This window comes from Mytilus californianus, unplaced genomic scaffold (genome assembly GCF_021869535.1).
Source record: "Mytilus californianus isolate M0D057914Y unplaced genomic scaffold, xbMytCali1.0.p SCAF_7, whole genome shotgun sequence".
NCBI classification, from domain to species: domain Eukaryota; kingdom Metazoa; phylum Mollusca; class Bivalvia; order Mytilida; family Mytilidae; genus Mytilus; species Mytilus californianus.
This window is the reverse complement of record NW_026262723.1, coordinates 111,447,188-111,510,797: the sequence shown is the minus strand read 5'-3', so window position 1 is coordinate 111,510,797 and position 63,610 is coordinate 111,447,188. Positions and strand designations below refer to the sequence as shown.

The 63,610-nt window shown below is 33.9% G+C and overlaps 2 protein-coding genes across 5 annotated transcripts; one reads left to right on the top strand and one right to left on the bottom strand.

The window, feature by feature from the left end:
• Positions 1–3,844: 3,844 nt before the first annotated feature.
• LOC127708581 (uncharacterized) lies at positions 3,845–6,621 on the bottom strand. Its single transcript, XM_052213569.1, has 2 exons — positions 6,341–6,621; positions 3,845–5,773 (listed from the first exon to the last, which is right to left on the bottom strand). Exons 1-2 carry the CDS (start codon positions 6,423–6,425, stop codon positions 5,259–5,261), a joined length of 600 nt encoding a protein of 199 aa, XP_052069529.1. The 5' UTR covers positions 6,426–6,621; the 3' UTR covers positions 3,845–5,258.
• A 15,086-nt stretch (positions 6,622–21,707) lies between these two features.
• On the top strand, positions 21,708–52,691 carry LOC127708575 (clusterin-associated protein 1-like). 4 transcript variants are annotated; one of them, XM_052213554.1, is made up of 13 exons: positions 21,708–21,798; positions 27,890–28,001; positions 28,394–28,478; positions 29,140–29,322; positions 32,583–32,678; positions 33,491–33,574; positions 34,196–34,329; positions 39,436–39,577; positions 40,606–40,693; positions 41,217–41,303; positions 43,730–43,753; positions 49,883–49,944; positions 51,776–52,691. In XM_052213554.1, exons 1-13 carry the CDS (start codon positions 21,777–21,779, stop codon positions 51,932–51,934), a joined length of 1,278 nt encoding a protein of 425 aa, XP_052069514.1. In that variant the 5' UTR covers positions 21,708–21,776; the 3' UTR covers positions 51,935–52,691. The 4 variants fall into 4 exon arrangements, with proteins under 4 accessions (XP_052069514.1, XP_052069513.1, XP_052069516.1 ...); XM_052213553.1 differs by having other exon boundaries at positions 40,606–40,702; XM_052213556.1 differs by lacking the exon at positions 43,730–43,753.
• Positions 52,692–63,610: the final 10,919 nt, after the last annotated feature.

Sequence of the window (63,610 nt, the reverse complement as noted above, 5' to 3'; positions counted from 1 at the left end):
GGCAAACTAAAGTTAGAGAACGGAAACTAAAAATTCAGCAATTGTTATGTTTTTAAAGGGGCATATTAACTCATGAACGTTAAAAGTGATGCCACCCAATTTCGAACTTGATCTGTGTTTTGTGGTAATAAGCATTGTGTATAAGTTTTATAACATTTGATGAGGCAAACTAAAGTTAGAGAACGGAAACCAATTTGAGGACGTACGGTATGGACGGGACAGACGAACAAGGGTAACACTTAATGCCCCCTCCGCTACGGCGGGGGCATAATAAAAAGGGACTGGGACTTTTACTTTATATTTAGCATTGGCATTATTTGAGTCTCAAACGGTTAAATAAAAATCTAGAATCTGCTTAAATTTTGGTAATGACCTTTTTATGAAATCTTCTACAAAAGGAAGAGGATGATATGGGGCAAAATATTTTACCCTGTATCGTAGGAAAAAAACCAAGAAGTGTGAACATTTGACAAAATTCATAAACCTGACCTGAGTACATCCTTAAGAAATTTACTTTAAGGATTTCCTACCTATCATTATTGAAATTGTCATTCAAAAGGTTATAGGTAGTAATATTTGAATTGCTAAAAAAATGTCCAATTTAAGTTTTTGAATTATTTCTTCTAAAATGGTGTTTATATATGAATGCTACAACACTTTCTTTAGATTAATCTCTAAAATATATGGTTAAATACATTTTAAGCTTAAATATGTTCTCTTGAAGTTTAAAGGGAGATAAGATTGATATTTCAAACATGTTCTCTTGAAGTTTAAGGGCATACGATACAATAGAGATCCCTCGTTGATTTTTTCTTGAAATTTTGGTAGAAGGTCAATTTCGATGTGTACTTTTGAAATATGCAAAGAAAAATATACCTTCATGACTTACTTTTTGAGATAATTTGGTTCGAAATTTGCATATTTGAAGGAAAAACCCTGAAATTTCAAAAATCAGGACTTTTAAGAAAAGTACCAATACTTTTGAACGAACAGTCATAATTTAACCGGGTTTTTTGTAAAATGTTCCCTTGATCCATGGCATCAGCATGCTGTAACAAGTTAACGGTTGAAATAAATAATTATATCCTAAATTCTTTTAATACAAGTGAAATAAAGAAGATGAAAATATTTTTGCGTCTACACAGAAGTGCAGAAAAAATTCTATCGTTGATTTTTTCTTAAAATTTTGGCGGAGCGTTCTTGAAACAGAACTTGATTGATTGCAAAAGAAATCAAAGCGCGAAAGCGCTGTAAAGGCAGTTAATTACAGGTTGTGTGTATTTTTAGTCCAGTTATATCATTATCTTGCATAGTACAGTGTACTTATCAGAGGTGGCTTTCAGTATTTAAGATTTAGAGTTCTCTAATGATATTGAACAAGTTATATGAATGTCATATTCTGAGCACTATATAAAGGTGATTGTTCTCACTTGTTTATGAACTAGTGCATTATGTCCAGTTTGTACCATTTTTTATCTATGTTTATAGTCAAATTAGTTATCAAAGGTACCAGAATTATAATTTAATACGCCAGATGCGCGTTTCGTCTACATTAGACTCATCAGTGACGCTCAGATCAAAATGGTTATAAAGCCAAACAAGTACAAAGTTGAAGAGCATTGAGGACCCAAAATTCCAAAAAGTTGTGCCAAATAAGGCTAAGGTAATCTATTCTTGGATAAGAAAATCCTAAGTTTTTCGAAAAATTCAAAGTTTTGTTTATTAAAATGACCATATAATTGATATTCAAATACTGTTTAAAATAGTTAGGCATTTTCTTTTTAGTAATAAGTAAATGTTATCAACTGTATTTTATTCAACTCTGCAAATGTGGTTTGTTACTGTTAAGTATGGATGATAGTTGTTTCATTGGCAATCATAACACATCTCCTTATTTATATAATGATCTATATTCAACGACCTCAGGTACAAAAAAAATGTATGTAACTTAACTATGATGGGAAACCTTTGACTTCTTTCTTTTATATAAACTTTTGATTTGGTACCATAGAACTATGTAGAATAAATGTACATGGCAACATGTCAACTCTTTCAATGACAATACTTTTTTAAGAAACTATAACTCCAAGCAAAATTATATTTCCAAGTTTAAAGTAATTTATGAATGAAAAAAGGAGTTCTTAATTAAGAAATAAACTGATTCGCTGAGCGCAGCTGGATACACCCGCAGAGGTCCAACCCTGAACAGTTGGGGCAAAAATGGATACAATATTCAAGCTTGATACAGGTCTGAATTTGGATTGCAATTAAATATTTGACATATTATAGTTTCTGAATAAATGTAGTCAAAGAACTTGAAATCGGTTATATGAATTGAATTTATATTCAATTAAAGATTTCTTGCTGTTGTGCAATACACTGTGCTGTTGCGCAATACTTAATAAATCTGTTGCCAGACTATAAACAAATAAAGTTCAATTTCTTCTCAATGTCATATTTGAAATTTATGAAAATCTATAGGGAGATTACATCAATAGCTATAAATAATTCACCAAAGTTTCATGCGAACTGCTTAAAACATTTTTGAGTTGTTGTCCAACAAGAGTGCACACGCTGAAATGTCTCGCCTTCTTTACTAATCACTGATATTATGTTGATAGTCCTTAATATAAAGCTTTATTACAACTGTCACATAAACTTAACATTAACCAAGAAAACTAAACATTGACCAATGAACCATGAAAATGAGGTCAAGGTCAGATGAACCATGCCAGGCAGACATGTACAGCTAACAATTCTTCCATACAACAAATATAGTTGACCTATTGCTTATAGTTTAAGAAAAACAGACCAAAACACAAAAACTTAACACTGAGCAATGAACTGTGAAAATGAGGTCAAGGTCAAATAAAACCTGCGCGACTGACATATAGATCATAAAATATTTCCATACACCAAATATAGTTGACCTATTGCATATAGTATTAGAAAAAAAGACCAAAACTCAAAATCTTAACTTTGACCACTGAACCATGAAAATGAGGTCAAGGTCAAATGACACCTGCCAGCTAGACATGTACACCTTACAATCATTCCATACACCAAATATAGTAGACCTATTGCATACAGTATAAGAAAACAGACCAAAACACAAAAACTTAACTATAACCCCTGAACCATGAAAATGAGGTCAAGGTCAGATGACACCTGCCAGTTGGACATGTACGCCTTACAGTCCTTCCATACACCGAATATACTTGACCTATTGCTTATAGTATCTGAGATATGGACTTGACCACCAAAACTTAACCTTGTTCACTGATCCATGAAATGAGGTCGAGGTCAAGTGAAAACTGTCTGACGGGCATGAGGACCTTGCAAGGTACGCACATACCAAATATAGTTATCCTACTACTAATAAGAGAGAATTTAACATTACAAAAAATGTTAACTTTTTTTTCAAGTAGTCACTGAACCATGAAAATGAGGTCAAGGATATTGGACATGTGGCTGACGGAAACTTCGTAACATGAGGCATCCATATACAAAGTATGAAGCATCCAGGTCTTCCACCTTCTAAAATATAAAGCTTTTAAGAAGTTAGCTAACGCCGCCGCCACATCACTATCCCTATGTCGAGCTTTCTGCGACAAAAGTCGCAGGCTCGACAAAAACTGGAAAATCCCCCCTTTTTTAATGAATAAAACCCTATAACTCAGAAATGTAAAATCTAAAATTTATAAAATTCTAAAGGGAGCTTACGGATTGATAATTAAGTCTTAGATGCAAGATTTTTTTATCAGTTGTTAGTGGCTTTGAACTAGCTGTCAGCCTGTCAGTAACTTTGAGTACTCTCAGATCTGTACTTAGTGTCTTTTTGTTGTTTTGGATGTACAACTACCCGACCACGTCCACTTGTATTTGTATTTATCCATCTGATGAGTTAAGCCTCTTTCAACTGATTTTTATAGTTCGTTCTTATATTGTACTGTTACACCACTGTCCCAGGTTAGGGGGAGGGTTGTGATCCCGCTAACATGTTTAACCCCGACACATTCTGTATGTACATGTATGTGGCGTGCCTGTCCCAAGTCAGGAGCCTGTAATTCAGTGGTTGTTGTTTGTTTATGTGTTGCATATTTGTTATATTCGTTCATTTTTTGTACATAAATTAGGCTGTTAGTTTTCTTGTTTAAATTGTTTTACATTGTCATTTCGGGGCCTTTTATAGCTGACTGTGCGGTATGGGCTTTGTTCATTGTTGAAGGCCGTACTGTGACCTATAGCTGTTAATTTCTGTGTCATTTGGTCTCTTGTGGAGAGTTGTCTCATTGGCAATCATACCACATCTTCTTTTTTATATTTACATCAACAGATATAAACAATTCACCAAAGTCAAGGTGAGACAACAAAACTTAGTGGTAAGATCTCTGAAATGTTTTACATGGTACAAGTTTTTCTCATTGTTGGAGATTGTACGGTGACAGTAACACCTGTAACTGCTTAAACCTATTTCTTATGCACTTTAGTTCGATAAACTCACTGAATATCATACCACATCTCCTTATTTTTATATGCATTACAATTTACATGTGCATGTAATTATAAATATATATATATCAGAACAAAATTCATTGCGTCACTTTTATTTATGCATCCTTTGGCAGAATACAAGTTCTAAAATTACACAACATAGTACAACTAAATGTTATTTCAGATGAAAGTTTTGTTTCAGTTCCATTCATAGGATTTATTAGAATTTTGTATGTTTTGCCAAGTCCAATAATTCGCTCTATGTGCACATGTTAATTGGAGACTTTTCTATCCTGTATAAGAGTTTTGGAACTAATTCTGTTTCTTTTTTTGAAAAAAGTTAGCAAACAAATCTTGCACATTTAAACCTTTGTCTGCCATCACACTGTCACCTGGATCACATAATTGAACTATTCTACATCTTTCAACTATTTCATAGTCACTGGTAGAACCAACATATGCATTAGAGACATAGTTGACTAAACCACCAGGTGTCGAACATACAAGTATTTTCAGTGTTTCTGTTTTTATATGATGAAAAGGTTGCCTGAGCTCTAGGAGCTTTAGATTTTATCACGGGATATTCTGTGCTGTCAATAATAATCCAAGTCGTAGAAAACTTTAATTTGAAGTTGGATGGTGAAAAATACCTGACTAAACCACTAGATGGCCAAGTGTTAGCCTCACATCACTGTTTAGACATAAAAACAATCCATGTATACACAATATTCTAAACACTAGATTCAATCTAGAATCTAGAAAGTTCAAAGTTGGTTGTATAATGCCTCAATTTCATCAAAGTCATAAAAAAACTGATTTTCAACTGACACCCTATCAATTTGAAAATATATGTATCTCAAACAATGTGCTGCTGGACCAAGTGTGGTCAAAACAAATAAAAATTTAGTATACAACTCTAAACCGGTATAAAAATGCATGGCTGTGTCACGTGTCTTCATTTCAAAATTCTCTGCTGAAAACATAGGCATTGATGGTGTTTGCATAATTCCATCTGTGAAGCTCAACATTAGCTCGGCAGTTGGTGGTGGACAGTCATAAATCCTTTCTGCAGTATGAATGACTTCTTCAGGAAAACCAACTTTACAATCAAAACTTTCCTCTAGATTTCTACTACAATATTCATCAAGTTTGGTTCTTTTGTTTTCACAGGAAACTGCCCTGATTTTTCTTTTTGCAGACGATTCAGTCTCTTGCTTGGTCCAGGAAAATAGGCTGGGAATGGCAGTAGACTTAAGTCTCTGAATGGTGGGTTTGCGCCCTGAAAAAGGTTATAAAACATTAGTTTTTTGATAATTAAATGAACTTCCATTAGCAATGTATACTTTGTATTACCTGGCGAAATATTAACTAGATTTATTCATTACAATCTGGATAAAACTATGTTTGCCTGATTCAATGTATGTTATGTAAATCCAAAGGACAAACAATGAGAGACTTATGCAACAAACGTACATTGTTTATACCTAAATAACTATAATATAGATGAGAGCATGTCATTGTTTTGTTCCTGTTAACATTGTCACTGATATTTTTCAAGAAAGTCTATGAGGCATAGCTTATGCATTCCTGTCATTACTACATTAGCATAATTACTGCTAAAATAATTCTCAGTATGATATACCTCTTGTAAGAAATCATTATAATTGTAGCAATCACCAAAAAATCTCAAACAGATCACATTGAATCGTAATCCAAAAAATTATGACGTTTTGAATTAACCACCCCCTTTTATTCTAAAACGATAATTGGTGTAAACAGACTTTGGTTTATTCGCATGGCGATTACATATATAACTATATATTTCAAAAAGAAAATAGAGTTTTACCATGAATAGTTTCCTGCACGTAGTCTTTTTCAGTAAAATGTGCCTTGCAAACAACAGCTGATTGAGATGGACTCCACGATTTCATCGTGTTCTCGTCCAATCTGCGTATGGGCTATGGCGTTGATCCAACTTTTCCTTCTTTTTAAGTCATTTGGAAATGCATGTCCTCCTCTTAAATGACATCCAGGTACACAACAACAAGTACTTGGCATCGTTAATTAAAAATGTAACTGAAATAGTTGCACAGTGCAGAAACCGGAAATTGAGGAACAGGATCGGCTACCACGAATCCGGGTCCGTTCGCGCCCATTCACGTTCGCCCCCTTTCACGTTCGCACCCCGGGTCCGTTCGCACCCTACACGTTCGCACCCTTTTTATTGATTTTGTCTTAAATAATTTTTCAATCGTATTTTGGTTAGTGTATTGCTATAAATATTTTTTTTGTTCATTGTTTTAAAATGAAGTGACTTTCTAAAAACGATTTTTGTGTTGAATAATTTTTTAATCGTGTTTTGGTTATTGTATTGCTATAAATAAGTTTTTTTTCATTGTTTCAAAATAAAGTGACTTTCTAAAAAAGGTTTTTTGTGTTGAATATTATTTAAATGTTAAGATACCAAACCGCTTTAAACTCAACAACAATAACATTTTGAATCTTAATTGTTTTTACTCATACCAAGTTAAATACATGCTAATATAACTACATGCAGAATTTACATCAAGTTTAGCTGTGTAAACACCATATATAATTAACAGTAATCATATATAAATAATTAATCATCAAATCAATTTAAAACAATATTTCATTTAAAAAATTCAAAAATTGCCGAATTTTTCTGTATTTTGAGATAAACATCTTAAAAAACATCTTATAATTCATCGGGTTTTTGAATAAAAAAAAAGGTGCGAACGGACCCAGGGGGCGAACGTGTGGGGTGCGAACGTGTAGGGTGCGAACGTGTATTGGGCGCGAACGGACCCGATACCGGCTACCACGGCGCCACCTATTCAGGAACGATAATTTGCTACTTTATATAACTGCGAAATAACAATAACGTTAGACGGGTTCACGTGCATAAACAGAAATGCGCTTTAAATTGTATAATATAATTCATGTTCAGTCGACCTTTAATTATTATATCAACGACTGAAATGATTTATAAACATATAGATTGCAGATAACACTCGAAATTAACCCGAGCTCTTTCCACACGGAATTCAAATAATTCTAGTTTGTCAATCGGTTGACTGCTTATAATGCAAAATACAAATATATTTAAAGTTTTTAAAACTAACAAAACACAATGATCGTTTCTCTATTTCCCAATGTAAATTAAATGAAATGAAACAAAAAACATTTTATATCGCAATAAGAAGAGGAGAGAATTCAACATTTCCGGATCTACTTGGAGCCTAACGACCCCCCACGTAGATAAGATGGATATCGCGGAAGGAAGGATTAACCCGGCAACTAGAAAGGCATTAAAGCACTGCCTTTAAAAACTGGGGGTCCATGTGCTTGTTTTTTCAATAAAAGCAATAAACCTTAATTTTTATTGGCAAACGGGACGTTTGCCAATAAGGCGCCAAACTACGTTGGAATAAGTTTTATTCGCAACAACGTCGTGAAATCTTTCCCGCCGTTCACTACTACGTTGTCAATTTCAGTGGTAGAGCCAAGGTGTTTTTTTTTAAACCAATGATATTAATCATGAAAATTAATAAAGCTGGCTCCTCGTAAATAGCATCATATTTGCCAAACCTTTATGAATTGTTACGAAACTTGGATAGAAAAAGTATTCTAGTAAATTACTTTTAGAAAAGACATGTTCGGAAACAAAACAGATATATATAATAAAAAAATTAATTTGCATCTCTGCATGTCCGACATTAGTCATACAATTCATGTAGACAACACAGCTTGAACATAGTTTTAATTGTTCAAAAGGCCCCGACATGACAAAATGTGCAACAATTATAAAGTAAGGGGGATGATATAAAAATAAGGACATTTGGTATGATTGCAAAAGAGACAACTATCAACCATAGTTCAAATGACGAAGATAAACGCTATTGAAGGTAACCCTACGGCCTTCAACACAAAAAAAAAAAGAAAAAAAAAAAGCCACACCGTATAGTCAGCTTTAAAAAGCCCCGACATGAAAATGTGAAATAATTCAAACAAGAAAACTAACGACCTACTCTATAGGCATTACATGAACACAAAATCATACCCACATTAAATCGGGTCAGCTTAGTCCATTACAGTGTAGTACTAGTATAACATTTCATACAGCAGTCGATATAATACAGCAGTCGATATAAGAGCATGAAATTTAATGATTCTGTATCAATAGATAAGTTACCTAAGCTTGTCTTCATGGTATTTTTTTTTATTACGGTACATATAATCATTGAATTACTTGTCTGTATTATACCTTCAATCTAGGAGTGAGTGCAACCACATTGTTTGTCCGGTCCAACAAATATTTTGTTTCTTATCTGAGAAACTTCTTTACAAAAAGACTTCGTATTGTTCAGTAACTTAACATCAATGAGTTGCAACTCTGGTCTGTCAAATACCTAATTCCTGTGTGCCGATTTTTCTCTCTCAATATGTACATAGAGGATATGCTTAGCACATCAACGGGTGCGTTTTTGTTTTTGGGCTATAATACCGGGGGCTTATGTTCAATGGTGTTAATATGTCCTTTGATTGAGTTAAGTCATTTCAGTTGTTATTTTATAGTGTGTCTTTCTATGTTGTGATGTTACACTATTGTTTCAGAAAAAGGGTGAAGGTTTGGTACCATTAAAACGTTTAAACCCGCTGCATTTGTTTGCACCTGTCCTAAGTCAGGAATCTGATGTTCAGTAGTTGTCGTTTGTTGATGTGGTTCATAAGTGTTTCTCGTTTCTCGTTTTTTATATAGATTAGACCGTTGGTTTTCCCGTTTGAATGGTTTTACACTAGTAACTTTTTGGGGCCCTTTATAGCTTACTGTTCGGTGTGAGCCAAGGCTCCGTGTTGAAGAACGTACTGTGACCTATAATGGTTTACTTTTATAAATTTTGACTTGGATGGAGAGTTGTCTCATTGGCACTCATACCACATCTTCTTATATCTACTTATAACTGTGTCATTTTAACTGACAGTTCTTCTTCATATGTAAGTGATAAATTAGTCCTGGTAAAATGTGTCCGGGCGGACAAATATTACTAGTATAAAAAGTCCATGGTTACAAAATTTACTAGTATATTTAGTCCGATGTCAGTAATTTATGTCCCCAGACTCATTTTCCTAGGAATTTATGTCCATGTCATCAATATTCCTAGGTAAAAACGTCCATGTCCTTTATTCTAATAGGAAAATGTGTAATAAAAGAAATCATTTAATGGTAAACAATGGAATTTTTAATTCTTATGTTTTAATGTTGTTTAACAGTTGTGCATTAATCTTTTAATAAAATTTATGTGCCCAGACTAAATTTCATAGGAAATCCTGTCCAGGCCATTAATATTGCTAAGTAAACACAACCATGTTCATTATTTTGATAAGACAATTTATAATGAGAGAAATCATTTACATGTGAACAATGGAATTTTTAATTATATTTCAATGCTGTTAAATAGTTGTGTATTAATCTTTTAATAAAATTTATCTGCCCAGACTAATTTTCCTAGGAATTCATGTCCAGGCCATTAATATTCGTAAAAACGTCCATGTCCTTTATTTTTATAGGAAATTTTGTAATGAAACAAATAATTTACATGTAAACAATGGAATTTATAACTTATATGTTTTTAAATTGTTTAACAGTTGTGCATTGATGTTTCACTATTTTATCAAAATATGGGTGTTTTTTAATAATTAAACGGACTTTTTTTCGTAGGAAAATTAATATCACAGACTTTTATGATGTACATAATCACAAATGTTCCTTTCTTGATTTTGATATTGATTAATTTAAATAATGTCTTAAGAAATAAACTTCTAAAGGGACTTTTTTCATACAAAAAAGGAGAATACAGAAATATAAAAATTTTCCTAGGAAAATAGGTGCCAGACATATTTTACTAGGTACGGACTTATTTTCCTAGGAAAATTTATCCAGGGACTTAATTTCCTAGTAAAATTATGGTCACGGACTTGATTACCTAGGAAAAAAAGTCCAGCGGACAAATTTTACTACCGGACCAAATTTACTGTTACACATACACATATATATTCCACGGGTTAAATTCTAAAAATGTCGTTAAACTCTTTATTGTACCTTTTCAAAGTCAGGAACAGTAAGATGCGCTGTCATTATTTATTACGTTTTTTTGTGAGCCAAATGGTGAAGTTACTATATAAATTACTTATTGTTTTGGGTTTTTTTTTTGTGTAGTTGGGTTTATCTCTCATCTACGTCTTATGTTTTTCATATCTCTTATTCATTTCCTATATGAAATAACAGACATACAAAGTTAAGAATGTGGATTTGATTTTTTTCCCATTCGAAGTTAATATTGTTGACTTCCTTATTAATGAATAAATATAACAATTCTCGTGATTTGGCCGATTTTCATTGCAGGTACTTTTTTCAATTTCGCGCAATCGGGATTATGACGTCAGTGGATTTTCCGCAAATGTGACTACATCTAAAGCGACGTCGCGAAATGTAATCGTTCTTATTAGAAATATCGCGAAATTACAACGTTCTGATTAACAACGTCGCGAAAATAACACGAAAAGTTTTGAAAACGTTATTATCTGCCCCTGCTACTGTATCGTATGCCCTTAAAGGGAGATAAGATTGATAATTCAAACAATCAATGATTTTAGATTTTCTCCCATGAAACTTATTAACAATGTATTGTAATTTCACATAAATTTTACTGATTATAACATGTTTTAAATCAAACTGATGTCTGCTTCTCATGAATATAGAAGACTTTTTAAAGAAAAAATTGTATGAAAGCTTAGTTTGGAGATTTTTATAGCATACCTATCACCTTTCCAATGACAATTATATAAAAACATGTATCGGTATACAAATTCTGACAATGAATTTCATAATATCAATGAAGTGGAATTAAAGTCTAATAGAATTGAAAGTATGCTTTATTTTATCACCATGCACTTTCACAACTATCCACCAGAGTCCAAGGACAATGATGTAAACAACTATCCACCAAGACCAAGGACAGGATGTAAACAACTATCCACCAAGACCAAGGACAAGGATGTAAACAACTATCCACCAAGACCAAGGACAAGGATGTAAACAACTATCCATCAGATACCAAGGACAAGGATGTAAACAAGTATCTAGCAGAGACCAAGGACAAGGATGTAAACAAGTATCCACCAGAGACCAAGGACAGGATGTAAACAACTATCCACCAAGACCAAGGACGAGGATGTAAACAACTATCCACCAAGACCAAGGACAAGGATGTAAACAACTATCCATCAGAGACCAAGGACAAGTAAACAACTATCCACCAGAGACCAAGGACAAGGATGTAAACAAGTATCCACCAAGACCAATGACAAGGATGTAAACAACTATCCACCAGAGACCAAGGACAAGAATGAAAACAAGTTTCCACCAAGACCAAGGACAAGGATATAACTATCCACCAGAGACCAAGGACAAGAATGAAAACAACTATCCACCAGAGACCAAGGACAAGGATGTGAACAAGTATCCACCAAGACCAAGGACAAGGATGTAAACAACTATCCACCAGAGACCAAGGACAAGGATGTAAACAACTATCCACCAGAGACCAAGGACAAGGATGTAAACAACTATCAACCAGAGACCAAGGACAAGGATGTAAACAACTATCCATCAGAGACTGAGGACAAGGATGTAAACAACTATCCACCAAGACCAAGGACAAGGATGTAAACAACTATCCACCAGAGACCAAGGACAAGGATGTAAACAACTATCCACCAGAGTCCAAGGACAGGATGTAAACAACTATCCACCAGAGACCAAGGACAAGGATGTAAACAACTATCCACCGGAGACCAATGACAAGGATGTAAACAACTATCCACCAAGACCAAGGACAAGGATGTAAACAACTATCCACCGGAGACCAATGACAAGGATGTAAACAACTATCCACCAAGACCAAGGACAAGGATGTAAACAACTATCCACCAAGACCAAGGACAAGGATGTAAACAACTATCCACCAAGACCAAGGACAAGGATGTAAACAACTATCCACCGGAGACCAATGACAAGGATGTAAACAACTATCCACCAAGACCAAGGACAAGGATGTAAACAACTATCCACCGGAGACCAAGGACAAGGATGTAAACAACTATCTGCCAGAGACCAAGGACAAGTTAACAACTATCCACCAGAGACCAAGGACAAGTAAACAACTATCCACCAGAGACCAAGGACAAGGATGTAAACAAGTATCCACCAAGACCAAGGACAAGGATGTAAACAACTATCCACCAGAGACCAAGGACAAGAATAAAAACAAGTTTCCACCAAGACCAAGGACAAGGATATAACTATCCACCAGAGACCAAGGACAAGAATGAAAACAACTATCCACCAGAGACCAAGGACAAGGATGTAAACAAGTATCCACCAAGACCAAGGACAAGGATGTAAACAACTATCCACCAGAGACCAAGGACAAGGATGTAAACAACTATCCACCAGAGACCAAGGACAAGGATGTAAACAACTATCCACCAGAGACCAAGGACAAGGATGTAAACAACTATCCAGTAGAGACCAAGGACAAGGATGTAAACAACTATCCATCGGAGACTGAGGACAAGGATGTAAACAACTATCCACCAAGACCAAGGACAACGATGTAAACAACTATCCACCAGAGACCAAGGACAAGGATGTAAACAACTATCCATCGGAGACTGAGGACAAGGATGTAAACAACTATCAATCAGAGACCAAGGACAAGGATGTAAACAACTATCCACCGGAGACCAAGGACAAGGATGTAAAAAACTATCTGCCAGAGACCAAGGACAAGTAAACAACTATCCACCAGAGACCAAGGACAAGTAAACAACTATCCACCAGAGACCAAGGACAAGGATGTAAACAAGTATCCACCAAGACCAAGGACAAGGATGTAAACAACTATCCAGTAGAGACCAAGGACAAGGATGTAAACAACTATCCATCGGAGACTGAGGACAAGGATGTAAACAACTATCCACCAAGACCAAGGACAAGGATGTAAACAACTATCCACCAGAGACCAAGGACAAGGATGTAAACAACTATCCATCGGAGACTGAGGACAAGGATGTAAACAACTATCAATCAGAAACCAAGGACAAGGATGTAAACAACTATCCACCAGAGACCAAGGATAAGGATGTAATCAACTATCCACCAGAGTCCAAGGACAGGATGTAAACAACTATCCACCAGAGACCAAGGACAAGGATGTAAACAACTATCCACCGGAGACCAATGACAAGGATGTAAACAACTATCCACCAAGACCAAGGACAAGGATGTAAACAACTATCCACCAAGACCAAGGACAAGGATGTAAACAACTATTCACCAGAGACCAAGGACAAGGATGTAAACAACTATCCACCGGAGACCAATGACAAGGATGTAAACAACTATCCACCAAGACCAAGGACATGATGTAAACAACTATCCACCAAGACCAAGGACATAAACAACTATCCACCGGAGACCAATGACAAGGATGTAAACAACTATCCACCAAGACCAAGGACAAGGATGTAAACAACTATCCACCGGAGACCAAGGACAAAGATGTAAACAACTATCCACCGGAGACCAAGGACAAGGATGTAAACAACTATCTGCCAGAGACCAAGGACAAGTAAACAACTATCCACCAGAGACCGAGGACAAGTAAACAACTATCCACCAGAGACCAAGGACAAGGATGTAAACAAGTATCCACCAAGACCAAGGACAAGGATGTAAACAACTATCCACCAGAGACCAAGGACAAGAATAAAAACAAGTTTCCACCAAGACCAAGGACAAGGATATAACTATCCACCAGAGACCAATGACAAGGATGTAAACAACTATCCACCAAGACCAAGGACATGATGTAAACAACTATCCACCAAGACCAAGGACATAAACAACTATCCACCGGAGACCAATGACAAGGATGTAAACAACTATCCACCAAGACCAAGGACAAGGATGTAAACAACTATCCACCGGAGACCAAGGACAAGGATGTAAACAACTATCTGCCAGAGACCAAGGACAAGTAAACAACTATCCACCAGAGACCAAGGACAAGTAAACAACTATCCACCAGAGACCAAGGACAAGGATGTAAACAAGTATCCACCAAGACCAAGGACAAGGATGTAAACAACTATCCACCAGAGACCAAGGACAAGAATAAAAACAAGTTTCCACCAAGACCAAGGACAAGGATATAACTATCCACCAGAGACCAAGGACAAGAATGAAAACAACTATCCACCAGAGACCAAGGACAAGGATGTAAACAAGTATCCACCAAGACCAAGGACAAGGATGTAAACAACTATCCACCAGAGACCAAGGACAAGTAAACAACTATCCACCAGAGACCAAGGACAAGGATGTAAACAAGTATCCACCAAGACCAAGGACAAGGATGTAAACAACTATCCAGTAGAGACCAAGGACAAGGATGTAAACAACTATCCATCGGAGACTGAGGACAAGGATGTAAACAACTATCCACCAAGACCAAGGACAAGGATGTAAACAACTATCCACCAGAGACCAAGGACAAGGATGTAAACAACTATCCATCGGAGACTGAGGACAAGGATGTAAACAACTATCAATCAGAAACCAAGGACAAGGATGTAAACAACTATCCACCAGAGACCAAGGATAAGGATGTAATCAACTATCCACCAGAGTCCAAGGACAGGATGTAAACAACTATCCACCAGAGACCAAGGACAAGGATGTAAACAACTATCCACCGGAGACCAATGACAAGGATGTAAACAACTATCCACCAAGACCAAGGACAAGGATGTAAACAACTATCCACCAAGACCAAGGACAAGGATGTAAACAACTATTCACCAGAGACCAAGGACAAGGATGTAAACAACTATCCACCGGAGACCAATGACAAGGATGTAAACAACTATCCACCAAGACCAAGGACATGATGTAAACAACTATCCACCAAGACCAAGGACATAAACAACTATCCACCGGAGACCAATGACAAGGATGTAAACAACTATCCACCAAGACCAAGGACAAGGATGTAAACAACTATCCACCGGAGACCAAGGACAAAGATGTAAACAACTATCCACCGGAGACCAAGGACAAGGATGTAAACAACTATCTGCCAGAGACCAAGGACAAGTAAACAACTATCCACCAGAGACCGAGGACAAGTAAACAACTATCCACCAGAGACCAAGGACAAGGATGTAAACAAGTATCCACCAAGACCAAGGACAAGGATGTAAACAACTATCCACCAGAGACCAAGGACAAGAATAAAAACAAGTTTCCACCAAGACCAAGGACAAGGATATAACTATCCACCAGAGACCAATGACAAGGATGTAAACAACTATCCACCAAGACCAAGGACATGATGTAAACAACTATCCACCAAGACCAAGGACATAAACAACTATCCACCGGAGACCAATGACAAGGATGTAAACAACTATCCACCAAGACCAAGGACAAGGATGTAAACAACTATCCACCGGAGACCAAGGACAAGGATGTAAACAACTATCTGCCAGAGACCAAGGACAAGTAAACAACTATCCACCAGAGACCAAGGACAAGTAAACAACTATCCACCAGAGACCAAGGACAAGGATGTAAACAAGTATCCACCAAGACCAAGGACAAGGATGTAAACAACTATCCACCAGAGACCAAGGACAAGAATAAAAACAAGTTTCCACCAAGACCAAGGACAAGGATATAACTATCCACCAGAGACCAAGGACAAGAATGAAAACAACTATCCACCAGAGACCAAGGACAAGGATGTAAACAAGTATCCACCAAGACCAAGGACAAGGATGTAAACAACTATCCACCAGAGACCAAGGACAAGGATGTAAACAACTATCCACCAGAGACCAAGGACAAGGATGTAAACAACTATCCACCAGAGACCAAGGACAAGGATGTAAACAACTATCCAGTAGAGACCAAGGACAAGGATGTAAACAACTATCCATCGGAGACTGAGGACAAGGATGTAAACAACTATCCACCAAGACCAAGGACAAGGATGTAAACAACTATCCACCAGAGACCAAGGACAAGGATGTAAACAAGTATCCACCAAGACCAAGGACAAGGATGTAAACAACTATCCAGTAGAGACCAAGGACAAGGATGTAAACAACTATCCATCGGAGACTGAGGACAAGGATGTAAACAACTATCCACCAAGACCAAGGACAAGGATGTAAACAACTATCCACCAGAGACCAAGGACAAGGATGTAAACAACTATCCATCGGAGACTGAGGACAAGGATGTAAACAACTATCAATCAGAAACCAAGGACAAGGATGTAAACAACTATCCACCAGAGACCAAGGATAAGGATGTAATCAACTATCCACCAGAGTCCAAGGACAGGATGTAAACAACTATCCACCAGAGACCAAGGACAAGGATGTAAACAACTATCCACCGGAGACCAATGACAAGGATGTAAACAACTATCCACCAAGACCAAGGACAAGGATGTAAACAACTATCCACCAAGACCAAGGACAAGGATGTAAACAACTATCCACCAAGACCAAGGACAAGGATGTAAACAACTATTCACCAGAGACCAAGGACAAGGATGTAAACAACTATCCACCGGAGACCAATGACAAGGATGTAAACAACTATCCACCAAGACCAAGGACATGATGTAAACAACTATCCACCAAGACCAAGGACATAAAAAACTATCCACCGGAGACCAATGACAAGGATGTAAACAACTATCCACCAAGACCAAGGACAAGGATGTAAACAACTATCCACCGGAGACCAAGGACAAGGATGTAAACAACTATCCACCGGAGACCAAGGACGAGGATGTAAACAACTATCCACCGGAGACCAAGGACAAGGATGTAAACAACTATCTGCCAGAGACCAAGGACAAGTAAACAACTATCCACCAGAGACCAAGGACAAGTAAACAACTATCCACCAGAGACCAAGGACAAGGATGTAAACAAGTATCCACCAAGACCAAGGACAAGGATGTAAACAACTATCCACCAGAGACCAAGGACAAGAATAAAAACAAATTTCCACCAAGACCAAGGACAAGGATATAACTATCCACCAGAGACCAATGACAAGGATGTAAACAACTATCCACCAAGACCAAGGACATGATGTAAACAACTATCCACCAAGACCAAGGACATAAACAACTATCCACCGGAGACCAATGACAAGGATGTAAACAACTATCCACCAAGACCAAGGACAAGGATGTAAACAACTATCCACCGGAGACCAAGGACAAGGATGTAAACAACTATCTGCCAGAGACCAAGGACAAGTAAACAACTATCCACCAGAGACCAAGGACAAGTAAACAACTATCCACCAGAGACCAAGGACAAGGATGTAAACAAGTATCCACCAAGACCAAGGACAAGGATGTAAACAACTATCCACCAGAGACCAAGGACAAGAATAAAAACAAGTTTCCACCAAGACCAAGGACAAGGATATAACTATCCACCAGAGACCAAGGACAAGAATGAAAACAACTATCCACCAGAGACCAAGGACAAGGATGTAAACAAGTATCCACCAAGACCAAGGACAAGGATGTAAACAACTATCCACCAGAGACCAAGGACAAGGATGTAAACAACTATCCACCAGAGACCAAGGACAAGGATGTAAACAACTATCCAGTAGAGACCAAGGACAAGGATGTAAACAACTATCCATCGGAGACTGAGGACAAGGATGTAAACAACTATCCACCAAGACCAAGGACAAGGATGTAAACAACTATCCACCAGAGACCAAGGACAAGGATGTAAACAACTATCCATCGGAGACTGAGGACAAGGATGTAAACAACTATCCACCAGAGACCAAGGACAAGGATGTAAACAACTATCCACCGGAGACCAATGACAAGGATGTAAACAACTATCCACCAAGACCAAGGACAAGGATGTAAACAACTATCCACCAAGACCAAGGACAAGGATGTAAACAACTATCCACCAAGACCAAGGACAAGGATGTAAACAACTATTCACCAGAGACCAAGGACAAGGATGTAAACAACTATCCACCGGAGACCAATGACAAGGATGTAAACAACTATCCACCAAGACCAAGGACAAGGATGTAAACAACTATCCACCAAGACCAAGGACAAGGATGTAAACAACTATCCACCAGAGACCAATGACAAGGATGTAAACAACTATCCACCAAGACCAAGGACAAGGATGTAAACAACTATCCACCGGAGACCAATGACAAGGATGTAAACAACTATCCACCAAGACCAAGGACAAGAATGTAAATAACTATCCACCGGAGACCAAGGACAAGGATGTAAACAACTATCCACCAAGACCAAGGACAAGGATGTAAACAACTGCTGGTCACTTTTTAAAATCTGCCTCTTCTAGTTTGTAATTTGGTGATTTAACCCTGCATATGTGTTCTTCAAATCACAAATGTAGTATTATTGACGTCAAGTTAAGAAGCAACAACCTAGTACATTGGTTGCAGTGAGGAACAATTGGCAATTAACTTTTTTGTCATATTCCTGACAGGTTTGATAGCTTCTCAAACATCACAATTGAATGAGAAATCAGAAGCAGGAATTATCTTTTAATTTCTGGAGGTTTCATTGACAAAGCTAGAAAAAAAATTGCATCCAAAACATAATGAATAAAAAAAAAATTCAAAGTTTTTTGGCAAAATATTCAACAATATCTCAGTTATTAAGGCATGTAAGGTGTATTACCTGCACAATTTCAAAAACCTGATTTATCCTAAAACACTCTCGGTTGGGACATTTTTACTCAGGTAGTAACAAGGATGCTCAGCAGATTTTTCTAAATTATTGAGAGCATATCTTTTCACAGAACAAACTCATATTCACAAATGGCTTAGGCTATCATTCAGCAGAAGTTTTTTTTAGAATAACTACGGTACTACAAATTTCATGATCAGACTTAATCTTCACATTTGCTTAACCTATTATTTGCAAAAAGCAATGCAAATGTATTCCAGTCATGCCTGAATTTAATACATTATATATATGTGCTATAGTCATATCAACTAAAACACTAAGGGGAAATAACTCAGACTTACTTAACATTTCTATGTTTACAAAAATTATGGAGGGTCTATTGTTTTACAGTTTATACAAAAATCAACTACAGCTTACTCAAAAACAAATTTGGTGAACCTGTACATACTAAATAAATTTCAATTTAGAAAAATGAAATTAAGTGGTAATGACATACATGTTTCATATTTAAATTTAATTTGCAGAAAAAGAAAAGATAAAAGTCAAATATTTATCTTTTTGCTGATATTTTCCTGCCTTCTTTGTTTTTACACTTTAAGCGTACAGATATTTAATTTATTTATCTTATTCTCTAGAACATAAAAGTTACATAAATATATCATGTTTTCAATTTAAAGGAGGGTCCCTATACTTTTGCTGCATACAACATTTCTTAAAAACCTCAGAGATCACTCATTTATGTACCTGTCAAAAAGACTGACCGCAAGAATGTGTACTTAACCCAAGTTGTGACATATACACACAAATGTATATCTTAATGCCCTAATAACCTTTCAGTCAGATATAAATTAAAAATTGTGAAATATTATTCTCCTTTCTATACAAAGAGTGAACACATTTCAATCTAAATCTGTGGATATCTACATACCATTAAACAGGATCTGTAATTTGCCAACATTTTATTCTTTCTAGCATCACAATGTCCTACAAAAAAAGACAAAATACTGAAATATTATTTTTTCAATCATTATATTATCTGTATAAAACAAGAAACTGTTATAAAGACTCTTTATTCCTCACTTGTCTTGCTATCAATGAAAACTATTTAAAACTGATTCAATATCTTATTAAAGTCTCACCACTTGTATAACATAAAACATTCTAATACATATATCATGTATATATAAAACCTGAGACTACTATAACACAGTGTTATAGTAGTCTCAGATATAAAACATAGCGTATATTAAAACTAAGAGTAAAATATCATAAGTTTAAATATTAAAACATATACAATCACATAAAAGTTGCACTCTGACACGGGGCTCATTTTTCAATTTTATATATCATTACTGATTTTTAAAATATATACACATAGAAAAAAACATAACAGTTTATATTCTTGAGCAAATCAGAGGACCAAATAAAATTAATTTATAAAATCTAAAGGAAATGTATAGATCTTATCGCTATTTGATAATCTGCGCCACTTGACCTGAGAATCAGCGCCTCTTGAACTATTGACGTCATACAACAATCACTTTTCCATTGTGGCATCAAATATTTTCTATTGTGACGTAAAAATTTAACGAGAACTTTTGTGATGTCCAGTAATGACGGACAAATAGCGATAAGGTGTATTTAAAGGGGACAAAAACACCAAGTCGCTCTAGAAACTGGAGAAACAACTCTGGTTGTAAACAGGGATCATGGGCAAAACACTGACAACTCTTGGTGCAACAGGTATGGGCTAAATGATCTGGATTCTCTTGCAGAGTGCAGTTTAGGATACCAAAGGCTTAAGCAAAGGGGTGAGTTATCTTGAAATATAATTCTGACTGCATGTACTATTAATATTATTGTTATGTTTTTAGGGAAGAAATCAAGGATTTGTATAGTAATCTAAACAGTTTCAGGTCATGCAACTCTGCAAATACAATTCATAATAATCTGCACCTTACCTTCACGTCAATTAATTACACAGGAATTAATTATTAACTTTAATAAATATATTGTTATATATGATTTCCAATTTTCCAACCAAAACGCACTGGTACTAGTACTAAATGCATGTATTCAACGTTGAAAAGCTGGATTTTTTAGACACCAGTTTTGTCATAAGAGTTCTAATAAGGGGAATCACTCTTAACTTAATTCATATTGATATTTTGAGATATTTTACAGTATCTTACTCAGTATAAATTGAAGGAATGTGAATAAAGAACATTGAAATATGTAGAATATCAAAGGGTATTATAGAATATATTTGGATAACAGACTAAACACAAGTATGCACTACTAGTAGACAAGAGTTTACAAAAATATTTTGCCGGAAGTTATAAGTGCGCATGACAAAATTCTTTGGCTTTCCTCGCAACAGAACAGAATCTCAAGTCCTTCAAAATGTCTTACAGGGATCTAAGAAGTATTCACATTACTGTATTGTCAATTAATAAAACTCCAATAGAGCAGAATAAGCAAAATAACATCTTTGCTTGATGAAGTTTTGACGAGCGAATTTTTAGGTCATCACTCACAGTGACAGTGACACTCGGACATCCCGAACGTTGACATGCCAGTGGCAGTGCACCACTATTATTAATATTATGTAGCAAATACAAATATGTCAATTATAACACCCAGTTATGAACTGTACAAACAAGTTTAATTATATGCAATTGATTACATTGATTATGTTGAAAATAAAACGCAGAAAAAATAGAAAATATATATTAAGGTTCATCATAACAAATGGACAAATATGGCCGTATTTTCACCTCAAAAACTACTCTGTGTACAGACTTACCTGTGCAGTTTGGAAAGTTTTAAGGCCTGGCATCCACTAGATATATAAAAGTTAAATCTATTTTGCATATCAGAAAGATAAAATCTTTTTTTGAATATGATGGGCATTTTTTTTCCTTCCTGCAGAAGGTGTAAAAATAAACAAACACCTGAATTGCATTTGATACTGTCCACTCAGTTACTACCTTTAACTCACCTATAGATGTGTAGATATCTATTGTCCATGCCAATCAAGGACAATCAATACAATACAAATCAGTTGTTACCTGAGATGGAGCATCTCAAAGTTATATCCCAACTTAGTTTATTTTTACACCTTCAGCAGGAACGGAAAAGAATGCCCATCATAATCCCAAAAAGATTTTATATTTCTGATATGCAAAATAAATTTAACTTTTATTGATTGGTGTTTAATGCCACTTTTATCACTATTGCAATTTCATGGCAGTCAGTTTTTATTGATGGAGGAAGCCTGAGTGCTAGGAGAGAACCACCGACCCTTGGTAGAACTGAATATCCTAGCGAATTAAGATTGAAGTCGAATGCACCTGCCACTTGCCAGATTCGAATTCACAACCTCAGTGTTAACTTAGACCCCTTTGCCACTGATGTCCTAATATATAATATATATATAAAAGTCGTAAAATTTATGCAACAATACTGATATAAGATAGTAATATATGAACAAGATGTAATAAAATTGACAAATATTTCAGCTCAACTAATGGCCTTCTTCAGAAATACATGTTAATTTTAAACTATCAATTAAATACGAAATCCTGCCCTTCATAAAGCAAAACTTAGTATTATGTTGACATGGTTGTGTAGTTATACATCCAAAAATGTCAAAATGTAGTAGTTCGTGTAAATATATATATAATGTTAGGAGGGCATCCCTATCACCTTCCTGTTGATGCCATTTTGATGAAGAACATTAAGTTCCTTTAACCAGAAGCTTTCCTGAACCTTTAGCTGGTCATCATTCCAAATTCCAGTGAATGCTTTGTTCGATCGCTGGAACTTTCATTAGTGAAAGACGTCAAATTTGTAGTCCTGCTGTCATTTTAGATGTTGCATCTTGCATCTTATTCACTGATATTAATCAAAATTGTTATTCAAATGAAAGATTTGCCAAGGTTATGAATAAAGGGATGTCAGTGGGTCAATATACAGTAATAAGTAACGTGTAAGAATCTCCACATTTATAGGACCGCGAGTCCATGGTGCTTTAAGGGCCTTGGGAGAACATGGAGTTAGGCCAAAAATAAATAATTGTTTGTTTCCCCAAACCCGACCCTATCAAGTCAGGTGTGGGTAGGTAGGTAGGTAAATTATTTTATTTTTTTGGTAAATTTGTTTTTTTTTGGTACTTGTAAATATGAAATTACAAACCATCATTATAGGGCAGTATTTTAAATTCTAGGGTGTATCAAGCTATCAGTTTCCTCATGTCAGATATATTAAGTAAAACTCTTATTATACGACCGCAAAAAAATTTTTGTGGTCGTATATTGGTATGACGTTGGCGTCGTCGTCGAATGGCGTCGTCCGAAGACACATTGGTTTTCGCACTCTAACTTTAGTTTAAGTGAATGGATCTCTATGAAATTTTACCATAAGGTTCAATACCACAAAAGGAAGGTTGGGATTGATTTTGGGGGTTATGGTACCAACAGTAAAGGAATTAGGGGCCAAAAATAAGCATTTTTGTAACTTCCAGACATAACTTGTGTGTTAGTGTATGGATCTCTCTGACATTGTACCACAAGGTTCCATATCACAAAAGGAATGCTGGGATTGATTTTGGGGGTAATTGCCTCAAAATTTTAGGAATTAGGGGCCAAAAAAGGGGCAAAAAACAAGCATTTTTCTAGTTTCATGATAATAACTTGTGTGTAAGTGTATGGATCTTTCTGAAATTGTACTACAAGGTTCCATATCACAAAGGGAAAGCTGGAATTGAGTATGGGGGTAATTGCCCAAAACGTGTAGGAATAAGGGGCCAAAAAGGGGCCAAAAATAAGCATTTTTCTAGTTTCCAGACAATAACTTGTGTTAAAGTGTATGGATCTCTCTGAAATTGTACCACAAGGTTCCATATCACACAGGGAATGCTGGGATTGATTTTGGGGGTATTTGCCTCAAAATATTAGGAATTAGGGGCCAAAAAAGGGGCAAAAAACAAGCATTTTTCTAGTTTCATGATAATAACTTGTGTGTAAGTGTATGGATCTTTCTGAAATTGTACTACAAGGTTCCATATCACAAAGGGAAAGCTGGAATTGAGTTTTGGGGTAATTGCATTAAACGTTTAGGAATTTGGGGCCAAAAAGGGGCCAAAAAACACATTTTTTTTAGTTTCCAGACAATAACTTGTGTTCAAGTTGGTTATTTCTGATTTATATTTAAAAGCAAATAATAATGATATGGTAGGAGATACACACCAAACAGGATGTGTAAATTTTTATATAATAAGTATTGTGCAATAGCAAGAAATTTTCAATTGCACAGTATTGCACAATAGCAAGAAATCTTCAATTGCACAGTATTGCGCAATAGCAAGAAATCTTCAATTGCACAGTATTGCGCAATAGCAAGAAATATCCAATAGCACAATATTGCGCAATAGCAAGAAATTGTCAATTGTACAGTATTGCGCAATAGCAGGAAATATTCAATTGCACAGTATTGTGCAAAAGAAGATACTTCGTATAAATTGCTTATTTCTTGACCAATTTCAATGGGGTTTTATTCTTGAATTCTTGGGGTTCTTTAATATGCTGAATCTAACCGTGTATTAAGTTTTTGGATTTTGGGCGCCGTTTTTAAATTGGTCCACATTGAGGTCCAAAGGGTCCAAAATTAAACTTTGTTTGATTTCATCAAAAATTAAATTATTGGGGTTCTTTGATATGCCGAATCTAACCGTGTATTTAGATTCTTAATTTTTGGTTCCGTTTTCAAATTGGTCTACATTAAGGTCCAAAGGGTCCAAAATTAAACTTAGTTTGATTTTAACAAAAATTGAATTCTTGGGGTTCTTTGATATGCTGAATCTAAACATGTATTTAGATTTTTGATAATGGGCCCAGTTTTCAAGTTGGTCCAAATCGGGGTCCAAAATTAAACTTTGTTTGATTTCAACAAAAATTGAATATATGGGGTTCTTTGATATGCTGAATCTAACCATGTATTTAGATTTTTGATTTTTGGGCCCCGTTATCAACTTTGTCCACATTGAGGTCAAAAGGGTCCAATATTAAACTTTGTTTGATTTCATCAAAAATTGAATTCTTGGGGTTCTTTGATATGCTGAATCTAACCATGTATTTAGATTTTGGATATTGGACCATAATAGATGAATGTCCAATTTAAAATTTTTAAGTTCTTAGACCACATTCATTCTGTGTCAGAAACCTATGCTGTGTCAAATATTTAATCACAATCCAAATGCAAAGCTGTATCAAGCTTGAATGTTGTGTCCATACTTGCCCCAACTGTTCAGGGTTCGACCTCTGCGGTCGTATCAAGCTGCGCCCTGCGGAGCATTTTATGTATAATTTGAAATAATTTATTTAATTGGGTTTCTCTTGGGTGGTAATTTTCCAATAATGACACAGTCTCTGCAAACTGGTAGAACAATATGATGTGTTTTAATGGCATCTTGGTCCTTTGTTGCCCCCACAGCTGCACAGAAGGCACAGAAGGCACAGATATCAGGCTGTGCCAGGGTAGAGGCATAATATGGAAATTCCACATGTGTATTACAGTCTATGTGTAGGCGCACATTCACCACGCCTTCAAGAGCATCACCTGAAATAAAGAACAACAAAGATCTTTAATAAATAAAAAATAATATCCTAGAGTACTTTGTATATATATATTGGGAATTTTCAATGAATAAAATGTCTAAAATACTGAGCCTTCTGTTAATTATATTAAGCAGTATAATCTGTCAGAAATCTGTCCAAGTTCAATGTCAGAGAGTGTACTACTAGAATCATATTGCTACCCCCTTAGCAGAACATACAAATATACAAGACTATAAACATCAGGCTGACCAATTACACCCCCCTCCTTCATATTGATTCAGTGATTCAATGTTGCTGTTTTATGACCGGGCAGCATAAATTCAATGGATATATTCAGCCGATGGACATGAAGTGTATGTGTGAAATGACCATGGAAAGAAGCCTGCTTTTTACTAGTCAGACACGCTGAGCCGGATCTTTAACGTGCAAGCACACATTGAAGATAACAGTCTGCAGGAAGACGTGTCGCCCTACTCGGACACATTATTCTGATTCCTGGCAAACCAGTCTTTGCTCTAACTCTAGTACTGCATGCTTCGCGGAAAAGCAGCAAATACCAATTTTAAAGCCTTTGGCTCAATGACTCCGTCGGGGATTGAAGCCACGGTACTCGAGGCGAGCAGGCTACCATTGTGGCAGCCTTCTTTTTAGAGAAGTATGGGCTGTCTGCTTTTACGAGACTAGTGTGGAGTGGTCTGTTTTTATAAGGGACCAAATGATTAATTTAAATCAATTGCTTTCAGGCCTCGGGTCAAATTAGTAAGGGCATGAGGAAATCATTAGGGAATTTAGGTTAAGGGTTTGAAAATTTGCAAGAAAACAAGAAAAAGAATGCAAACAAAGGTGGGGAGACTCTCCTTATCCTAAAAAAGTCTACCTTTGCTTGCAAGAAATAGATGTTGGGACGGTCACTTATTATGCATACCTGTAAACTTGTTAATAGCTTCTTCTTTTCGCTCAGGAAGTTTGTTGACAGTTTGACTGGCTCCCATCATTTTGTCAAAGGTATTGACAATATTTGAGGAGGAGGCTTCTTTTTCTGTAGAGGTCCCATCAATGTCAATGCAAAAATTTCAAAAACTTAAAGTCTTTATTAAAGTCTAGTGCCAGTTTCATGTCATCACCGTAGTGTGGACTAAATATTTCTGTAGAACCACTTTTTTCAGAAATGGATACACGGATGTGTTTTTTGTCAAGCGCATCCTCCTCCTCTTCAGTCAATTCTAAATCGGCTATCACGTCCTCACATATGTCTTCAAATATTTCCTTTTTCAAAAATCTGCGCAACACATTTGTTACCAAGTCTTTCTTAAAGTTTCCAGCCGAATAAACGGCAACAGAAACCGACAGAACGGCGTCCATGTTCGTTTTCAACTATGCCGATTACAAAGCGCTTTGAAGAACAGCGTCTCCTTCTTATGTCTTATGTATTTGACTCCTCCATTTCATAGGAGCACCGCACCACCACATGAATTTCGATAAAAAAAATTTCTACACAAAATCGGCAATAAAATTATTCCGGTCGCGGCGATTTTCCGGGTCGGTCGGGATTGGGGAAACAAACAATATTTTATTTTAGGCCTTAACATTTACATACAATTGAGATTACATTTTTAAGATACCAATAACTTTGTGGAATGTTAATAAACTATGACAGAAGCTTCTTCAAGATCAAGAAACAGCATAAGAAGAAAAAATTTTGAATTCAAAAAAAAATCTGTGGTTAACTGATAAAAGGAAAAAATTTTGCAGGCAACATTATCACTGACTACAGCATTCGCAGCCAAGAAACAGGGTTCTGTGTAGGACCGTTTACAAATTTTATTCATATCTTATAAATGTAACTATTCTTGAATTCATATATGAACAGGTTATAGGACTGTGCTTGTATGATTTCAGATTTTACAGAAATGATGAGAGCACTTGGTTATCCAAGACTCATTTCAATGGAAAACTTCAGAAATCCTAATTTTCCATTGGTTGCAGAGGTGTTGAAGTGGCTTGTCAAGAGGTAGGTTTTTTTTACAGAAACAAAATCAGAAATCTTAATGTAGAATATTTCTGGCAAATGTAGGATTTAAAATGTAGGCTTCCTAGAAAGAAGCAATCAGTGTTAAGTAAAGATGTAAAAGTGAAGATTTCATGATTCATGACAAAACAGTTTGAAAAAGTACCAATATGTTCTACTATGCAGTTCTTAGAAAACATGAACTAAATAATGAATTTGTCAGGTATTGTTGCCAGACCTTAAGAAACTGTTGAAAAGCCGATCTCTTGGCTGAAATGTAAAACGCAAGGTTTGTAGTGATGAATCAATGCATCTTGATTTAATAATAATAGTTTGTAAGTATTTTAGACTGAAGCAAATAAAACATAAAAATGGTTTGATTGTATGATTTATAGGTATGATCCATCAGCTGACGTAATTGGTGATACAGACACAGAACAAGACAGAGTTATATTTATAAAGACTATTGCTGAGTTTATGGTATGTACAATGTAATAAACCATTTGCACTTGAGGTATTGACAAAAGAATATATTGGTGTCTGTATTATTTACAATGAGGACAAATGATCTATTTAATGGATCTTTTTTTAGGTTGATCGTGTCCATCTGACCAAGTTTAAGTTCAAGTATTCAGATGAAGAAGTTTGAAAAATATGTTATATAATAATAGGTATCCTTCCTTAAATCATAAAATTGTCATAACTGTTATGATTGAAGTTTCAATTCAGATAAAATTCAGGCCAAATGCCCTGAGAGGCTGGCACATTATTCTTTTTAAAGGTGCTGACGGAATCTAAATCATATTTGTAATGATTTAATTCTATAGAATGTTTTTCTGTGTGTATCTTTGCCACAATTTTTACAAAATTTCCAAGGCACCTACATGTATACTATGATAATGAAATTTCTAAACATTTTAAAAAATCTAAGCACATATAATTTCCAAAAATCAATTAAAGTTTTTAAGACTTAATTTTTCAATATTTCTCCCTTTTACTTAAAATAATTTCTTTAATGAAGATTAAAAGTAGGAATATGGTATTGTTGAATCAATAAAAGAAAATATAACTTACTAGTAGTAGTAGACTTCACCTGCTAAACTATCTCAAGCTAACAAAACTATATTGCTTTATTATTCAGGCAACCAAAGCACACATAAAACTAAACACAAAGAAGCTGTATCAGTCTGATGGATATGCAGTCAAAGAACTTCTCAAAGTAACATCTGTATTGTATAATGCCATGAAAACTAATACAGCTAATCAGGCAGACAGTAATGATGACTCAGATGTTTCTGCATTGTCGTTTGATATTACATCCAGGGTGAGTCATTTGATATTACATCCAGGGTGAGTCGTTTGATATTACATCCAGGGTGAGTCATTTGATATTACATCCAGGGTTAGTCATTTGATATTACATCCAGGGTTAGTCATTTGATATTACATCCAGGGTAAGTTGTTTGATATATCCAGGGTGAGTCATTTGATATTACATCCAGGGTTAGTCATTTGAAATTACATCCAGGGTGAGTCATTTGATGTTATATCCAGGGTGAGTCATTTATTATTACATCCAGGGTGAGTCATTTGATATTACATCCAGGGTGAGTCATTATACGACCGCAAAAAAATTTTTGTGGTCGTATATTGGTATGACGTTGGCGTCGTCGTCGTCGTCGTCGTCGTCGTCGTCGTCGTCGTCGTCGTCCGGCGTCGTCGTCCGAATACACATTAGTTTTCGCACTCTAACTTTAGTTTAAGTAAATGGATCTCAATGAAATTTTACCATAAGGTTCAATACCACAAAAGGAAGGTGGGGATTGATTTTGGGGGTTATGGTACTAACAGTTAAGGAATTAGGGGCCAAAAGGGGCCAAAAATAAGCATTTTTGTAACTTCCAGACATAACTTGTGTGTAAGTGTATGGATCTCTCTGACATTGTACCACAAGGTTCCATATCACAAAGGGAATGCTGGGATTGATTTTGGGGGTAATTGCCTCCAAATTTTAGGAATTGGGGGCCAAAAAGGGGCAAAAAACAAGCATTTTTATACGACCATGACAATATCTTGTTTGTAAGTGTATGGATCTTTATGAAATTGTACTACAAGGTTCCATATCACAAAAGGAATACTGGGATTGATTTTTGGGGTAATTTCCTCCAAATTTTAGGAATTAGGGGCCAAAAAGGGGCAAAAAACAAGCATTTTTCTAGTTTCATGACAATAACTTGTTTGTAAGTGTATGGATCTTTATGAAATTGTACTACAAGGTTCCATATCACAAAGGGAAGGCTGGGATTGATTTTGGGGGTTTTCCCTCAAAATTTTAGTAATTAGGGGCCATAAAAGGGCAAAAAAAACATGCATTTTTCTAGTTTCAGGACAATAACTTGTGTGTAAGTGTATGGATCTTTATGAAATTGTACTGCAAGGTTCCATATCACAAAGGGAAAGCTGGAATTGAGTTTGGGGGTAATTGCCCTAAACGTTTAGGAATTTGGGGCCAAAAAGGGGCCAAAAAACAAGCATTTTTCTAGTTTCCAGACAATAACTTGTGTTCAAGTGTATGAATCTCTCTGAAATTGTACTGCAAGGTACCATACCACAAAGGGAAAGCTGGGATTGAGTTTGGGGGTGATGAATCATAAGGGGGTTCAAAAAATTGGGGGGGGGATTTTTTTTTCCTTTTTTTTCTTTAACATTTTCCATTTTAAATTGGTTATTTCTGATTTATATATAAAAGCAAATAATAATGATATGGTTTGAATAGGCATACATGTGAACCTCCCGATGGGAGTACAATAATCCCGTTTTCAGGGGTCTCCTCCCGACCTCCCGTTGAAGAGGAAAAAATCCCGTGTATGAAATTTTTCATGAATGAAAAATTTCTGCCCAACATATCATCTCAGGCATCTGGTGTAACTGACATTACCTGAAGTTATATTTTACCTGTAAATCAATTAACATGCATAATTATATGGCTTCACTTGTCAGCTTGGGTGTCAAACATACAGGTAATCAACGATTTTTACCTCAGGCTAACTGCCGTTGTGTAACAAAAACTGTGTATTTATTGGGTTACTTCCCTTGATTTATCCTGTTTTAAGTTACTTTCCTTTTAATAATGAAAATTTTTAAAAGAATATAAATAAAATATAAATTGAACAAATAATCATAAAAGGATGGTTATTAAATGATTTTAAATGTCTTAGGACAAATAAAAAAATGATAATTTGAAAATTATTTGAGGATTCTAGACTTCCTTTCAAGGCTTAAATTGAAATTTATATAATAACTATGACCCTAATTTTACAGATAAAATGATTTTCTGAGTTTGCAAATAAAAACTATTTGCAAGAGAGAAAAAAAAAATAAAAACTATTTGCAGATAGCTAAACAAATGTTCTGGTTGCAATGATTGTTTTATAGAATATGAAGTAAAAAATTTAAAGAACATACTGGAAAAATACAATGTTAGATTGAACATGTAGAATATAAAGATGGAGAAACTTTATAAGTACAAGGGTACTATAAACATAATAAATTGGATGGAAAGTTGAAGAAAACACACTTTAAAAGACCATTTTTACAGCACACGGTTACATTTACAACAAAATTAATGTCGATTAAAAACCTCCTGATCTGAGTCCTAATCTCCTGACCAAAATTTCCCAATCTCCTGATCTGAGTTTCACAGTCCATCACATGTATGAATAGGTAAATTGAAAATTTTTAAGTTCTTAGACCACTTTCATCCTGTGTCAGAAACCTATGCTGTGTCAAATATTTAATTACAATCCAAATTCAGTGCTGTATCAAGCTTGAATGTTGTGTCCATACTTGCCCCAACTGTTCAGGGTTCGACCTCTGCGGTCGTATCAAGCTGCGCCCCAGCGGAGCATTTTATTTGATATTACATCCAGGGTTAGTCATTTGATATTACATCCAGGGATAGTCATTTGATATTACATCCAGGGTGAGTCATTTGATGTTACATCCAGGGTGAGTCATTTATTATTACATCCAGGGTGAGTCATTTGATATTACATCCAGGGTTAGTCATTTGATATTACATTCAGGGTAAGTCATTTGATATTACATTCAGGGTAAGTCATTTGATATTACATCCAGGGTGAGTCATTTGATACTACATTCAGGGTAAGTCATTTGATATTACATTTAGGGTGAGTCATTTGAAATTACTTCCAGGGTTAATCATTTAATATTGCATCCATGTTTAGTCATTTGATATTATGTCCAGAGTGAGTCATTTGATATTATATCCATGTTTAGTCATTTGATATTACATCCAGAGTGAGTCATTTGATATTACATCCAGGATAAGTCATTTGATATTACATTCAGGGTTAATTATTTTATATTACATCTAGGGTAAGTCTCATATTTCAGTATGACTGAAACAATGTTTTACTAGTTAAGTCAATGATGCCTTAAATAACATATAGTGTCTTCTTGAAGAATATTTTAGATAATATCCTATCCACTTTGTTTCAATAGATAATGTTTGATAGAAAAATAGTATTACACATTATTAATGATGTTTTTTTATTTAAACAGATTGGAGATTTAAAGGAGGCCCGGAGACTTGCTTCAGAGATCACATCAAAGGGGTCTACATTGTATGATTTGTTGGGAAGAGAAGTGGATTTAAGGGTAAATTTCAATGTTTTATCCAAGTGATATGCTTTTGATATCTTGATAATACAAGTATCTATATTTAAAAAAAATTATTATGCAGCTATCTATACTTTTTACCTTATATGGCACAAAACCCTGATATAATATCAAGGAAGAAGTACTTATTGAAAAGTAAAATTGGACTACAGGATCCTGACTTTGGGCCTGGCACATAAAGATTGGTGGGATTAGGCATGTTTGTGAACCATCAACCCTCCCATAGCCTGGAATGGTGGTGTAACATTACTACATTTGAACAAACTGTAAAAATCTGTTGAAAATTGCTCGATTGATCAGATTGATACAAGCACAAAAACAAAAATTAAATTATCAATCGGTATTTCTCAATCTAATTTAATGTATAAATATCATAAGCATCCCTAAAAACCATGACCTTGTGCAAAGCCAAAATATAAATTGAGACAGGATGCAGGACCTTAGGTGTTAATAACTTGATTGCAATATATGTTAAGTAATATATTCATTTTTTTGGAAAATGAAATCAGTTAAAAAGTAGCAATAAAGACAATGTTTGAAGATCTTACCACAATGCTAAACTGATAAGAATAAGTGTATTGAAAGAACAATAAGTTGACATGGATCATATCTTAATTTTTAAACTCTATGAATAACATCAACATAGAACTAGGATGTCATATCCCATTTATAATAAGATTTCTACAGGTTAAGGTAGACATCCAAATCTTTGTATCAAAGTAATAGTCTTGATACTAGTTCCAAGTACAATGTACAACACTTCTAATTTATGTTACAATATCTTCTTACAGGAACAAAGATCAATAGTTATAGCCAAGTCATTAGAAATAAATGAAGTGGAGAGAGGAATGTCTGATTCAATAAAGGCAGTAGAGGTAAGTATTGTTTACAGACATCACAGAATATTTGGTAACCAATTTGTGATCAAAGCTGACTGCTGCTTAGGAATCTGATAAAAAAAAATCAGTAAAATATATAACTATATCAAAAACATACTAGTTCTGAGCTATCAAAATGCCATAAAAGTGGTTATTTTGTAATGTACTATTTCGGGCTAACTTTTCCTGTTACAAACAAAATCTGGAGAAATAATTCCTTAAATATGAAACTATAATAGCTCTGTTGTACATACTGAGCCTCAGAGGATTCAGTATGATTCTTTGGATACCAATTTTCTTGGATTTCATGGATACAGGGGAAGCACAAATTTAAATGTTCAATGAATTACAAATTTTCTATAGAAATGCATGCAGACTTTGGAAAAAAAAACATGAAATTCAATACCCACGAAAAATGCAAGTTTTCCTCAATCCACAAAAGTTGGTAACCATGAAAATTAATGAATCCACAGTAGCATTATTTTATTTAGAACAAGAAAATACAGATATCTGCTATCACGCACAATCATACAAATCTTACTGTTAACATTTTCCAGGACAAACCACTAAGAAATTATTCCATACATATTTATATCTTTTATTAAATTATATTAACAGAATGAGGTAAAGAAAACTATGATGATGTTAGACAACGTAGCATCTGATGAAGCCAACTTGGAGGCAAAGATTGAGAAAAAGAGGAATGAACTAGAAAGGAATAATAAAAGATTACAGACATTACAGAGTGTTAGGTAAGATGTTTTGTAGGCAAATATTGAGAATTAGTAGAATGAATATAATAAAAAAAGTACAGATTTGAATTAAAAAATATTGGGAGTTGGTTTGATGAGATAGGCCTCTTTATTATTATTTTTTCTAACTTGTCCATTCGTACAAGTTGCAAGAAAATCAACTTGTCCGACCTCTTAACGCACTTCCCCGAATCCAAATTTACAAATCTTACAAATTGATAATGTGGGCTTTTAGCATACCTGATGAAGGGAGTAATTTGTTGTGTTATATGAATTGTCTGTAACTAAATAAAGAATACTACATCTTTTTTTCAAGGATTATTTGCCATTCCAAAGTAAGTTCTCTGACTAAATGTCACTATCATGTGTGGAGTGTATGATGGATTCAATCATCATCACTGCCAATATCATAGGGTTCTCTTATCAATGTTCTAGCTAGAAACTCAGGGCAGAGGGACACATTCCTATAAAAAGGACACTTAAGCCGTGGCTATCATTATTAAAGCAGAATTTTCTTGTAACTTCACAAATAAATATAGCCCCTTTATTCTGTTTATTTTACATTAACTGAACTTCCTTCATGTACAGATGTGAGTTATCTTATGCCTTATCAAAATAAATCTTTTCACTTTCTTGCCTTTAATAAGTGTTAGATTTAAACCAGGTACAATTCAAAATTTTAGGGTGGTATATATTACTGTCACTAGGGATTTTCTTTCGTGTATCTCTGCACCTAAAAAATTTTAACTTTGTTATTACTACTAGTCATTCTGTCCATAGTAAAATTGATGATGCACAACATTCAAATCTAAAACTAGGGGGTAATAAGAAATTATTTTTTTTAAACAAAAGAATTTTGTAAAGCAAATAAATCCAACCCATAATTCTTTTCATTAAAATGATATTCTCTAGCAGTTAAAAAGTAAAATAAACTAGTGTATATTTCAATTATCAGTAAAAACTTTTTTAAAGAAAATTCCACTTTAAGGTGAACTAACTCCACATAAAAAAATTAATATAAACACAAAATTTCTCTGAGATCATGACTGTTTCATCACCTTTTGTAACGTCACATTTTATGTTATTTATATGAAAAAGTTTCTGAATTTTCATATGATATATGTAAAACAAAAGCTTTTGGAACTATCTCAATCTTAATTTAAAATTAATGGAATGATGATCGTCTTATAATGATGTCAGTGAACCGGTAAGGATTGCCTGTCAGTTTTATACTTATGCAATTATCATGCTTATTTGTACAATTTATTGTTAATTAAAAATTCAAAACATAAAAAGTAATATCATGCAATCAAACCTAATAAGTCTAGAACAAACAAAAGAATTATTGAAAATGTATGAAGCCATTTGACATCATGATTGGTCAAAATATTGACTGTTGTGGACATAAGGGCAATGGAAAGGGAATCGCAATTCTGGTGACCTGAATCTCTCATGATTTATCTCTATCGATATGAAAGCTTCTGTCAGCCAGCTTGTCAATCAATGAATAAACTCATCAAAGATACCAGGATCAAAATTGAATTTAGATTTCATTTGATCAATAAAAGAATCATTCATGATTTAGGCATTTGTAGGTCTTGAAAGTTTTATATCATGGATTTTCACTTGTCCCTTTGGACAACTAATACGGTGATTCTGCTTGTCCGACGCCTATGCCCACTTGTCCCGGACAATCAGTTAAACGGTAATGTTGAGCCCTGTGAGACTGCAGCTTGACAACACTAAAACCCCAACGACATCTAGAGGTCAACATTTAATCTTTTACTTTAAAAAGTGTGTATAATATGTCAAGCACTGAATTGGCCTGAGTCTACACAAAAAGTGTGTATAATATGTCAAGCACTGAATTGGCCAGAGTCTACACATAAAGTGTGTATAATATGTCAAGCACTGAATTGGCCAGAGTCTACACAAAAAGTGTGTATAATATGTCAAGCACTGAATTGGCCTGAGTCTACACAAAAAGTGTGTATAATATGTCAAGCACTGAATTGGCCAGAGTCTACACATAAAGTGTGTATAATATGTCAAGCACTGAATTGGCCAGAGTCTACACAAAAAGTGTGTATAATATGTCAAGCACTGAATTGGCTAGAGTCTACACAAAAAGTGAATATATATATAGAGACTATCAGATATCTACCATCAACGCCAATTCCCTAAAGAACAATAAACATTAAGACATTACAAAAGACAACCACTGACAAGGTTCTTGACTTAAAACATGCACATGAACATGTTGCAGGGTTAAGCAAGATTTTTCATATCTCAGTCCTTCTCCCCTTCCGGTCTTGCTCAGTGGAATAACCAAATTTACACAAAAGAATGTAGCCTGAAATTCTGATCAGAAAAAAAGCATTTAACTCTAAAATAAATAATGCAGAATAGGAGGGGACATTGACAACCATGTTACAGTCTCAGTTTTTTTATGCCCCCACTGAGGGGGCATCAAGTGTAACCCTTGTCCGTACGTACGTCCCAAAATTAGTTTCTGTTCTCTCACTTTAGTTTGCCTCAACCAATGTTATGAAACTTATATACAATGCTTATTACCACAAAACACAGATCAAGTTTGAATTTGGGTGGCGTCTTGAGTTATGCCCCTTTATATGCAAGCAGGGGCATCATCTGTGTCCCATTGACACATTCTCCTTTTATTAGCTCACCGGGGCCCAAAGGGCCCCATGTGAGCTTATGCCATCACTTGGCGTCCGGCGTCGTCTGTTGTCTGTCGTCGTAAACTATTTCAAAAATCTTTTCCTCTGAAACTACTGGGCCAAATACCTTCAAACTTTAACTAAATGTTCCTAAGGGTATCTAGTTTATAAATTGTATCCGAAGTTTTGATCCATCGACAAACATAGCAATGGCTAAAAATAGAACATAGGGGTCAAATGCAGTTTTTTGCTTATATCTCAAAAACTAAAGCTTTTAGAGCAAATGTGACAGTGGTTAAATTGTTCAATTGAACAAGATCTATCAGCTCTGAAATTTTCAGACAAATCGAACAACCCATTGTTGGGTTGCTGCCACCGAATTGGTAGTTTTAACAAAATTTTGCAGTTTTTTGTTATTATTTTGAATATTATTATAGATATATATAAACTGTAAGCAGCAATAATGTTCAGCAAAGTAAGATCTACAAAAAAGTTAATATGACCATAATTGTCAATTGACCTTTTAAGGAGTTATTGCCCTTTAAAGACAATTTTACACAATTTGTTCATCAAGTTTGCTAACATTTAAAAATCTTCTCCTCTGAAACTACTGGGCCAATTACCTTCAAACTTTAACTAAATGTTCCTTAGGGTATCTTGTTTATAAAATGTATCCGAAGTTTGTATCCATCGACAAACATGGCCACCATGGCTAAAAATAGAACATAAGGGTCAAATGCAGTTTTTGGCTTATATCTCAAAAACTAAATCTTTTAGATCAAATGTGACATGAGGTAAAATTGTTTAATTGGTCAAGATCTATCGGCCCTGAAATTATCAGACGAATCGAACAACCCATTGTTGGGTTGCTGCCACCGAATTGGTAGTTTTAACAAAATTTTGCAGTTTTTTGTTATTATTTTGAATATTATTATAGATATATATAAACTGTAAGCAGCAATAATGTTCAGCAAAGTAAGATCTACAAAAAAGTTAATATGACCAAAATTGTCAATTGACCCCTTAAGGAGTGATTGCCCTTTAAAGACAGTTTTACACAATTTGTTCATCAAGTTTGCTAACATTTAAAAATCTTCTCTTCTGAAATACAGGTGAGCGATTCAGGCTCTTGAGAGCCTCTTGTTTAATCAGCCATTTGTAAAAATTAACAATTAAATATTTGAAATAAGGTCTGGAAAATAGAATATTAAATGCTTAAAGCTGCAGACATTGAACAGTGCTGGTTGAAGAATATGATCGAGAAACATTTTATTTAGAAAACTACACGATAAGGCTTCTGATTTTTGTCGAGCCTTCGACTTTTGTCGAAAAAGCGAGACATAGCGATCCTACATTCCGTCGGCGTCGGCGGCGTCCACAAATATTCACTCTGTGGTTAAAGTTTTTGAAATTTTAATAACTTTCTTAAACTATCCTGGATGTCTACCAAACTTGGACAGAAGCTTGTTTATGATCATAAGATAATATTCAAAAGTAAATTTTGTGAAAAAAAAAATTCCATTTTTTCCGTATTTTACTTATAAATGGACTTAGTTTTTCTGCCAGGAAACATTACATTCACTCTGTGGTTAAAGTTTTTGAAATTTTAATAACATTCTTAAACTATCCTGGATTTCTACCAAACTTGGACAGAAGCTTGTTTATGATCATAAGATAATATTCAAAAGTAAATTTTGTGAAAAAAAAAATTCCATTTTTTCCGTATTTTACTTATAAATGGACTTAGTTTTTCTGCCAGGAAACATTACATTCACTCTGTGGTTAAAGTTTTTGAAATTTTAATAACATTCTTAAACTATCCTGGATTTCTACCAAACTTGGAAAGAAGCTTGTTTATGATCATAAGATAGTATCCAGAAGTAAATTTTGTAAAAAAAAAATTCCATTTTTTCCGTATTTTACTTATAAATGGACTTAGTTTTTCTGCCAGTAAACATTACATTCACTCTGTGGTTAAAGTTTTTCAAATTTTAACAACTTTCTTAAACTATCCTGGATTTGTACCAAACTTGGACAGAAGCTTGTTTATGATTAAAAGCTAGTATCTAGAAGGAAATTTTGTTAAAATTTTGTTCCATTTTTTCCGTATTGGACTTATAAATGGACTTAGTTTTTCTTCCAATTAACATTACATACAGTCTGCAGTTTAAGTTTAAAAAAAACATTTATTAGATTCATAAACTATCCTGGATTTTTACCAAACTTGGACAGAAGCTACTTACAATTAAAAGATAGTATAGAGAGGAATATTTTCATTAATTTTTTTCCTCATTTTTGTTGAGCCTGTGATTAACAGCAAAAGTAGGCGAGACACTGGGTTCTGCGGAACCCTTACGAATTTTTAGTTGTTCTTTCTTCTTTCCTGTTGGTTTCAAAATCGTCATTTCCATTGTTTTTATTTTTTTAGGCCAGCCTACATGGATGAATATGAAAAGTTGGAAGAAGATTTACAAAAGCTTTATGAAACCTATGTACTAAAATTTAGAAATTTGTCCCACTTAGAAGCACAGTTAGAAGATTTCTACAGATCAGAACAGGATAAATTTGAGGTAAACTGTTATAATAAAACACAAAATTTTTATGTCAGAAATGGTGGTGGTATTTTATAAGATTTTAACAAATGAATGCATTGTTTAGTGATTTAAAATTCTCAGATTTTTAACCAAGCAAACATTTAGCCTTTAAAAAAAATATGTATTTCTATTGATTTTAACTGCACATTTTAAAAAAGTGCTTTTACAGATATTGGTTACTCAAAGATTAACTTGAAATAATCAGTCAGATACTGTGATTGTTGAATACTTTTTTGTATCATTTACATGGAATTATCGGCTATTGTTGTCACAGAATTTTTTTCTGAGTAAATACAAACTCATTTGATTGGTATACGTGATGGGGTAAGTGCTACTATATTATAAAAAATATAACAAACAACAGTGAACCAACGCCTGGTAAATCTTCAGTAAGATAGAATCCCTAAAGTGGACACCTCAGGTATACATGGTAACAAGTTCCGTTCAGGTTTGGGTAAAACACAAACTGTTCACAGTCAGACAATAAATTATTATATGTTTTAGTTCCATTCATTATGCAAGATGACAAACACATATTCATTTTTTTTTTAGCAAGATACAGACTTTGGCAGAATAATATCAACAAACATTTTAATTTCAATGACATTCACATTTTATTCAACTTTCTTGTTCAAATTCACTTCCATACATGTATACTTTCACTATCATTTATACTCACCATGGTTACATTGTGACGTAATTTATGCATACCCTATTTTGTACTTCAGGCACAATTTTCTGTATTGTTTTTATCCTGATGAAGGTGCCCTAAGCACCGAAACATTTCGATCTCATTAAATTACTGCAGCAATCCCTAAAGTGTTGTTGTTATAAAAGCTTTCACATTTTTTAAAAAAATGTTGTTCTCAAAACTTGCATCAATGAATAAAATTACTTTTATTTAGTATTTGTTCTCAACGTTTTAAATTTAAGACTTTTTAATATGTAAATTAAGAACTAAATGAGTCTTTATTTTAACCAGTTCTTTCATGATTCTTTAACAGGAAACTGAGGAAAAACTGAAACAAATGGCAGAAAGATTGAAAAATGAGGAAAAAATAAGAGATAATATTCCACATGAAGAAGTTGCAGGTATGAATGGTAAATATATGAAATTAGAGCATATATTCATAATTCTACACTTAAACATTTATTTTCTTTTGCAAAGTATCTGTTCATAGCCCAATTAAGCTTGGAAGCCATATTGGTAATTTTAAAAAATAATATTGGAAAATCTTTTAACAAGCAAACTATTGAAAAAGTTTTATAAAAAAACAAATTAAGCAGGTGTTGAATGATTTTTACTACTGTTGCATGTAAAATAGTTGTAGAGTATAAGACAGTCCCGTATCAGGTTAAAGATTTTGGTTATAGTTGTGGTCACAACTTGAAAGTTAGTACATTTGTTCATTATAATGTTAAGTTTTTATATGAAATGCCAAAATATGTTTTTCACCCCCCAATTTCATCATTCATAGAACATTGAAATAGTATAATGAGAGAAGGGGATAGTGTCCTATGGACACATACTGTTGTTATATTATGGTTTTATTCCATATATTCAACAAATTGTGTACATGCATATTCTTCAAATGCTGTTGACATGTTTTGATAGATGATAGTGAGGAAAGTGATGATGATGATTTAGATGATGACGAGGATGATGATGATGAACAAAGACAGATGAGACAAAGGCCTGATGGTAATTATTTCCCCTTTATTTTTCATGTCAGTCAAACTCACTTCAAGATAATAGGATAGGTTATTTAGCGTAATTCTTCAATATAGTATATATTTGTCTGTCTGGAAACATTTTGTTTTCATTTCCTTATTGTATATAAAGTCCAGTAGTTGTCAGATAATATTTTTCGAAATAATTTGCTTTTAAAGAGAAATTTATGATTGACATGCCTTTATTAATAAATTTTCTTACTTTATTTATTGATGAAAAAACTTCCAGGTAAATTGAGCTGTTGAGTAAGCCTCGTTAATTACTGTTTATACAATTTTATTCTTCATTTATTTCATTTACTTATATTTTCTTTTCATTTGTCATTCATTTACTTTATTGATTCAACTGTTTTAGATAAGAAAGCTAAAAAAATCAATGTCTCAAAAAGAAAAGGTATTGAGTGTTTAACTTCACACAATGTCATCAATGTTTACACTTGTAATCTTCAAATAACAAGAGTCAAATTACGGGCTGTCCATATACATTTGATATATGTTATACACAAAAACATTATGTGAGGACAGTATGTTTCTGATTAATAAAACAAAATGTTCCAATTTACCATTTAATTTATAGAGTTCAGGTAAATTGTCATTCTACATTGTAAGCAAATTTTATTACTCGTAATGTTGTCCTGAATATGCAAGCGATATTTGCCACAGGACAATACACAAACAACAATCATTGAATCCAACAAAAGTTTGTAATTCAATTAACCCTATTTGTTTCACATTCTTGTCTATGAACATATGTTAAACTTAAAAACAATTTTCAGGCCTTGTGAATTATCAAATATGTCCCATCTTTCATATTTTGTAGTATTTCATTGAATTTTCCAAATTTAATATTGGAAACCACTGATTTTACTTTTAGGCAAGAATAAAATTAAGAGATTACAATGACTGATATGCAAAATTTACCATAGATATAAATGGAAATAAGGATGTTCATTATTGACATCTAAATGTTCCTTGATGGGTGCTTGTCTTGACCAAACCACATCTTTTGCAGACATTTGTGACACAAATGACACCACTATGTTTTGTGTTTTGATAGAGCACAAATATTGTTTATTAACATACATGCCAGTTTATAAATAGGAATTATTTCAGCTTGTTAAGTTTCATCAGAGAGAAAAATATCTGCATGAAATAAACTGCATAACATTAATTCAGGGAATATATCTTTTAACGACTACAATCTGATTGGTATAAATTCTACCCTTAGTCAATATACTTAAGTAAGTCTACCTATAGTTAGACTTCTGTGACAAAATGGCATGCAATATAAAATATAATTTATGTTTTAAAAATGTTGAGGAAACTTTATGTAACAGAGTTGTTTTCAAAACAAATTGAATGATATTCTGAATTTTATCTTAAACCTCAGAAAAATATGGAAAAGTAGAGATGTTGTAATGTCAGAGCTTATTGTATTACAATTTCTGTCTAAAAGGAATAAGCTTGTTTATGAGAAACTCTTGCACTTCAAAATCAGAGAATAATTATCATTTTTTTTGTTGAAATTTAAGTTTAACAGAGAGAAAAAAGGTTGCATTCCATATATTAGAGTACAAATGAATCATTCCTTTTCTAAAAGAGAGAAAAATAATGCATTTACTGTTTTAAGAGTACAGAAGAATGCTTTCCATGTATAAGAATACAAAAGGTTACATTATATAATTAAATCTTAAAAGAGGAAATGTTTACAGCAATAGAAAATCAATTTCTATCAAAATTCTTTGGAAATATTTTCAAGAAAACACAATTTAACTTGAAATAATTTAATTTTGGATGTAACACGTCTTCTGATTGGCTGATGTTGTTTTGTTTATCAGCTCATAGACATAATTTTGTCATGTGACCGTGACGTCATCAACGTTTTTTCATGATTTACTACGATTTAAAATGGATTTTAGAATTAAATTATAAGGAATGACTGTAATATTTTTTCTGTCTATTCGAAATAACATAAAAAATGTTGTGCACACTTTAGAATAACCCGCTACACGGGTTATTCAGTGTGCACCACATTTTTGATGTTATTTCTTCATAGACAGAAAAAATATTACAGTCATTTCTTAAATAAAATGTTTTTGCTGCTCATCTCATGTTCTATACAGAAATGAACCCTTTCACAAATTTTAAATTGATTGTATCTCTGGAATTAAAAATGTCACAAATAATTTTTTCGATACTCTGATGCAGTTTAATGAGTTCAAAATGCATATGCAATTTCATCAAAATGTGAAATATTGCCCAATTATGTATACTTATGTATGCTTTGATAAGAGCAAAAAGGATACATTCTGTTCTTTTATGAACAAGCGATGTACATATACTATACTGCTTCAGTTGTATGATACAAAGATACCAAATAGAGTTTGTATTTTGAAGGTTTTGATATACCAGAAGACCCAGGTACAGTGTACACCTAGATTTCAGTCTATATATATATGTTACTTTAGTCCTATTAAGGTTTCTGTCTGTTCTTAATGTTGTCAGAGTTTACACTCCTATTTCCATAGCAAGATATATTTGGGTATTGGGACAAAATGTATATTTTTGTGTTTGACTTTTATATAGACTTATCCCTTAAACACCCTTCTGATTTCTAAAAAAAAAATCTTTTTTTTCTGAATCTAAGCTTAGGTCCTTTAACAAAACAATGCAAACTTTATTTCATTTATCTCAGAATGGACAGAAATAAAGAATCTGATAGGAATTAGTTTTTTAAATTATGTTATACATTGGACTACAGTATATAGTCAGGCCAGCTAGATAGAAAGTGTTGATGTATAAATAGTATATGAAGATCCTCACCATTATAGGCTAAAATCACTTTTTATCCTGCAATCAGCCATTTTAATGTACAAATAAAAGTAAACAAAAACCTATGCAAGGAGATCCTGTTTCTTTTATGAGTGAATAGTAATATTCAAATTAATTTTTACATCACAATTTATTTTGGTGACTTTTTCGCCCTCCCTTTGTAGGTAATGCAAATTTATCCAAATTACCTAAGACAAGAACAATGTTAAAAAATCATTTAAGCACCAGTGTTAAATTGCAGGATAGAAAATATACTTAAGGGCATATAATACAGTTACAGGGGAGGTTGTGACGGTGCTAACGTAAAATGTTGTTTTTCACGACGTCAAACTGTGAAATTTCGGAAAAAGATGCATTTTTCGACTGATTTTAACCATGACCTTGAAAACAAGCACATGAACACCTCTTTTTAAAAATAACATTTTGATTATGTATGAAGATTATTTGTTCCAATTTTTATGAATAAATCACTGATGGTTTTTTTTAAACTAAATAAATATACAGCAAAAAATTTTTTTTTTTTTTAATCATGACAATTAAATTAAAATGACTTATTTCCAAAGAACTTTTAAACAAGTATATAGCATACTTATGTAAAGAAGATATTCAAAATGCTATTCAAAAATCCGTTTGGGTTTATCTTTTGAAACAAAAAAGTTAGGTATGTCTTTCCAAAGGATGGAAATTTTGAAGAAATCGAAATTTTGAGTAATGTCTAAAAAATCGATCCTATTTATCTCCAAAAGTAGCACATGAAGGTATATTTTTTATTACATAATAAATTGACTTGATGAAAAATAGCTTGTATGCAAATTTTCGTCAAAAATCACTGTTGGATCAAAACTGTGTCGTATGCCCTTATAACATCATTGGAAAATGTGAAATTTATTTGTACTCAAATATGAATCATGGGAAAACACTTGCTGAGTCTCACATTTCTTCCTTTTCCTGATGCCTATTATGTACAAATACATTTTATATTTCCCAACAATTTATGTGTATTTTAATAAACGTACAAATACATTTTATATTTCCCAACAATTTATGTGTATTTTAATACACATTCTACTACATTGTATCAGGAAATACACACATAATATTACTTGGTATGATCTTCAGTATATATATATATATTTATACAACACATTTATTTTGCTTTTTTTATTATAAATGGCTGATACAGAACAACACAATATCACTAATGATAAGTTCTATCTAACTACAGTACAGAAAAGAACAAAAGCTTTTTACTAAAAAGGAGTCTAGATTTAGTCAGAAGTTTTTTAACTTCTGATTTTACTGTGCTTTTTATATATTTTATTATTGTTGCATGAAAATGTTTAACTTTTAAATATGTATGAGGTGATCTTACAACAATATTTAGAATGAGGACATGTGGTATATAGATGAGGAAATTGTTAGTACTAGATAGATATGCTGAGCCATATATTAAACTTGTAAGCACACAAGGTAACATTCTACCATGCCACCTTCCAAGGCTCCTTATTCTGACTACTAGCTTCCCAACCTGAATTTTGAGAAAAGGTCCTAATACCAATTTTAAAGTTTTTCTCCTGACTTGGCAGGAGATTGAACTGATGATCCATCCACACTTGTAACCAGATTACTGGGGAGCTTTCTGAACATTGACCTTTTATCTATTACCTGCAATGAAATGTTAACAGATTTTGAAAGACAGAAATGTTTAAAATATCAAAGTTTTCTATAGAGAGTAGGCCCAGCATAATATATAATCATGTTTGACCTGAATACCTTCAATTTTTCAACTTAAAAATTATGTGCTTAAATTTCTGCAGAATTGATTGATCTCAGCTTAAAATAATTTGTTCCCTGGACTAACAGGTCCATTATTATTGTCTCACCTGCATCCAGAATATGAGACACAGAGATGCTAATTCTGCTGTTTGTATAAAGCTTTATATTTCAGAAGATAGAAGTCCGAAAAACATTATAACTGGTATACTGATGCCATATGGTTTGAAGTTTCTGTCTGGCATATGTCAATTTTTCGTTACCTCATTTTTATGTTTTTGCAGTTGCTTGTAAAAACTGTTTTTTTTATCTGTGTTTTTAGCTCACCGGGCCCGAAGGGCCAAGTGAGCTTTTCTCATCACTTGGCGTTTGTCGTCGTTAGCTTTTTACAAAAATCTTCTCCTCTGAAACCCTTGGGCCAAATTTAACCAAACTTGGCCACAATCATCATTAGGGTATCTAGTTTAAAAAATGTGTCCGATGACCCCGCCAACCAACCAAGATGGCCGCCATGGCTAAAAATAGAACATAGGTGTAAAATGTAGATTTTGGCTTATATCTCTGAAACCAAAGCATTTAGAGTAAATCTGACATGGGTTAAACTGATTATCAGGTCAAGATCTATTTGCCCTGAAATTTTCAGACAAATCTGGCAACCCGTTGTTGGGTTGCTGCCCCTGACTTGGTAATTTTAAGGAAATTTTGCAGTTTTTGGTTATTATCTTGAATATTATTATAGATAGAGATAAACTGTAAACAGCAATAATGTTCAGCAAAGTAAGATCCACAAATAAGTTGTCATGACCAAAATTGTCAGTCGACTCCTTTAGGAGTTATTGCCCTTAATAGTCAATTTTTAACAATTTTTTGTAACTTTTTGTAATCTTTTACAAAAATCTTCTTCTCTGAAACTACTGAGACAAATTTAACCATACTTGGCCATAATCATTATTAGGGTATCTAGTTTAAAAATTTTGTCTGATGACCCTGCCTTCCAACCATCATGGCCGACTTGGTTAAAAATTGAACATAGGGGTAAAATGCAGTTTTTGGTTTATATCTCTGAAACTAAAGCATTTAGAGCAAATCTGACAGGTGGCAAAAATGTTCATCAGATTTAGATTTATCTGCCCTGAAATTTTCAGACGAATCCGACAACCCGTTGTTGGGTTGCTGCCCCTGAGTTAGTAATTTTACAAAAATTTTGCAGTTTTTTTGTTATTATCTTAGATATCATTATAATATCTAATATCTAATACTATTAATTATGATTATAACCTTATTTTACATGATTTCCAAAGCATCAGTAAATACAGGTGAGCGACACAGGCTCTTGAGAGCCTCTAGTTTTCAGTTATTATGAGTAAAAGATAGCTATATTTGGTATTTAGAAATATTGCAAGGTAAACATGGCAGTCAGACGTGATTCATCTGACCTCAGCTTGACTTCATGGCTCAGTGATCAATGTTAATTTTCATGATTGGTCAGTTTCTCAGATACTATGAGCTAAACCAAATTAGAGCATAGAATGATTGTATGGTGCACTTTTCTGTCTATAATGGTTCATCTGACCTTGACCTCATTTTCATGGTTCAATTTTCAGTTTTAAGTATTCTTGATATAAATTTCCCTTTCTCGGATACTTTAAGTAATAGTTCAACTATATTGGAGTATAGAATGATTGAAAGGTGTACATGTCTGTCTGGCAGGGTTCATCTGATCTTCATCTGATCTTCATCTTATTTTCATGGTCATTGGTCAACATTAAGTAGTTGTATTTGGTGTTAAGAATAATTATAAAGTGTACCTTGATAGCAGGGTTCACCTGACCTTGACCTTATTTTTATGGTTCATTGATAATGTTTAGTTTTTGTCGAGCCTGCAACTTTTGTCGCAAAAAGCTAGACATAGGGATAATGATCCGGCGGCGTTAGCTAACTTCTTAAAAGCTTTATATTTTAGAAGATGGGAGACCTGGATGCTTCATACTTTGTATATGGATGCCTCATGTTATGAAGTTTCCGTCAGTCACATGTCTAATATCCTTGACCTCATTTTCATGGTTCAGTGACTACTTGAAAAAAAAGTTCAGATTTTTTGTAATGTTAAATTCTCTCTTATTATAAGTAATAGGATAACTATATTTGGTATGTGCATACCTTGCAAGGTCCTCATGCCTGTCAGACAGTTTTCACTTGACCTCGACCTCATTTCATGGATCAGTGAACAAGGTTAAGTTTTCGTGGTCAAGTCCATATCTCAGATACTATAAGCAATAGGTCAAGTATATTCGGTGTATGGAAGGACTGTAAGGTGTACATGTCCAACTGGCAGGTGTCATCTGACCTTGACCTCATTTTCATGGTTCAGTGGTTATAGTTAAGTTTTTGTGTTTTGGTCTGTTTTTCTTGTACTGTATGCAATAGGTCTACTATATTTGGTGTATGGAATGATTGTAAGGTGTACATGTCTAGCTGGCAGGTGTCATCTGACCTTGACCTCATTTTCATGGTTCAGTGGTTATAGTTAAGTTTTTGTGTTTTGGTCTGTTTTTCTTATTCTGTATGCAATAGGTGTACTATATTTGGTGTATGGAATGATTGTAAGGTGTACATGTCTAGCTGGCAGGTGTCATCTGACCTTGACCTCATTTTCATGGTTCAGTGGTCAAAGTTAAGTTTTTGAGTTTTGGTCTTTTTTTCTAATACTGCATGCAATAGGTCAGCTATATTTGGTGTATGGAATGATTGTCAGGTGTACATGTCTAGCTGGCAGGTGTCATCTTACCTTGACCTCATTTTCATGGTTCAGTGGTCAAAGTTAAGTTTTTGAGTTTTGGTCTTTTTTTCTAATACTATATGTAATAGTTCAACTATATTTGGTGTATGGAAATATTTTATGATCTATATGTCAGTCACGCAGGTTTTATTTGACCTTGACCTCATTTTCAAGGTTCATTGCTCAGTGTTAAGTTTTTGTGTTTTCGTCTGTTTTTCTTAAACTATAAGCAATAGGTCAACTATATTTGTTGTATGGAAGAATTGTTAGCTGTACATGCCTGCCTAGCATGGTTCATCTGACCTTGACCTCATTTTCATGGTTCATTGGTCAATGTTTAGTTTACTTGGTTAATGTTAAGTTTATGTGACAGTTGTAATAAAGCTTTATATTTAGGACTATCAACATAATATCAATGATTAGTAAAGAAGGCGACATTTCAGCGTGTGCACTCTTGTTAGTGATACCTGTAGTAAGACCTTGGTCTTAAAGACTTTCAAACTTAACTTTCAATCATGATTAGTTAACCAGCTGAGACATGTAAGCATGAGCACTTTTGTTAAAGAATTTGTAGCTACATGTATCAACATTCAGTGTATCAGCAGAATTTTTTTAATATAACACTATGTTTGTGCTAGATGTTGTAACTGATTATATATCACACAAATGATTAAGAACAAGCAATTTGAAATATCTATTTAGTTATTTTTGGGGAAGGCAACACAAGAGTTGGTACTAGGATAAATTCATTTGTCCTTTCAAAATAAGTTGTAAATATTCAGATTATATCTGGCATATTTCAGGAAATTTCAGCCCCTAACTCATTGCTTAGATATAGAATAAAATACTATTTAACAGTTTTGAAAGGTTCTTATTAAAACAAAACCAGCGCCACTGATGGTATTAACATTAGGAATCTGAATAGATCTGTTTTGGTCAACATGCCGTCTTCAAAAATAGTATCTATTCAATACATCTAGCTCTAAAGCACTTGGAGTCTACAAAAGTTGTATTGTTTTACTAGCTCATTTTCACCTGTGATACAGATATCATAAGTTTAAGTGTTGTTCTTGACTGATAGATTATCTTCCTACATTTGTTCAAAGTAAACCTTCTGTGTTTCTTTTTGGTCTATTTTATTAAAATGATGTTATCTCCTTTTGCAGCTGCAGCAGGGGAAAGAAAACAGAGAGTTATGGGTAATATGATGGGGAATATTAGTGAAGAGGTCAGTATTATGATAAAACAGAGAGTTATGGGTAATATGATGGGAAATATTAGTGAAGAGGTCAGTATTATGATAAAACAGAGAGTTATGGGTAATATAATGGGAAATATTAGTGAAGATATCAGTATTATGATAAAACAGAGAGTTATGGGTAATATGATGGGGAATATTAGTGAAGATATCAGTATTATGATAAAACAGAGAGTTATGGGTAATATGATGGGAAATATTAGTGAAGATATCAGTATTATGATAAAACAGAGAGTTATGGGTAATATAATGGGAAATATTAGTGAAGATATCAGTATTATGATAAAACAGAGAGTTATGGGTAATATGATGGGGAATATTAGTGAAGATATCAGTATTATGATAAAACAGAGAGTTAGGGGTAATATGATGGGAAATATTAGTGAAGATATCAGTATTATGATAAAACAGAGAGTTAGGGGTAATATGATGGGGAATATTAGTGAAGATATCAGTATTATGATAAAACAGAGAGTTAGGGGTAATATGATGGGAAATATTAGTGAAGAGGTCAGTATTATGATAAAACAGAGAGTAATGGGAATTTGATGGGAAATATTAGTGAAGAGGTCAGTATTATGATAAAACAGAGAGTTAGGGGTAATATGATGGGGATTATTAGTGAAGATATCAGTATTATGATAAAACAGAGAGTTAGGGGTAATATGATGGGAAATATTAGTGAAGAGGTCAGTATTATGATAAAACAGAGAGTTAGGGGTAATATGATGGGAAATATTAGTGAAGAGGTCAGTATTATGATAAAACAGAGAGTTATGGGTAATATGATGGGAAATATTAGTGAAGAGGTCAGTATTATGATAAAACAGAGAGTTAGGGGTAATATGATGGGGAATATTAGTGAAGATATCAGTATTATGATAAAACAGAGAGTTATGGGTAATATGATGGGGAAATATTAGTGAAGATATCAGTATTATGATAAAACAGAGAGTTAGGGGTAATATGATGGGAAATATTAGTGAAGAGGTCAGTATTATGATAAAACAGAGAGTTAGGGGTAATATGATGGGAAATAGTAGTGAAGAGGTCAGTATTATGATAAAACAGAGAGTTATGGGTAATATGATTGGGAATATTAATGAAGATGTCAGTATTATGATCAATCATTTCATACCCAACTCTGTCCTTTTATAATGTATGAAAATATTGAATTGATCTTACTATTTTTTTATGCCCCAGCCGTAGCGGAGGGGGCATTAAGTTTTACCCTTGTCCGTCTGTACGTACGTCCGTCCCTACGTCCCAAAGCTGAATTTTTTGTTTCCGTTCTATAACTGAAATTAGCCTCAACCAAATGCTATGAAACTCATACACAATGCTTATTACCACAAAATACAGATCAAGTACAATTTGGGTAGTGTCATTTGTACAGTTATTTAGTTATGTCCCTTTATAACTGTATATGATATGCAAGTGGGGGCATCATCTGTGTCCCATGGACACATTCCCCATTTATTTTAAAATTTGTTAGCCAGAATTGTTAAGAGTGAAAGTTTACTTTTAGTTTCTTCTGTTTACATCTTATGGTAAATTTATAAGTTATTGTCCTACTAGACACATTTTGAAAACACAGGACAGTTGTTTATAAAAATTATATTGCAGGTTTTCTTTCATCGTTGCTTTAAGTAATATTTAATTTTTGCATGGAAATTTTCAGTTTTAGGAGGAAACATGAACTAAGTGAAAAAAAATGTGAAGTTGTAATTTGTCTCATTGACATATACCTCACATCTCCTTTTAAACATATTAAATGTGGTATTTTTTTCTCATTTTGCAGGATAGTGATTCTGATGATGATGATGATGATGATGAAGATGATTCAGAAATAGACTTAGATGGTGATGATCAGGAGGATAGCGGAGATGATGTTGTAGCGCCTCCAAATCCCCGTAAACGACAACCACCACAACTAGAAGATAGTGACAATGATTTCTAGTTATTCTGTTTAATTCCTTGACTTATAAAGATGAATACAGCAAACCAATGTGATATATATGTGTATAGTAGGGGATTAAAAGGCAAAAAATATACTTAATTTTTCAGAATTCATGGACCATTTTTATTTTGATTAGTTAAGTATTGGTCTTTTATCAATATCAGTTGTACTGATGTAGTTTTTTGGGATAAATGGTACTGAATTCTTGTCTCATCTTGTACTTTGACATTGGCCTCAGAAAGGTAATATTTTAATTTGTATGGCCTGACTGAAATCTGAAAAATATAAATCATAAGCCTATCAGTTAAGGGAATAACATTATAGATTTTCATGGCTGGCCATGTCCAATACAAAATGAAATAGTGTCATGGTGAATTTCTGACTCAACTTAATTACTGTATCAAAACTTTAAAAAAAAAAAAGGTCTGATATAGCACAGGCATATACAGTTATAAAAAAAAATAATAGGAAAATAATAGGAGAAATCTATAAAATCATCTGTACTTTCAATTCCGTGCATAATAGAAAAATAAATCTAGTTCATTATATACAGTTATTAAAAATGATTTTTTTTACAAAATATTCAATAGTTATTGTGAAGATAATTCTTGAAAAATGCCAAGTAATGTATCAAATATATTGTTAATGAATGAATGGATTTGAAAAAATAAGCAAAATATTATTTATTAGAAGATCTTAATTATTTATTTCTTGTGTTTGTTATTTGAATGTGATTATTACATTATTTTCAAGCTAATCTTTTGTTTTTTTATGTTGATTAACATCTCTAAGTTTATGGTGAGTAAGATTGGTTAATTTTTTATGTCCTGTCGGTCAAACTATTGACTAATGTATTAATTGGTCTATTAATTTGTTTGTCCCTCTTCAGTTTAAAGCAGTTAGACATGAAGTAGATTTGATATTACATCTGCTGAGTTGAGAAATTTAGTTTTAGCTCACCTTTCCAAAGGAAATGTGAGCTGTTGCCATCACTTGGCATCTTCCGTCGTCTGTCATCCGTCGTCCGTCCGGTGTAAACTATTTCAAAGATCATCTCCTCTGAAACTACTGAACCAATTCCAACCAAACTTAAGCTGAATGAATGATCCTTAGGGTATTTAGAATAAATTTGTGTTTTATTTTCTGTTTCCTCAGAAAACATGGCCGCCATGGCTAAAAATAGAACATAGGGTAAAATGCAGTTTTTGATTTATATCTCAAAAACTAAAGCATTTAGAGCAAATCAGACAAGAAGTTAAAGTATTCATTAGGTCTAGTTCTACCTGCCCTGAAATTATCAGTCAAATAGGGTATCTGATTTTTAGGTGTTTGGCCCTGAATTGCTGATTGAAATTGAAAAGATAGTATCCAGAAGTAAATTTAAAAAAAAAAAAAAATCCTGTTTATCCGTATTTTACTTTTAAATGGACTGATGTTTAGTAGTTGTCGTTTGTTGATGTGGTTCATAAGTGTTTCTCGTTTCTCGTTTTTTATATAGATTAGACCATTAGACCGTTGGTTTTCCCGTTTGAATGGTTTTACACTAGTAATTTTTGGGGCCCTTTATAGCTTGCTGTTCGGTGTGAGCCAAGGCTCCGTGTTGAAGACCGTACTTTGACCTATATTGGTTTACTTTTATAAATTTTGACTTAGATGGAGAGTTATCTCATTGGCACTCATACCACATCTTCTTATAACTATTAGTTTTTCTGCCAGTTAACATTACATTCACTCTGTGGTTAAAGTTTTGAAAACATTTATTATTAGATTCATAAAACATCCTGGATTTTTACCAAACTTGGACAGAAGCTTGTTTATGATCAAAAGCTAGTATCCAGAAGGAAATTTTGTAAAAATTTATTTCCTGTTTTTCCGTATATTACTTCTAGATGGACTTAGTTTTTCTTCCAGTTAACATTACATACAGTCTGCAGTTAAAGTTTTTAAAACATTTATTATTAGATTCATAAACCATCCTGGATTTTTACCAAACTTGGACAGAAGCTTCTTACAATCAAAAGATAGTATCTAGAGGAAAATTTTTAATAATTTTTTCCCCATTTTTGTTGCGCGTGCAACTTTTGTTGCAAAAGTGAGACATAGCGATCCTACATTCCGTCATCGACGATCAACCAAACATTATCACACTGAAAACAAAGACAACAGCAAAACTAGGCGAGACACTGGGTTCCACGGAACCCTTACAAATTTTTATTATTTTGCAGCTTACATTATGGTATTGGATTTGCTCATTGTTGAAAGCTGTAGTTCCTTTGGTAATTTGTGAATACCCGGTAGTTGTCAAATTGGCAATCGTACTTTCTTATATATTATGCTCCCAGTAAAAAGTTAGAGAGCATTAAGTAATAGCTTCATCTCTCTGTGTGGTTTGTGTATAAGACGGATGGTTTCAAGATAATTACTTGAGTATCCCTTGCTTGGTTGGAATTAATCATATACAGATTGAAGATATAGGGAATGGAAAGATTCCTATTGATTTGGGTCAAGGCCACTAAATAAAATTAGAAAAGTATGAAAAGAGTTTTTCTTGATGGTAACTATAGTTTTCCTTGCTTTATTGGAATAAAACTTATACAGCTTGAAGATATAGGAAAGGGGAAGGAGCCTATTGATTTTTTTCTAAAACAAAATTGAGAACATAGTTTTCGAATGGTTACTTAGTTTTCCATGCTTGATTGAAATGAAACTTATACAGATGAAAAATAAAAGGAAAAGAAAGAAGCATATTGTATTTTGGGTCAAAGGCCAAGGTCACTGTTACTAAAAATAGATTTAAAGTTTGTATTAAAAATAGTTTATAGATAGTGGCTTTAGTTTCCCTCATTTGATTGGAATGAAACTTATACAGATGAAAGATTAAGGGAAGAGGATAAGCCTGTTGATTTTGAGTACAATGGTCAAAGTCACTGTTACTGAAATTTTTTATGCCCCCGCCGTAGCGGTGGGGGCATTAAGTTTTACCCTTTTCCGTCTGTACGCACGTACGTACGTACGTCCGTCTGTACATCCCAAAATTGGTTTCTGTTCTCTAATTTGAGTTTGCCTCAACCAAATGTTATGAAACTTATACGCAATGCTTATTACCACAAAACACGGATCAAGTTTGAATTTTGGTGGCGTCACTTTAACTGTTCTAGAGTTATGCCCCTTTATAAATGGAAAAATTTCAAAATTTGTAGTTTTGTTCTCTAACTTAAGTTTGCCTCAACCAAATGTTATGAAACTTATACACAATACTTATTACCACAAAACACAGATCAAGTTTGAATTTTGGTGATCTCACTTTAACCGTTCTAGAGTTATGCCCCTTTATAAATGGAAAAATTGCAAAATTTTTATTTTCCACTAAATATCAAGTCATTTTTAAAATTGGAGTTATCTTTCTTTGTCCATGATTTATACAATGCAATGTTTAATTTTGACTTCCACTGATAAAACACAGATTAAGTTGAATTTGGGTAGTGTCACTTTATCCATTATTGAGTTATGCCCCTTTATAAATCGAAAGATTGCAAAATTTTTAGTTTCCATTCTGTAACTCAAGTTTGCCCCAACCAAACATTATGAAACCTATACACAATATTCATTACCACAAAACTAAGATCAAGTACAAATTTTTTGTTTACGTTTTCTAATTTAAGTTTGCCTCAACCAAATGTTATGAAACTTATACACAATGCTTATTACTAAATAATACAGTTTAAGTACGAAATTTGGTGGCGACACTTTTACCATTCTTGAGTTATGTCCCTTTATAAACATAAAAATTGCTGAATTTTTCGTTTCCGTTCTCTAACTTTAGTTTGTCTCAACCAAATGTTATAAAACTTATACACAACTGTTCTAGAGTTATGCGTGTTTACAAAAAGAAAAATTGCTGAATTTTTTGTTTGTTTTTTTTTTCTAAATATCAAGTCATATATATACGACCGCAAAAATTAAAAATTTTTTGGTCGTATATTGGTATGACGTTGGCGTTGTCGTCGTCGTCGTCGTCGTCGTCGTCGTCTGGCGTCGTCCGGCGTCGTCCAAAGACACATTGGTTTTCGCACTCTAACTTTAGTTTAAGTGAATGGATCTCCATGAAATTTTACCATAAGGTTCAATACCATGAAAGGAAGGTTGGGATTGATTTTGGGGGTTATGGTACCAACAGTTAAGGAATTAGGGGCCAAAAAGGGGCCAAAAATAAGCATTTTTGTAACTTCCAGACAATAACTTGTGTGTAAGTGTATGGATCTCTCTGACATTGTACCACAAGGTTCCATATCACAAAGGGAAGACTGTAATTGATTTTGGGGGTAATTGCCTCAAAATTTTAGGAATTAGGGGTCAAAAAAGGGGCAAAAAACAAGCATTTTTCTAGTTTCATGACAATAACTTGTGTGTAAGTGTTTGGATATTTCTGAAATAGTACTACAAGGTTCCATATCACAAAGGGAAAGCTGGAATTGAGTTTGGGGGTAATTGCCCGAAACGTTTAGGAATTGGGGGCCAAAAAGGGGCCAAAAATAAGCATTTTTCTAGCTTCCAGACAATAACTTGTGTTCAAGTGTATGGATCTCTCTGAAATTGTACTGCAAGGTACCATACCACAAAGGGAAGGCTGGGATTGAGTTTGGGGGTGATGAATCATAAGGGGGTTCAAAAAATTTGGGGGGAGGATTTTTTTTTTCTTTTTTTTTTTCTTTTTTTCCTTTTTTTTTTCTTTTAAAATTTTCCATTTTAAGTTGGTTATTTCTGATTAATATTTAAAAGCATAATTATGTGGTAGGAGATACACACCAAACAGGATGTGTAAATTATTATATAATAAGTATTTTCAATTGCACAGTATTGCACAATAGCAAGAAATCTTCAATTGCACAGTATTGCGCAATAGCAAGAAATCTTCAATTGCACAGTATTGCGCAATAGCAAGAAATATCCAATAGCACAATATTGTGCAATAGCAAGAAATTGTCAATTGTACAGTATTGCACAATAGCAAGAAATATTCAATTGCACAGTATTGTGCAAAAGAAGATACTTCGTATAAATTGCTTATTTCTTGATCAATTTCAATGGGGTTTTATTCTTGAATTCTTGGGGTTCTTTAATATGCTGAATCTAACCGTGTATTAAGTTTTTGGATTTTGGGCCCCGTTTTTAAATTGGTCCACATTGAGGTCCAAAGGGTCCAAAATTTAACTTTGTTTGATTTCATCAAAAATTGAATTATTGGGGTTCTTTGATATGCCGAATCTAACCGTGTATTTAGATTCTTAAATTTTGGTTCCGTTTTCAAATTGGTCTACATTAAGGTCCAAAGGGTCCAAAATTAAACTTGGTTTGATTTTAACAAAAATTGAATTTTTAGGGTTCTTTGATATGCTGAATCTAAACATGTATTTAGATTTGTGATTATGGGCCCAGTTTTCAAGTTGGTCCAAATCGGGGTCCAAAATTAAACTTTGTTTGATTTCAACAAAAATTGAATATATGGGGTTCTTTGATATGCTGAATCTAACCATGTATTTAGATTTTTGATTTTTGGGCCCCGTTATCAACTTTGTCCACATTGAGGTCAAAAGGGTCCAAAATTAAACTTTGTTTGATTTCATCAAAAATTGAATTCTTGGGGTTCTTTGATATGCTGAATCTAACCATGTATTTAGATTTTGGATATTGGACCATAATAGGTGAATGTCCAATTTAAAATTTTTAAGTTCTTAGACCACATTCATTCTGTGTCAGAAACCTATGCTGTGTCAAATATTTAATCACAATCCAAATTCAGAGCTGTATCAAGCTTGAATGTTGTGTCCATACTTGCCCCAACTGTTCAGGGTTCGACCTCTGCGGTCGTATCAAGCTGAGCCCTGCGGAGCATTTTATTAAAATTAAAGTTATCTTCCTTTGTCCATGATTATAGTTGAATCAACTACTATCAATGCTTTATACAATGCAATGTTTAATTTTGCCTTCCACTGATAAATTAAAGCAATTTTTACCCTTCATTTCTAAAAGTATTTTAAAGTCTTCTTTGAAAATTGGAGTTATCTTTCTTTGTGCATAATGGTAGTTGAATCAACTACAACCAATGCTTTATACAATGCAATATTCAATTTTACTTCCTACTGATAAATTAAAGCAATCTTTACCATTCAGTGCTTGCAAGCACTTTGATTACCGTTCTAGTTTTATGCCCCTTTACAAATGAAAAAAATGCTGAATTTTTCGTTTCCGTTCTCTAACTTGAGTTTGTCTTAACTAAATGTAATTTCTAAAAATATCAATGTCATTATTCAAGTAATTTCTAAAATTGGAGTTATCTTCCTTTGTCCATGATTATAGTTGAATCAACTACAGTCAATGCTTTATACAATGCAATGTTTAATTTTGCCTTCCACTGATAAAACACAGATCAAGTTGAATTTGGGTAGTGTCACTTTAACCATTATTGAGTTATGCCCCTTTTAAATCTTACACACAATGCTTATTACCACAAAACTAAGATCAAGTTCAAATTTGGGTAGCGTCACTTTTACCGCTTCAGTTATGTCCCTTTATAACTATATGATATGCAAGCGGGGGCATCATCTGTGTCCACATGTGGACACAATCCACATTTATTAGTTTCTGTTCTCTACTTAAGTTAGCCTCAACCAAATGTTATGAGACTTACACACAATGCTAATTACCACAAAACTCAGATCAAGTTCAAATTTGGGTAGCGTCACTTTTACCGTTCTTCATTTTAAATTATGTTTTTGGGATGGAATTCCACAATGAAATTTAACACATTTACACAGATGAAAAATTAGGAATAATAGTACATATCTAAATGTCCATCTAAGCATATTTTGAAACCTAGAAATAACCTAATCATTCCTATAACGTTCTCAATTGTCATTCCTATAGGTCTCTCCATCATCAATCATACAGGTTTCTGAATCATCAACCCTATAGGTCTCTGCATCATCAATCCTGTAGGTTTTTCAATCATCATTTCTATAGGTCTCGATTATCATAATATAGGTTTCTTCATCATCAACCCTATAGGTCTCTCGAACATCATTTCTATGGATCTCCATCATCATTCTTACAGGTTTCTTCATCAACTCTATAGGTCTCTTCATTATCAACCCTATAGGTCTCTCAATCATCATTTCTATAGGTCTCAATCATCATCAACCCTATAGATCTCTCAATAGACCCAAAAATCTGCGCCTCTTGAACTATTGACGTCATAAACAATCACCGTTCCATTGTGGCGTTAGATATTTTCTATTATGACGTCAACATTTTACGGGAACCTTTGTGATGTCCAGTAATAGCGTACAAATAGTGATAAGGTGTATTATCATTTCTATAGGTCTCCATCATCATACTATAGGTTTCTTCATCATCAACCCTATAGGTCTCTCCATCATCACTTCTATAGGTCTCAATCATCATACTATAGGTTTCTTCATCAATCCCGCAGGTTTCCCAATCATCAGTCCTAAAGGTCTCTCAATCATCATTACTATAGGTCTCTCCATCATCAATACTAAAGGTTTCCCAATCATCAATCCTGTAGGTTTCCCAATCATCAATCCTGTAGGTTTCCCAATCATTATTCCTACAGGTTTCCCAATCATCAGTCCTAAAAAAGGGTGTTTATCATCAATCCTGTAGGTTTCCCAATCATTATTCCTGTTGGTTTCCCAACTTCACTCCTATAGGTTTCCCAACATTAATCCTATAGGACTCTTCATCATCAATCCTGGTGGTTTCTTAATCACCATTCCTATAGGTTTCCCAAATATCATTCCTATAAGTATCAAGATCATTAATCCTCTAGGTTTCCCAATAACATTCCTATAGGTCTCACGATCATTAACCATGTAGGTTTCACAACAGCATTATTATAGGTTTTCCAATAATTCTTATAGGTTTCTCCATAATCAATCCTATAGGTTTCTAAATCATCAATCCCAAAGGTCTTACAATCATAAATCCTTTAGGTTTCTCAACCACCAACCTTACAGGTCTCTCCATCATCTATCATGTAGGTTTCCCAATCATCATTCCTACAGGTGTAATACCACCATTGATTTTCCCCTATTAGTCTTTGTTAAATTTGCACTTTTCAAAAAATTGTGCAGGATTTATCTTTGTTTCAAATAAAGAAATACTTGGCATGAGTAAAGTTTTATCCTGTCCAGTACTATAGAAAAAATTTCACATAACATTTCATTGCATATAAGAAAACAACCATCACTGGAAGTTAACCAATCAAATTTTCCCCCTTTTTTAACCTGTATACAAGCTTTAGTAACCATGTAACCTCAAGTTTCCAAAATATTCTATAGAAACCCCAAATAAAAAAATAATGGTGCTTTGAAATACCCAAGATATATGTTTATGACCCAGAAATGATTTACTGCAATGAAATGTAGGATCAATTACCTACAACTGTCAAATTCAAGGGAATATTTTTTTTTGACCTATTTTCGTATGCAACCGGATGTGACGTACTATGATTTGGTGGTATTACACCTACAGGTCTCCATCATCATACTATAGGTTTCTTCGTCATCAACCCTATAGGTTTCATCATCATCCCTATAGGTTTCTCGAACATCATTTTTATAGGTGTCCATCATCAAATTATAGGTTTCTTCATCATCAATACTATGGGTTTCTCAATCATCATTTCTATAGGTCTCCATCATCATACTATAGGTTTCTTCGTCAATCCCGTAGGGTTCCCAATAATCATTCCTATATGTTTCCAAATCATCATTCCTATAGGTCTCTCAATCATAATTCCTATAGGTCTCTCCATCATCAGTAATATAGGTCTCTCCATCATTCCGGTAGGTTTTCCAATCATTATTCCTACAGGTTTCACAATCATTATTCCTACAGGTTTCACAATCATTATTCCTACATGTTTCCTTATCATTCTTAGTATAGTTTTCTAAATCATCAATTCTGTAGGTTTCCCAACATCAGTCCTATAGGTCTCTTCATCCTCAATCATGTAGGTTTCTAAATCATCATTCCAATAGGTTTCCGAATTATCATTCTAATAGGTCTCATGATCACTAATCATTTATGTTTCTCAATCATCAATAATGAAGGTTTCCCAATTATCAAACTTTTATGTCTCACGATCTTTGATCCTTTAGATTTGCCTATCGTCAAACCTATAGCTTTCTCAATTATCTTTCCTATAGGTCTCACGATCATTAATCCTGTAGGTTTCCCAATCATCAATCATGTATGTTTCCCAAGGTCCCTCCATAATCTATCCTATAGGTCTCTCCATCATCATTCGTATAGGTTTCCCAATCATCGTACTGAAGGTTTCCCAATTATCATTTCTTATAGGTTTCGCAATCATCATTACAACGAAACGCGCGTCTGGCTTACAAAATTCTAATCCTGGTTAAAAATGTATCTATGACGAGTTCATCCTATAGGTTTTCCAATCATCATTCCTATAGGTTTTCAAATTATCATTCCTATAGGTCTCCCGATCATTAATCCTGTAGGTTTCCCAACTATCAGTCCTGTAGTTTTCCATCCATCATTATTATAGGTTTTCCAATCATCAAATTATAAGTTTCTTCATAATTAATCCTATAGGTTTCTAAATCATCAATCCAATAGGTCTCTCCATAATCAATCCTATAGGTCCCCGTATCATCATACTGTAGGTGTATCTCCACCATCATTCGTATATGTTTCCCAATCATCATACTGTAAATTTCACATTATAATTCCAATAGATTTCCCAATCATCATTACGACAAAAAGCGCGTCTGGCTTACAAAATTTAAATTCTGGTATCTATGATGAGTTTTATCCTATAGGTTTCCAAATCATCATTCCCATATGTCTCTCCATAATCAATCCTATAGGTCTCCCCGTTATCATACTGTAGGTTTCCCAATCATCATTCCTATAGGTCTCTCCATAATCAAACTTATAGGTCTCCCCATCACCATACTGTAGGTTTCCCAATCATCATTCCTATAGGTTTCCCAGTTATCATTCCTATTGGTCTAACGATCATTAATCCTATAGGTTTTCCAATCATTATTCCTATAGGTCTCTCCATAATCAATCTAATCGATCGCCCGATCATCATCCTGTAGGTTTCCCAATTATCGTTCCTATAGGTTTCCCAATCATCGTTCCTATAGGGTTTCTTCATCATCGATTTTTAAGGTCTCACGATCATCAATCATTTAGGTCTCTCCATCACCAATCCGTAGGTTCCCGAATAATCATTCCTATAGGAATGAATGAATGAATGAATGGTTTATTATAGTGCAACTTGTATATATACCAAAAAGGTAACATCACAAAAATACTGAACTCCGAGGAAAATTCAAAAAGGAAAGACCCTAATCAAATGGCAAAATCAAAAGCTCAAATACATCAAACGAATGGATAACAACTGTCATATTCCTGACTGGGTACAGGCAATAAATACATATTAGTACAATATTACATTACAGCCAGCCAAATAGGCTTACGATGCACTGCCAAATTGAAACGCAATGTAATTGAAAAATTGATAACAAAAAGTTTTGGACGAATGGCTAATTATTACAAAATGCAACAGGTCTCTCCACCATCAATTATGTAGGTTTTCTGATCATCATTCCTATAGGTCTCTCAATTATCAATCCTGTAGATTAACTCATCATAGATACCAGGATTGAAATTTTGTACTTGCGCCAGACGAGCGTTTCGTCTACAAAAGACTGATCAGTGACGCTCGAATCAAAAAGTTGAAAAGCCCAATTAAAGTACGAAGTTGAAGAGCATTGAGGACCAAAAATTCCTAAACGTTTTGCCAAATACAGCTAAGGTAATCTATTCCTGAGGTGGAAAAGCCCTAATATTTCAAAAATTCAAAGTTTTGTAAACAGTTAATTTATAATTATGACCATATCAATGATAATTCATGTCAACACAGAAGTGCTGACTACTGGGCTAGGTTTCCCAATCATCATACCTATAGGTGTCTCCACTATCAATCATGTAGGTTTCACAATCATCATTCCTATAGGTCTCTCAATCATCAATCCTGTAGGTTTCCGAATCATAATTCCTATAGTTATCTCAATCATCATTCCTGTAGGTTTCCGAATCACCATTCATATAGGTCTCTCTATCATCAATCCTGTAAGTTTCCCAATCATCAGTCCTATAGGTCTCTCAAACATCATTCCTGTAGGTTTCCCAATCATCAGTCCTATAGGTCACTCAATCATCATTCCTGTAGGTTTCCCAATCATTATTCCTGTAGGTCTCTCAATCATCAACCTTATAGGTATTTCAATCATCATTTCTATAGGTCTTCATCATCATTCTTACAGATTTCTTCATCATCATTCCTGTAGGTTTCCCAATCATCAGTCCTATAGGTCGCTCTATCACCAATCCTGTAGGTTTCCCAATAATCAATCCTGTAGGTCTCTCATTCATCAACCCTACAGGTCTCTCAATAATTTCTATAGGTCTCTATCATCATTATTACAGGTTTCTTCATCATCATTACTGTAGGCTTCCCAATCATTAGTCCTATAGGTCGCTCTATCATCAATCCTGTGGGTTTCCCAATCATTAGTCCTATAGGTCGCTCTGTCATCATTCCTGTAGGTTTTC

Bases quoted from the DNA above. Each gene is read 5' to 3' on its own strand.
- LOC127708581 (XM_052213569.1), bottom strand. From the start codon at position 6,425: ATGAAATCGTGGAGTCCATCTCAATCAGCTGTTGTTTGCAAGGCACAT. The intron at 5,774-6,340 runs GTAAAACTCTAT...AACCTTTTTCAG, and splicing joins CGTGCAGGAAACTATTCATG to GGCGCAAACCCACCATTCAG.
- LOC127708575 (XM_052213553.1), top strand. From the start codon at position 21,777: ATGTCTTACAGGGATCTAAGAA. The intron at 28,479-29,139 runs GTATGTACAATG...TTTATTATTCAG, and splicing joins AGACTATTGCTGAGTTTATG to GCAACCAAAGCACACATAAA. The intron at 29,323-32,582 runs GTGAGTCATTTG...TTATTTAAACAG, and splicing joins CGTTTGATATTACATCCAGG to ATTGGAGATTTAAAGGAGGC.